Below are 72,089 nucleotides of genomic sequence, written 5' to 3' on the forward strand. Positions count from 1 at the left end.
CCTGTATGTTCATTTTATGCACTTTTTTTGTATGTTGCTATATGTGACATTTAAAAATCTTTAACACCTTTCTTAAAGGTTAAATTTATAGTCCCACCCTGAATTTTGATTGGTAAGGAGGTTAAACCCAGAAACATAGATAATATTTGACTAACTGGGCTAGTGGTTGGAGAAGGTGACAGCCTGGATAATCTTGGAGGAGCAGTGGGAGGTAAGAAGAGAAAGGGGAAAAGCATTTTAGGCAGAGGTAAGACTCGGCCTTTTTTATTTAATTTTAAATTTATTTATTTGTTTTTATTGAATTTACTGGGGTAACATTGGTTAATAAAATTATATAAGCTTCAGGGTTATAATTCTGTAATACATCATCTGTATATTATACTGTGTATTTGCCAACTAAGTCAAGTTTCCTTCCATCACCATTTATCTCCCTTATACCCTTTCCTACCTCTCCCCCAGCCCTCATTTTATTAATCTGTTAATCACCATACTATTGTCTGTCTATGAGGTTTTTTCCTTTTTCTTAATCCCTTTACCTTTATCATCTAGCCCCTCCCTTCTGACTGCTGTCAGTCTGTTCTCTGTATTTATGAGTCTGTTTCTATTTTGTTTGTTAGTTTATTTTATTAGATTCCATATATAAGTGAAATCATATGGTATTTATCTTTCTCCCACTGGCTTATTTCACTTAGCATAATGCTCTCCAGATCCATCCATTCTATCACAAAGGGTAAGATTTTCTTTTTTATGCTGACTAGTTTTACATTATGCAAATGTTCACAGTTTTTTAATCCACTCACCTACTGATGGGCACTTAGGCTACTTCCAAATCTTGGCTATTATAAATAACTAGAGGCCAGATGCATGAAATTCATGCACTGGGATGGGAGTCCTTCAGCTTGGCCTGCACCCTCTCACAGTCCAGGACCTCTCTGGGGATGTCTGCCTGATGGCTTAGGGGATTGGGCCTAAGCCAGCAGTCAGACATCCCTCTTGCAATCCGGGATCCCTCCTTCTTACCACCAGCCTGCTTGCTCCTTACCGCTTGGCTCACTGCTCCTTAGCGTTGATGCAGAGGTGGGAGAGGCTCCCGCCACCGCCACTGTGCTCACCAGCCATGAGTCTGGCTTCTGACTGAGGGATGCTTCCCCTGTGGGAGTGCACTGACCATGAGGGGCAGCTCCTGCATTGAGCATATGCCCCCTGGTGGTCAGCACACATCATAGCTACTGATCGTTCTGGTTGTTCTACCATAATAGTCGCTTAGGCTTTTATTATATATTGTAAATAATGCTGCAGTGAACATGGGGGTGCATATATTCTTTTGAATTAGTGTTTTGAGATTCTTCAGATATATGCTCAGAAATGGACTGGGTCAATGGGCAAAGGACCTACATAGACAATTCTCCAAAGAAGACATAGAGATGGCCAAAAGACAATCTTGACACTGAGCCTCCAGGCTTGTGTGTGAGGGTATAAGAAATGGGGCTGGCAGGCAGGTCAGAGGTCAGAAGATGTCTTGTTTGTGTCTAAGGAATTTACTAGTGGCTTTTTTGAAGGAAGGACATTTTTGTTATGAAGCAAAACCAGGAAGATCTAAAGAAAAGAAGAGGAAACTAAGGAGAACCTAGAACGGACAACTGAGGCATAGACATAACGAGGAGAGGGTAGGGAATGAGTCAGGAGGAGGTAAGATAGTAAAGTCATAAAACTAAAAATGCTGGGAAGAGCTACTGTGAGAAAAGGAAAGAAGCAAAGAAGACCTTAGAGAACCCTGATGTACTGCTGGTGGGAATGCAGACTGGAGCAGCCACTTGAAAAGCAAGTTGTCCTCAAAAAATTAAAAATGGAACTGTGTTGTGACCCAGTGATTCCACTTCTGGGTATATAGCTGAAGAAACCTGAAGCTCTAATTTGAAAAGATATACACACCCTTACGTTCATCTCAGTGTTATCTACAATGGCCAAGATAGGGAAGCCACCCAAGTGCCCATCAATAGATGAGTAGATAAAAATTGTGGTATATTTACACAATGGAATACTACTTGGCTGTACAAAAGAAGGAAATCTTACCATTTGTGACAACATGGATGGACCTAGAGGGCATTATGCTAAGTGAAATTAGCCAAAGACAAATACTGTTTGATTTCACTTGTATATCTTATGAATCTTTAGATTAACTCATGAATCTAAAGAACAACAACAACAAAACAGAATAAACAATACAGAAACAGATGGGCAGATGCAGAGAACAAACTGATGGTTGCCAGAGAGAAGAGGAATTGGGGGACTGTGTGAAAAAGGTGAAGAGGTTAAGAAGTACAAATAGGTAGTTACAAAATAGTCAGATGGATGTAGAATACAGCATATGTCTATATATATATAAAAGCCCAGGGACCAAACAGTGGAATGACCACAAGGACTGGTTGACCAGTTGCTATGATGTGCACTGACCACCAGGGGGCAGATGCTCAACACAGGAGCTGCCCTCTGGTGGTCAGTGGGCTCCCACAGTGGGAGTGCCACTCGGCTGACTAGGATGAGTGGCTGCTCCTGCAGCGGGCCAATCTGTGCAGGCCACACTCCTCACCAGTACATGAATCCATGCACCGGGACTCTAGTAGTCAATAATATTGTAATTACTATGTATGATGCCAGGTGGGTACTTGAATTATCAAGTAAATTATATGTTTGTCTGACCACTGTGCCAATACAAAATAATATTGAATGTCAACTGTAATTGAGAAATAAAATAAAGGATGTTAGAAGCTGGATTGATAAGACCATTTCCCTTCAGGTGAGGGAAGGAGGAAGATAAAAGCGAAGGAAAAAACAGAGTTTCAGCAGAAAAAAAAGAGAAATTGATTTTAAAAAAAATGTCTAACAAGAGTGTGAAAATTAAAAGTTCATGGGCAAGAATAAAATGAGGCTTATTTTTAAAAGAACAAACATTTATAGGAAATCAAAAGGGCTCCAATTTCAAATATCAACAAAACCAGGTAATGGAAAAACCTTTAGAAAAGAAACAAGCATGGTGCGAGAGAAGTCCTAATAATTAAATCATTTAAAATGCTAAGGGAAATAATCAGCCAAAAGAAGCCAAAAACATTGAATAGTTATGATGTCGGTGAAAAAAAAGAAGGAAAAAAAGGATATAAAGGAATCATTGAAATGGGGGAAAACCAACTGTTCCAGGAAAGAATGGAGAAGTTGGTCAAAGTCGGAGGAGGGCAGGAAAATAACGTAGAGGAATGTTAAAACCATGAGCTCACTATTCCTCTGGGGTACGACGCTCCCTCAACTGGAAAGGCGAGTTCCACCCCAGGTAGAGGAGCAGCTCGGAAGTGACCTCACGACAATCTTGCTCTGCTCTGGGGTAATTTGTGCCTGTCATGATTTCACTCAGTCTGCCACATCTTGACCTAGTTGAAAACTGGGTCAGACCTTTTTTTTTTTTTAAACGGAAGCCTAAAAACCACTCTCCTTTAAACATATTCATATTTTGCACTATTTTCTAGGTTCAGTTTCTTTTCTACATTTTTGGAGATGCTTAAAAAAACTGCCTGAGCCTCTTAAAGACCCTGGACTCTGAGTCCATTCAGAATTGGAAAGAACCCAGGGTTTGACTTAAATGACATTCAGCTCATTTCAGTTGTGACATGTTTTCTTCTCTGAGCAATTATGGAGGCCCGGGTGAACTCCATTTTGGCTCCAAAATTTATATAAGAGGCTGAAGGAAGACAGCGTGGCCAGAGCTGGGGAAGTGAAGAGGGGTAAATAATAAATGAGGTTTCAGAAATAGGTCAAGGGCAGCGACTTCTAGGTAGCATTAAGGAGTTTGGGAGGATTATAAAGAGGTTGGTAATATGCCGAGATTAGCATCTTGAAGCAGAGTAGCAGGGACTAGACTGGCTGCTGGAGCAATGGGGAGGAAATTGGCCTGCATGTACAGCTAATGTGGGAAGCTGTTCATTGATGAGCAAACTTCATCCTGGCCTGGACCATGAATGCCACTTAGAGCATGATTGTCCATGCTCTTTTCCCCACTTGCCTGGCTGGAATGAGTATGATCCCTGAGGAAGTTTGTCAGATAACACAGGGACTACCCAGTTAATTTTGAATTCCAGAAAAACAACATAATTTTGTAGCATTATTATGTCTCATGTGATATTTAGCACATACTTATATTAAGGCTAGAGGCCCGGTGCACGAATTTGTGCATAGGTGGGGTCCCTCGGCGTGGCCTGCGGGGATTGGGTCAAAACTGGCAGTCCAATGCTACCTGCTGCTCCTGCCTGCTGCTCCCGCTTATCCCAGCCCCTCTGTGCCTGCCCTGGGCTGGTGCCCAGTCAGTCCTGATTGGGAGAAGCGCTAGCCAGCCATGAGCCCTGCATCTGCCACCCGTCCCGAGGAGGGTAGGGAGTGGGCCAGGATGTGATCGGCCCTCTGGGTGGGTGGTGGGATGCCCTTGCTGGCCTGGGACCTGAATCCGTCCCACTGAAGTTCGCACTGGTTGTCGGGAGACATCTGGCGGCTGGTTTTATATCGTTTCTTCCTTGCAAAGCGTCTAGGAAGGGGAAACGGCTGCGGTGCCTGAGGCCGACTTCCAGGAGGCCAGCAGCGCTGTTGAGATTGTGCTGGTGGTGCTGGTTCGTTGGTGCCTGGCCCGTTCTCCAGAGATTGGACCTACAGGACTAGTGAGGGAGTGAGTGGCTGCTGCTAGGCTGGTGGGCTGCCCTGGATGGGTCGGTCAGCTAAGCGGCACTCCCACTGTGGGAGTGCACTGACCACCAGGGGGCAGCTCCTGCGTTGAGCGTCTGCCCCCTGGTGGTCAGTGCGCATCATAGCGTTTGGTTGTTCAGTTGTTCAATGGCTTAGTCTTTTTTATATATAGATAACTAGAGGCCCGGTGCACGAAATTCGTGCACGGGGTGTGGGGTGTATGTGTGTGGGGGGTGTTGTCCCTCAGCCCAGCCTGCAGTCTCTTCAATCTGGGACCCCTCAAGAAACCTTCGTTTTTTCCTCCAGGAGTGTGGTGGAAAAACCCTAGATCACCTTCTTGGATTCTTATAATCCAAATTACCAAGAACACTGCAAGTGGCGGCCTACAGGGAGCTTAGCCAATGAGTTGTCAGAAAAGGTATTTACTCTCAAACTGGTTTGGCTCAGTGGATAGACCGTGGGCCTGCACACTGAAGGGTCCCAGGTTTGATTCCTGTTAAGGGCATGTACCTTGGTTGGAGGCACATCCCCAGTGGGGAGTGTGCAGGAGGCAGCTAATCGATGTTTCTCTCTCACTGGTATTTCCGACTGTCTATCCCTCCCCCTCTTCTCTGTAAAAAAAAAAAAAAAAAAAAAATCAATAAAATATTTTTTTAAAAAGGTGTGTCCTCTGCAGCTCATGCAGCCCCTGGGTTGTGACCACTGGGCTAGAGGTATGTCCCTGCCACCCGGTGGTGGCTGCCGGGGTCTCTGCACACCCCAGAGGCCAGCAGCTATCCCCCTGTGGAGGGCGCTGGACTGGGGGTGTGGACACGAACCGCCACTTGGTGCTGGAGCTTGGAAAGCCTCTGGGGCAGGGCGGGAACATCCCCGTCTCCAAACGCCCTGAGGCCATCAGCCAGCCCCACCATGGGCCCCAGGCTGGGGGCATGCAGGGACCCTGGGCAGCATGCAGTGGTAGCCACCAGGGTCTCGGCACACCCCAGAGGCCAGCAGCCAGCCCCACCATGGGCCCCAGGCTTGGGGCATGCAGGGACCCTGGGCAGCACGCAGTGGTGGCCACCAGGGTCTTGGCACACTCCAGAGGCCAGCAGCCAGCCCCCGGTCCTGGGCGCCTGGCTGGGGGCGTGGCCCCAAACTGCCTCTTGGTGCAAGAGCCTTTGCAAGCTGCTGGGGATGTTCCCGCCTGCCAGGCAGCTTGGGGCCTGCACCCATAGGCTTCGAGTGACCAGGGGGCGTTCTGGGACCCCTGCCACTCAGGACCTAAGTGCGGGCCTACAGGCTAGGAGAGGTCTGGGTCCGGAGGATGTTTCCTGGACCCAGGCCGCTCAGCACCTGCATATGCAAATTAACCGCCATCTTGTTCGCTCTGATTGGCTGTGGGCATAGCGAAGGTATGGTCAATTTGTATGTTTCTCTTTTATTAGGTAGGATTAGTGCTATTTACCTGATATGCAAAGTTTCCTGGAGCCTCTTGTATTTTTATTTTCTAAATATGTCAAACCTGTCCTCCAGGCAATATCCTTGGGCACCAAGAGTAGAAGGAGGTAGAACCAAACGTGGAAAGGAGCCCTGTCTCTGTCTCAAAACCTGCGAGAGGACTACACAGGCCGCTGCCCTGATTCCAGGACTCTGACCTCTAGATCTGTCAGAGAGTAAATGTGCTTTCAGCCACTAAGGTTGTGGTCATTGGTTACAGTAACCACAAGAACCTAATACATAGTCTAATGTTTTGAAACATCTTTTCCTGTCTTTTTCTTCCTTTCCCCCTTCTTTGTCTACCCCATTCACACAGAGAATGCCACATCAGGAAAAGACACCTGAGCTAATCAGAACCAATTCTCTTCTTTTCAGATGAGGAAACTGAATCACCTCTTAATTCATTTGTACAGTGACTCTCAGCATTCTGTCCTTGAAGCTATCTACACACTCTCTTATACTTTCTCTTCCTCATTCTTCTCTTCATCTAATTATCTCCCTATTCCCAATTCTGTCCAGTCTCTCTGTTTCCATCCCCAATTCTTTTCTCCGTTATTTATCCTACTTCATCCTTTTTCACCTCCATTTGTCCATTGTCCATTTATCCATCCATCCTCTTGCCTGCTTTGTCCATATTTCCAAAAGAGCACTTTTTAAATTTGCTGGTTCCCACTTTCCAAAAATACTTAATTATTTTCTTCCTCCTTTCATTATGATGCATCACTAATTATAGATCCATTGGAATAAATACATTGCCCTTTACACAATGCAATACTTCTAGTTTAGTTATAATATTTCCATATACAAGAAGCATCTGGGGCATTTTGGAGATACTCATTTAGTAGGTGTGGGGTAGAGCTCCACTCTACACCTACTATTTATATACTGTTTAAGTACTTTGTATACTTTCTATATTAGTATATTGTTTAATTACATGCATATGTTCTATATTTATATATTACTAGAGGCCCGGTGCATGAAATTCATGCACTGGGGGAAGGGAGGGTGTCCCTCAGCCCGGCCTGTGCCCTCTCGCAGTCCAGGAGCCCTGCGATCAATCACCCTACAGAGGGAGGCCCTGCCCACCTGTCGCAGCCTGCCAGTCAGTGGCCTGGGCCTCCCTCTGAAGGATGATCATGGGGCAATGGCGGGGCCCCCAACCAATCACATCGCACCCTCCTTGGCTGGCCTGGCACCAGTGGGTGTCATAGCATGGTCATCCGGACAGTTGTTCCGCTGTTCAGCCATTCGGTCGATTTGCATATTACTCTTTTATTATTATAGATGTACTTTGTATACTTTGTATGTTTGTATATTGTTTAAGTACTTTGTATGTTTGTATGTTACGTACTTCATATATTTGTATATTGTTTAATCCTTTGTATATTTGTATATTGTTGTTTAAGTACTTGGTATACTTTCTCTGTTTGTATATTATTTAAGAACTTTGAAAAGCACTTTGCAGAAACCACCTGTTTCCCAGGCTCTGTGATTTCACAGATTGGTTTTTAAAAAGGGGTGGGGGACTTACAGTGAAGGGGTTGAGTAATATAGAGTTACTAATTCTTTATTTTTCAAAACAAAGTCATTAAAAACAAATGAACAAACACGCCATCATTTCATTAAAGAAAAGACATTTTCACACCATGAATATGAAAAGAGCAATTTCAGATAAGGGAAACTCATCGTAAGGAAGCACAGGAAGTAAAGTTATGCTGATCATCTAAATGTGTTTTTTTTAAAAAGAGAATATGTTAAACACTGTAGATAGATAAAAATAAATACAACGCAACGTTTTTATTTGAGTTTCTTTGAGTGTATTTTTCCCATTATGCAAGCTTGTCAATTTGCACGTCTATATTTGGTGTGGTGTGAAATGAAGTGACAATATCCTACTTCTTCCTAGATTTAGTTTGGATTCGTTATTGTTGAAAATCTGTTCTCACATGCATGTGTTGACAGAAATAGACACAACTTTTACTTAATTTAAAATATTCTGGATAAAGAGAAAGAAGGAACCTTTTGAATCCAGGCATTCCACCTGCTTTTTCTCATTCTCGGTGACAAAGCTGCTCTGAGTGGCGATTTGTGGATTAGGAAGGAAAGAACCAGAGGCTATAGGGCTCCCTCCCTTCCCTGAAGCCACTTGTACCCAGGGCTGGCCCCAGAGCTGAGCGCCAGTGACTGGGTCTAGAAAAGAGAAGTCTGGACCAGGGCAAATGTCATCCCCAATAGATGCCTCATCTCAGACTACTGTTTGGGAGCCAATCTGTCTTGGTCACCTTTGGAAAGGTGACAAAAATTTGGAGACTAGTGGTTCTCCAAAGCACATCAGAGTTACCCGAATAGCTTAGAAATGTATAGGTATGTGGTCCCGCCTTAGTCCTATGGAAGGAATCAGAGTTTCTGGGATGGGTGCCTTGGCATGTATATTTTTTTAACCACATAAGTGATCTGACACCCACCCTCATTAAGAACCTGCTGTGCATCAGTGAATCTCACCCATGGCTGCCCATTGTGTTTATTTGGGGAGCAATGCCTAGGCCTCACCCAGACTACTTCTATTAGGATATCTGGGGAGGAGGGAGCCAGGGCATCAGTAGTATTTAAAGGCTCCCTAGATGATTCTCATGTGTAGCCAAGGTTGAGAATTACAGGGGAAAAATGCTGTATCCCACATAATTTTGTCTACCATTTTAGGAGCACAATTAAGGAATCCCACACAGGACACTGAAGTCAATAGTCAGCCACCTCTTGGTGAGATGTGATAAAAAAAACCACATGTGGGCTGTCTTAGGACGCAGAGCCAGAGTAAACGTTGAAATAGCAGCTAGTGTTTCCAAGCACTTCCTGAGTGTCTTGTCCTGCTCTCGGGGTTGCATGTATTGCTGTATCTCACAAGGACACCAGGTGCCTGGCACTGTTACTGTATCTGTATTTTACAAGAATAGAGGTTAATTCAGTTGCCTAGACCCATGTAGTTGGGTCATGATGCTGCCTGACTCTGCACTCGCCCTTTTTACCAGAATGCTGTGCAGTAGGGAGCAGTTGGGGTGAGAAAGGGTTCGAAGAGGATCAGTAAGGAGGGCAGCTAGCTAATGTAGAGGCTTGCAACACTTTGGCAATTAGAATGAGCCCAAGGAAACCCTTGCTCATGGCAGGGTCTGAAGGAAAAGAGCCCTTGGAAACATCCCTTGGGGGAAGGAAAATTGGTGCATGAAGGAAGCTGAGACTTGGCCAAAGACAAACTTTCTTATCCTGTTCCAACAAGTTCCCAGATCTTTGTACCCAGAGAAGGGGAAGAAAACTTGTTGAATGTGAGGCATGTAAATCATAGTGTTCTTCAGTGATGATCTCTCCTATTACCAAAGAAAAGGCATTTGAATTGAAGGCACAGTATTAGACTTGTGATCACTAGAAAAAGGGCAGTAACAGCCCCGTTCCTTTGTGTTGTTCAGACCATTCTACGGGAATGGAGAAGAAAAAAAGAAGAAACAAGAGGGAAATGTTTTCAGAGGGCACAGTCATGATGAAGAGGGGACTGGAAGGTGTGATGTGAGGAACAAGCAGGGTTTCAAGGTGACCTGAAGGACACCGGACTGTCTGGTAGAAGAGGTCCAGTCTCGAGGGGAGAGTGTTTATCTTATTAGAAGAAAGCTACCCCTATCTGCCTTGAGAAGTGCATTCTTTGACTGGAAAGGACCGAGGTAGGCTGAACAATGACCCTATGGAGGTGGGACCCTTGTCAGGTTCTGGCATCTGTGATGATTCCTCATGCTCTGAGCAAGGGCTACTGAACAGGGGTTTATTATCCATGGGCTAGGCATGAGGGGCACAGTGCTGAACACAGACTTGGCCAGAAAGAAATAAACAGCTTCTCTTCTACACTTACCATCACTTGCTCCCAGGACCTAGATGTCAGATTATTTAGCACTGTGCTTCCTATTACATTTTAGAGTTAACCTCTCAATCTCTTTTTGTTCATATGCCCTATATTTTTATCTGACTCTTTTAATGCCTCCTCTTTCCTCCTCTTTAACCATATATCTCAGCCATTTTTCCTCTCTTTTGTCTTCTACTCTTCTCCTTACCTCCATTAATAAATGGATGGAATTAACACCTTTATTAAATAATATCTATGTACTATCCTTACATAGGTATGTACTTAAATACCTGTTCATTGTTTTATTCCTGGTTATATTAGAAGAATCCAATGAATACAGTGTGCAGATATTTAAGTATCACACATAACTTTCATCAGGCTCATGAAATATTTTGCTAAAAGAAAATGGGTTTCATCTGGCTGGTGTAGCTCAGTGGTTGAGTGTTGACCTATGAACCAAGAGGTCCTGGTTCAATTGCCAGTCAAGGCATATGCCCGGGTTGCAGGCTCCATCCCCATAGGAGGCATGCAAGAGGCAGCCAATCAATGATTCTCTCTCATCATGAATGTTTCTATCTCTCTCCCTCTCCATTTCTCTCTGAAATCAATAAAAATATATTTTTAAAAAAGAAAATGGGTTTCTTCTCTAAGAAAAAAAGAAGAAAATTCTCAAAGGTGAACTTCCTCCCTCCACCTTGGACTGGGAAGTTCTGAGCAGTTTAGAGCAGAAATACATCACGCATTGTGTATTTTGTTACTGGATGATGAATAGCTTTCTTGTTCTGCTCCAGGTTGTCAAGCCCTGAGCACTTGTAGAACAATAAGCCCAGCAGGATAGATGGCCCCAAAAGCTAACTTCACTTTATTGTTTCCAAAGTGGTGGTTTCCACTGTGAAGAAACACAGTTTGAATTTTTATTCTTTTTACCTCTTAAGGTTAAGTCATGGGTGAATTTTAAGAACAAGCCTTTCAAATAGTTCTGCTTTAACATGAAAGCAGAGAGCATGTAATAACATATTTTAGGAATTTTAACTCGGGAAGTGCTTTAAAAAAACACACAAAACCAACCAAACCAAAAAAAGCAAAACATGCTAGGCAATTGCTGTTAAATAGCACTTCCTGCTTCAAGGGAAAAACAACCTAAGGTGGCAGGGGGATCGGGGGTCTGTGCACAACCTGGTTCTACCACCTGTAAACTATTTAACAACGTCATCCGGGGAGACAAAGTAGTCCAGGAGTTTTAGTGTGACGTTGGCCCTGAATTCTAATGAGGGCTTTGCCCAGATAACTTGCTGCCTCAAAAAAAAAAAAAAAAAAATCAGATCTCAGTTGGAGTGATATTTCTCCTGGCTTCATGCCCCCTTACATAATATCATAAGTTCTTTTATTATCATTTCTACAATGTTGAATATTTTTTTCACTCATTATATCTCCGGGAAAGATATGATCAATTACCAAAGTGCCAAACAGATGTGTCAATTGATAAGGGATGAGGAACTAACTTGGGTGCTGCGTGCCAGGTACTCTATTAGGTGGTTTACACTCACCGCCTCACTTATTTTCTCATAACAATTTTCCCATGGAGGGGTGATTGTTTCACACGGGATGCTGAGGCTCAGCTCTGAGAAGGTCAGGAAGTTGCCCATATTCCCATAAGATTTGGTGGCACAGTAGGAATTCAAACTCCCATCTTTCTGACTCTAACACCCCTGAAATTTCTATTGCAAGTGAAAACATAGCCCAAATTTGGCTTTAAACACCTCTTTCCCATTCTGTTTTAGAGAGGTCGAGGGAGGCAAGGTCACGTGGGAAACCTGAGCTGGCAGGATGTCTGGAAATGCAGTCTTTGGTTTCTCAGCCTCCAGCTTGCATGAAGGCCCAATCTGATGGGTTTTAGATGGACTTGGGGAAGCCAGTATCTGATGCTTGCCACAGAAACACCTTTGGCTATGTAACAACTATGAACATCCTTCTTTAAGGACTTAACTTTCAAACCTCAACAACAGCCGCAAAAAATGCTGTCATTATTGTAATTGAAATCATCCCTCATGCAAATGAGAATGCATTCAACTTTGCCCCTAAAGAGGGAGACCCAAAATGTCATCTTTCGCAGCATTCACCCCTGGTGTTGGTCTTTCTTCCTTTAGTTTAATTACAATCTTGTATTGTTACAGTATAACCTATGGACCAAATGATAATAAAGAGCTAATATGCTAATTAGACCGAACAGCCAACCGACCTTCCAGATGTTCTTCTGGACGACCTTCTGGACAAAGACGGGGCTGTGAGGGCCGAGCCCCTTGCAAGAATTTCATGCATCGGGCCTCTAGTGTAAACTAATAGGGAAAAGGAAGAGAGAAGACAAAAATATGATATAGCATGTCACTGGAGGGCTAGAAGAAGAGATTTTGCGTGAAAATTCCAGGTAGGTGTAGAAAAACAACACTATGGTGCTGAACCGAGAGGTGAACCAAGTTGGTGCCCAGCTTAGCCACCACCAGGGAGCAGGCAAACAGAACCTCTGCACAGAGCTGATGGCTGCGGGCCTCACGATTGCAGGCATTCTGGATGGCACACACTCTTCTCTCCAACATCCATGATGCTAGAAATCAGATGTGGGGAACTCTGTTGAATCTGCTGCAGGAAAACTACTCTGCTTCCATGACTGAGTGACTGAACTTGGCAGCCGCAGCACTGACTGTGCCCCCCGCCCCTGACATTAACTCTGCTTTCAAGTGGCGTGGGAGCCACCTGCTTCATGGGAGTTGGGGGACATATGGAACTGAGCTATGAGGACATCTGCAGTCTCCAGCAAGTGCTAGGACACCTAACAAGGAGATGAAATGGAGCTGCATGAGCCCACTTGCCAGATCTGCCAAAGTGGTAAAAGTTTTGGAAATAAAAGGTCTTATCAGCTGATTAAATAGGAGGAAAGGGGGAAAGAAAAGTCTAGGAATTCTGAAGAAGAGCTGGCTCGGGGAAAGGATGCTGTTACTTAGGTCAAGTTGGAGACGGCAATGAGACTAAATCAGGAGAAAGAGTGGAATAGATTAGAAAGACACTAGAAAGTCAAAGAAGCTTCTAGAAGGAAGGGAGCACCAATGGGGTCAGAGAAAGAGAAGGGAGAAGGAAGAGATTCAGAATCCCACCATGGGAGAGCATCTGAGATATACTCACTACATCTTCCTGGAATTGCCCACAAATATTGCCACTGTGAGACGCTGGGCAACCAGGGGACTCAAGTCCTGGAGGAAAAGAACAACAGCAATGACAACAATAATAATAACACCATAGGTCTTGAAGTATTTATTTTTAAAGTATTTTTCAATATATTTAATATATTCCCATGGAAAACAAAACAAAGTAAGGGCAGTTTGACTTTCTCATTTTAAAATATTACTTTTTGGCAACCATGTGTTCAGTTCAATAGACAAATGTGTCAACAAAATCCTGGCTATCATTGTCTTTGCTAGACTTTAGAGTGAGACCTGCAGGGATTGCGTCCTGGTGAGCCCACACAATCTCATCTCAGTGAAAGTGTTACAAGCAATTCTTCATATGCATGCAAGTGCTACATTCTTAAAAGGAAAGGTAGGAGAAAATAGAATTTCAGGTTTTCTTTTTTTAAATAAAACATTTAGACTAAAAGGCAAGCAAAAAAGTTAGTTAAGTAAAAGAACTATTTAAAAAGGCCATAAACATACACCTGAAGCATATAATATTGTATGTTGACTGTGATTTAAAAAGGAAAAAAACAAAACAAGACAAAAAATAAACATCCGGTTGTAAAAAAATAATAAAAGAATTAAAGACCATAGAAAGGGAGAGGGAAGCTCAAGTTATTTCATCCTCTTGGTGACTCAGTTTTTCATCTATTAAATGGGAACAATAGTCTTTATTTCATAGAGGTTTTGTGAAGATTAAATCAGCTAATAATTTGTATAATACACTTTACCCACAGCCTGGCACAAACTGAGCACCTGGTAAATATTAAATATCATTGTTCCCATTACTAGCAATCTGTGTGTTATTAGCAGGGCTATTTAAACCACACATTTTGATTTTTTATAGCTATGCCACCTATAATTGTCATTTTTTATTATGTATGAAAAAGTAATGGTTTTTAAAAATCTCTTTCAAATATATTTATGGTGAAGAACACAGCAGTAACATACAAAAAAAGTTAAATGCAGTAGAAAACAATAAGTAAACCTAGCTCACCAATTGTGAGTATTCTTTCAAAGCAAGGCAAAATTATAAAACCGCAACAAAAATTATAAAAAAATAAAACAAACAAAAATCTGTCTTTTGTACTATTTTGGTATATCGGGGGGATGACCTTCAAAAACAAGTTTCAGGAAGCCAGAAGGAAGGCATGCACTCTGTGCAGAGCCTAAGCTTCTTTGTCTGACCCTAGCTCTGGACCTGGAAAGGGAGCAAGAGTTATTGGGCATAAGTACAACATGTGTACACTGCTGCCCCCTAGCTCCAGTAGGTTACTTAGCAGTTAAGTAACCATAACTCGATTGCAAAAATCCCTTGAAGTGATATTTTATTTTGATATATTTTGCATCTATGTATTCCCAAGTTAGATAATTCAGTTGTAGAGGCAGATAACTGCAGCATATTTTAAAAAAATATATTGTTATTGATTTCAGAGAGGAAGGGGGAGGGAGAGAGAGAGCTAGAAACATCAATGATGAGAGAATCATTATCGGCTGCCTCCGGCATGCTGCCCACTGGGGATGGAACCTGCAACCCGGGCATGTGCCCTTGACCAGAATCAAACCCGAGACTCTTCAGTCCATAGGCCGACGCTGTACTCACTGAGCCAAACCAGCTAAGGCTAACTGCAGCATATTAGTTTAAAGAAAAAAAAAAAAAAAGGGTGCCTAGATATATCAAGGGGTATGCAGTGCACTCATATCTATCTATCTATCTATCTATCTATCTATCTATCTATCTATCTATCTAAAGCCAGTGTCCGTGATGACCAGGACGACCAAACGACCGGTCACCATGAGGTGCATTGAGCATCTCTTAGTCCCTCCCCCGCGGCTCACAGGCTCTGATCACAGCAAGGCAGGCGGCAGGTGAGCGGGGCAGTGAGTGCCCCGAGCATTGGGGGGGGGGGGGGGGGGGGTTGGGCAGTGCTGCGAGCAGCGGTGGGCTACTGCGTGTGATTTTGCACGCTGGGTCTCTAGTATTTACATAATCTTATTTGTATAAAAATCCCACGATGTAGATATTATTATTGTCCCAACTATAAGTAGAGGAAACTGAGGCTCTAAAAGTGACTCTACTAGTAAGTGGCAGAATAATATTCAAACTTCAAACTCCTCTGACTCATTTTTGTGTCCTCTCTGGGCCATACTCCTGCCCTAAAGAGGACACAGAGTGACCTACAGCATCAAGTTTGATTCTCTGCAAATCTAACCTAATTGCATTACTCCATCTTTCCCCCATTTCTTCTCCATTGAATAGCAGCTTGCAAACAAATGCAGAAATAGAGTATGAACCAAATGGGAAGTTTCTTTGTTATTATTATTGTTTTTCATGGCAAATAGGGACATTTAGAGGGGTAAAGGCTTTTGTGTGAACAAGATTATAAAGATCAGCAATCCTTTGGGCACTCGTGGAGGGCTGCAGTGGCCCACTGGATTCAGGGGGTAGTCTGGGCAGCTCACTAAGCCATTCCAGGGAGGGTGAGTAGGGAGAAATCTGGCCCATGCTCTGTGAGTGCCCCATTAACCCTGGCCCCAGAGGCCCTGGAGGGGTGAAGGGACACCTTTTGTAATCCTCCAACCAAGAAGTGATGTAACCGAAACCAAGGTTTGGCTGCCTGCCACCATGGAAGTCCAATTCATGAGACAGGTGCTAGTGAAAAAGGAAAGAGATTTACTCCAGTGTCGGCCACCTGTGAAGGTGAGGGACTCTTGTTGCAAATCCCATCTCAGTGCAGGCAGAGGTTTTACGAGGAGGGAGAGGGAAAACAGAACAAAAAGATCAAGGAGAGGGGATTGAAAAGTTCTGTAGGTGCAGACCAATACAGTCCATTTTTATAAGGACCTTGAAATTGGTCAAGTGATGGTCTGCTGTGCATCATCCTGGTTCTATGATTGAAGATCAGCAAATCTCTTGGAACTGGGATGACAGAAGGTGGGAGTCTGTATCTTTTGAAGTTAGTTCCTAGCATTCTTTTACAAACATGCTGTTTATCTACTAGGTACACATTAGTCAGATCAGCATTCACAGAAACAATGTCAAAAGAATGGTGGGGTGGGTTACAGTGATACTTTTGTAATTTCCCCAAAGACATAGGTTCCAGTGAATTTACCAGAAAGTGGCCAGAGGCAGTCTTTAGGATGGGGGCTTGAGGCAGAAATGGCTTAATAGGGATATTTTAGAGTCTGTGATGTGAAACCCACATCTACCACATATGCTTGTATGAAATGAATTGAGCATGAGGAGAAGGTGATTCTAGCCTGATAAGACTTCAGAACAGATGGCATGGGAGGTTTATCAGGTGGAAAGAATGACAAGAATAAAAGCCCAAAGCATGAACAAGCTAGTTGGGTGGTATGCTAGATATGAATGGAATGAAAGAAAATGATTTGCTGATGAGTAAACAAAGGTTAGAAAGATAAATGTCTTGCTTAAAGGTCATTGATGAGAAGGCCAAGATGGGAACTTCTGTCTTCCAACATGCAATCCACTGCTATTTGCCTTTCCACCTTTATTCTCTTGTGAAAATACACAGACAGTACAAAATCATGCAATCATGGCATCAAAAGAGAAATTAAACCTCTTTTCTAGTCTGTGTCTCATCCAACTTAACTTTGTATTCTACAATAATCTTGGCAGCTGGTCAAACTGCCTCTTCAACCAGAATGCTTCCTGTGCTGGAAATTCTCAGTACTTTTGGAGCCAGCCAGGCCCCTGACTGGATGAACACAGGTCCCAAAGTTCTTCATGTGGAGCTGAAATCTGTCTCTAGGTGTTTGGCTTTTTTAGTCCTGACCTCTAGTTGTCCATAATCAGTTATTTCCTCTTCCAAATGGATCCCCAAATTCTCAAGCATCAAGCATGAATGAAGCACCTAATAAGTACCAGGCACAAAAGGTGGTGTTGTATCCCCAGGAGGTCCCTTTGTCCATGTTCTTTTAACTTTGTTCAAGTCCTTTTAACCTTCCTTGTTCTTCTCTGGAGGGCCTCCGGACTTGTTAAGCTATAGAACCCTCTTCCCTCTTCTAAATTCTCACAGCCATTTCTTTAAGAAGATGATTTATTTGGATATACAGAGAAAATAGTTATGTATTAAGGAATGTAAGCTAGTTTTAATATTTAAACTAATTGTTCTAACACTAATCAACATAACTACTAAGGTACACCTAGATTATCAGTCTAGATTATCAATTTAAATGGGAACAATATGCATACACCCTTTTCCCAATCTCAAAAAAAATAATCTTAGGATAAAAAAAATGTATTGTTATCTCCACCATCCTTGATACTTATGGAGTGTTTATGAATGAGCCAGAGTCAACAATACCGAATTTATTAATTGGACACTGCAATCATTTCTTTTCAATGAGGAACTCCTACAGAAGGGAACTTGGCCCCAGGTCACATGGCTGGTAGATGGTAGAGCCAGGCTTCAAGTAAGGTGTTCTGCTCTAAGGGATTATAACAAATGGCAAAGCTATTGCTTATTGGCCCTACCAGTGTGACCTGCATGTCTCAATGGTACCCATCAGTGAATGTAAATGCGGTCACACCTAGAGATGGGCCCCTCTCCATAACTGCAATAGTTCTAAACCCAACTGAAGTCTGATTCTTTCTATGAATGATTTCCCTGAAAAAAAATTTTTTTTCAGAATTGGGTCCCTTATAAACCTGGAACATGCCTGGCACTATAGGTCCTCAATACATATTTATTGAATGATTCTATTAGTGGCATCTGGCCCCACCAGTAGATGGTCCCAGCTAAGATCAGATACTCTGTGGGTCCTTCAGTAGGGTGGAGGCAGGCATGGGAAGGAGTGTGCCATCAGTGTGCTCCTGAGCCTCTCTTCTTGGGAGTTTGCACAGCTGACCTCTACTGCCAGGCTCTGGACATCTAGATCTCCTCTCTCTGTCTTTCTCTCTGGGAGGGACCTGTACCTCTTTTTTTATCTACTACTTTCCATGAGGACCCCAAAGACAGCTGACACAGTTTGACATTGATTGATGCCATGGCTCTCTCCAGGAAGAGCCAGCTCACATGGAAACCACCAAGTCCTATTGTAACTGGAACACCTGCCTACCTGCCTCTGTGCCAAATCTGAATCCCCAGGCTCACTCCTGCTTCCTTCCTTTGCCCTTCTCCCCTCTTCATCTCTCCCTCTCACTTGTAGAGATCCCCCCACCGCCCCTCATCGCTTCCCTTCCCAATGTCCATTGTTCTCTCTTGGTGCATTGGAGAATCTAAAACTCAATTAGCTAGAGAATTCCACTTTCTTCCCACGCTGTTCTTATTCACATCCTGGGATGTGGCTGAGGAGCCAGCTTACTGCCCCTGGCAATCAGGGAAGACTGTTCAGAGTACACGAAAGGGGATTATAGGGGAAGGGCACTCAATTTCTCTCAGTGTTGGCCAAGCCAATGTATCCTATTAAAACTACAGCAATTTTTTTAAAAACTTCACCATTCATTAGAATTACCCGGAAAGCTTGTTCAAACAGATTGTTGGACCTCACCACCAGCATTTCTGATTCTGTAGGTGGTGGGGTGGGGCAAGGATTTGCATTGCTAACAAGATGGTAACTGATGCTGCTGGCCTAGGGACACACTGTGAGAACTGAAGCTCAGAGTGGCTTCAATGCTCTAGATTGGATTGGTTTGGGGAGAAAAGTTAATGCTACTAATTTTTCAGTTTCTGGATGTTTAAGGCAGGTCTCAGTAGGAAGAAACCCAGAGCCAAATACTCCAGTTATCTGTACAAATCAATATGTAAGGCAATTGTTGATCAAGTGTGTCAATGGTCTATTCAACAGAGAATGCCATGAATTGGTGAAAAGTAATATACAACTTTTAGGAAGGTCTTTACAGTAACCTTGTGAGGAAGTTATACTAAGTCAACCACACAATGGGATGAGTGCCCATCACCTGGGTAAAGTAGGGGTTTTGGTTTTGCAGATTTCTGTACATCATTCATAACTGCACTGGGACCAATTGAGAATAAAATAATCATTACTCAGTTGAGAGATTCACACAGAAGCTTCCCCAAATGAGTTGATGGTGAATCAACTAAGCACAGATTAATGTCAACTTAAGCCAAGGCCCAAAGAGAAATCTGCTGGCACTCATGAACTTTATTTGCTTCTCTTTGGATCACCATTTCATTTGCCTACAACCCCACTGCTTTCCTAGAAAAGGGGATGGAGGACTTACACTGGGTACTTGAGGCAAGGATTCTGGGCTGGTAAGCTAGAACACTAGGAGTCCTATTAGCAGAGAGAGCCTAGGTCCTTGGGAGAAACTGTGAGAAGAACTTTGGAAACAATGGACAGTCAGGGTACTTGGACATCCAGGTAAATAATTCTCAAGGAAAGACAAAGGTGAGAGTTACTTACCTCTCCTGTGCATAGGCTGTGGGAAGACTAGCCCTCACCTCCAAGGGTCTGTGCCCCAGAGTTAATAAAGAGGGCTCTGGATATGATGGGGGTGTAGTTAGGAAGTTCTCTAACCACTTTTATGGGACAACTTGCCTTAAGCTCCTTGAGCCAAGGGAGAGATGTCAATTTGCAGAGCTGGAATCTTTTTTTTTTTTTTTAGGAAGTAAAAGGACAGCCCCTGAGTTTGGTTCATAGAAGAATTGGAAATCCTAGAAATGGAGGGAGTGAGGAAGGGTAGGCAACAGTCATGGAGGCTCTTGGTTCCATAACGAGAGGATTTTGGAGGTGAAATTAGGGGTAAAATAGGAAATGAACTTGAACTTGGGATTCTCTTAACCAAACAGAAGTAGAGCCAAATAAATAGTTTGATTGTCTTCTAAGTCTGGCTTGGCCTATGGGAAACCAAGACCACTTTTTATTTTGGAATAATTTCAAATTTATGGAGTATTTGCAAGAGTAGTACAAGAAACTCCTCAAAAGAAACCATTTTTTTCTGGAGTCAACATTTTGCTCATTGGCTTTATCATTTTTTAAAATCAATCTACCTATCCAATTACACTTCATTTCCCAAACACACATCATAATATAATTTTTTTTTCAAAACTATTTGAGAGTTGATTGCAGATATCATACCCATCTATCCCTAAATAAATCTGAGGACTTTATTTTTAAACAACATTCTCTTACATAACCATAGGATATAAATAACCAAAATTAGGAGATTTAACATTTCTATAATATTATTCTAATATAAACTCTAATCCTTATTCATATTTCATCCAGTTGTCCTAATGATGTCCTTTATAGTTAATCTTTTTTCTGATTCAGGATCCAAGATCACTCAGTACATTTAATTTCTCTCTCTCTTTAGTGTCCTTAAACCTGGAGTAGTTTTTCAGCCTATCCTTTCTTTCTTGACCTTGACAGTTATTTTGAACAATCATTTCCTCCTTGGTTTTTGCTCTGATGTTTCTTTGTGATTCCAGGCAGGTAATGCCTTGTGGGCAGGAGTTCCAGGGAATTGGTTTGTCCTTTTCAAGGCATTGTAACAGGTGAGATGATGTCAGGTTGTCCCAATATTGGTGATGTTAAATCTGATTGTGTGGTTAAATGGTGTCTAACAGACTTCTCCACTGTAAAGTTACTACACTGAGTGGCCAGATTATTATGATCTCTGAACGCATAATAATCTGGCCACTCAGTATATGTGTGTGTGTGTGTGTGTGTGTGTGTGTGTGTGTGTGTGTATTTTAGAGGCCCGGTGCATGAATTCGTGCATGGGTGGGGTCTGGTCAGCCTGGCCAGGGGGAGGGGACATGGGCGGTTGGCTGGCCTGCCTGCTGGTCGAACTCCTGGTCGAGGGGACAATTTGCATATTAGCCTTTTATTACATAGGATATACACTGAGCGGCCAGATTATTATGCGTTCAGAGATCATAATAATCTGGCCACTCAGTGTATTTTTCCAATTTTAAATGACATTAATTTTAAATGACACAAACTTAAGCAATAACATGGGTGAACAAAATCTACTAAAGAGTCCCTTGTTTCTATAGATGAATTCTTTGCCTCTGTACTTGAACCTTTTCCAGAGTCTTAATGATTAGAGGGAAATTTTGAGGTAGAAGGTATGTTAGATTGCATCTGGTTCCCTGGTTTCCAAATGTGGATGCTTGCTTCAGGTGGCAAGAGATGATTTTTATGTGCTGTCCATCTGTATTACTTAGTGACAAAGGCTTTCCCATTTCCATTATCTCTCCAACCTTCCAAGTGAGTTACATGTCATTGAGTCAGCTCCCAAATCTGGCGACTCTATTAATAAGTGATGTCCAATGTCCTGTCCTTAACTGCCTTGCTCAGCTCCTGTAGACTCATGCTATGGCTTCTTTTAAGGAGTTAATGACTCTCATATTTGGTTTTCTTCCTTTCCTGCTGCCTTCTATTAATCTCAGCATTATTGTCTTTTCCAAAGAACCATGCCTTGTCATTATGGTCTCAGAGTAGGACAACATCAGTACTCTCTGACTCCATGAAGTAATAAGGCTCAGTTAGGTGCTAGCCTGTCTTGAAAATTTCAAATAGTTGCTCATTTTTTCCTCTCTATAGAGAAGAAGAAGGAGGAGGAGGAGGAGGAGGAAGAGGAGGAGGAGGAGGAGGAGGAGGAAGAGGAGGAGGAGGAAGAGGAGAAGGCCGGCCAATGTGGCTCGAACCAGGAGGTCACAGTTTGACTCTTGGTTCAGGGTACATGCCAGGGTTGTGGGCTCGATCTCCAGTAGGGAGCATGCAGGAGGCAGCCAATCAATGATTCTCTCTCATCATCGGTGTTTCTCTCCCTCTTCCTTCTACTCTGCAATCAAGAAAATATATTTTTAAAAAAGAAGAAGAAGAAGAAAGGGAAGGCCTTTGTTTCACAGTATTTGGCAGGCAATAATATAGAGTAATTCACTAGCATTTTAAAAAGTCACATGTATTTTTACAGTTGCCTTCTGCTCTTCATTGAAAATTTATATGAAATTTTCATTTACAGCATTGACAACAAGTTTCTTTTAAATTACATTTTAAAACATGGAGTAAAACAAGTGAGTAAGTCAACTTAGAGAAGTTGAAAGGACAGAGAAAACGGTAGATATGGAGATAAGAAGATAACACAGGAATTGCTTAAGTTTGGGAAATTCCGATTTTGGAACATGGAGGTCAAATTCCTTAAAGGAAATTGACACTCTGCCTATCCAACTCTTCCTGTACACAGCGTTCCTGATGGAAACTCCAGGTGGCAGGTAGGGGATGATGCTGGCCAAAAATAGAACAGGCCAAAAGGTGGCCTGGGAAGACTTAAACCTGGAGTTGAGAGTGCAGGTGTAGGCTTCCAGGTACAGGCTTCCACACACCACCTTCCCATCCTCCACCGCTCAGACCTAGACCTGGGGTAGTGCTTCACCTTCTCTAAGTCTCAGCTGTCTCATTCTTGTGATGGGGTGGTAATAAGCGGTGCATAACTCAGACCTATCTTTTTTTTTTTTAAATATATTTTATTGATTTTTTACAGAGAGGAAGGGAGAGGGACAGAGAGCTGGAAACATAGATGAGAGAGAAACAAAGACCAGCTGCCTCCTGCACACCCCCCACTGGGGATGTGCCCGCAACTAAGGTACATGCCCTTGACTGGAATCGAACCCGGGACCCTTCAGTCCACAGGCTGACGCTCTATCCACTGAGCCAAACCCGTTTCGGCCAGACCTATCTTAAGACTATGAACACAGGCGTATAACACAGTGCAGTGTACGGTACTGCGTCAGCAAAATTAGGCTATTACATTGAGTCATTTTTCTTTTGTGGGGCAGGGCACGTGGAGGAGCCAGGAATGGAAAACGACACAGGGATTTTTCTCCCATCCCTGCTTTTAGGAACCCAATGGGTGCAGCCCAGGCGGTGGTCGCGTACCTGCCATTATGAGGTCACCCTTCCTAAGGCCAGGAGGGGACCTCGCCCCAGGCAAACAGGGATGCAGATTCAGGTGGCGGGAAGGCGGGCGGGAGCGCTGTCCGGGCCCCGCACCCTGGAGCCCCCGTTCATCCTGGGAGCCCAGAGGCAGATGCTAGGGTCTTACAGGGCCTGGACTCAAGTAGCGCTCCGCGAACCCCGGCCCCAAGCTCCCCACCCCCGGAGCGCGCCAGGTGCCTGCGCATGCGTCCCGGCGTCCCGCTACTGTTTGGCCGTTTCCATGGCTACGAATCTGCTCCGTGAGGGGTCCGGGAGCAAGAAAATGAAGCTCAAGAGCCTCTTGCTCCGTTATTACCCGCCAGGTACGGGCGGGTGCCCTCCGCCCTCGCGTGAGACCTGGACTCCGGCGCTGGGCGCTGGGCGGGTGTGCGGTGACCCAGGGGGCGGCGCGGGGCCCGGAGTGGGTGATCCCTGGGGGGCTGGAAGCAGGGCGCTGCCCAACATCCTCACTCTTTCAGGTACTGGGCTCTGTTCCTCAAAACTTTTATAACGAGTCTCTTAGGAAGTCTTTGAACTTGTAAATTGCTGAGTTGTGCTTTCTGGTTAGTTAGGAGTGTGGCCGATGCAGCGGGGGAGGTGGCGATGGGTGATGTCCTGGGACATTGCTTTCTGCAAGGGCAGACACCGACAAGGGCCACATGGGGTTTTCTGGTCCAGGCATGGTGTGTTGAGTATGAAAAGAAAAATGTCTGCTCAATATACATTACCTAGTGACTGTTTCCATACCGCACGTGTCAATCCATGGGCATGTTTACTGAGGGCCTGCCGCCCAGGTGCTTTGCGCTCCCTGCCCTGGGGAGGCCTGGCTTCCAGTGAGTTTAGGAAATGATGAAATAAGCCCAGAATGCTATAGTTCCAGTAGGATAAACTTGCCTAGTTCTTTTTTTTTTTAAACAGGTGAGGACATGGTCGCCCAGCTTGTTAGGGACAGAAACAGGAGCAGAAGTCTTGGCTTTTAATTCAGAACTCACTTAAAGAAAAATATAAAGTAAAAAGTATGAAAAACTTGCCCCAAGGCTGTAGATGACCATATATACCTGCCCAATGTAGAGTGCAGGTCTCTGGCAAGAGGGGGCCTGGACAGCCACTTTCTCCAGTGGGAAGTCAACATTGGTAGGGAAGACATTCACTTTCTCCCTCTCAGAATTCCAATTAAAATACCATGGCAAGGCTCTAGATAGGAAAGGTAGTATATGGGAAATGTTAAGTTACGATGAATGGCTTGTTCTCTTTAAGCATTCCACAACCTCACGTTGGCCGTGCTTGCACAGAGTCTGGGGCTGGTTCCCACAAATGGAATGATAAATGAATGTCTTGCTTTCATTCCTTTGCTGTGGAGTGTAGGTCAAGATTGTGAGCTCTGGAATCAGAACTACTCTCCCCCTGTAAAAATTCAGCAACTTGACAATTTGTTTTGATCTGTTGAGCTGTCAGATGGTGATAATGGCACCCAGGTCTGCTGACCCTTCCATTTATCTCCCTTTCTGCAGAGTAAACCTCCTTGAAAGAATGTTGTTTTCAATTTCTCTTCTCCCTTCTGTCTTGAACATACTTCTATCCTGCGTTCGTCTTTATTGCTCCATTGACACTGCCCTTTTCAAGGTCCCCCATGACCTCTAATGTGGCCGAATCCCTGGCTGCATCTCAGTCCTTGCCTTTTTGGACCTGACAGTAGCTTTGGACCCATCTCCTCATTCTGCCCTCCTTTGGCTTCCAGGACACACTGTTTTATCTCCTGGCTCACTGTCACTCCTTGGTCCATCTCGGCTGTTCCTTTTTTTTTTCTAATCTTAATGATGGAGTGTCCCAGAGCTCCATCCTTGGCTTTCTCTATCTATACACATATGCTCATCTATTCTCAAGGCTTACAGACCACCCCGAGTAGTCCTGAATACCTAACTGCCCACCTGGTTCTTTATTTCAGATGTCCAATGTGCATTGTATATGGGCCTCTGTGGTCTTCCTCAACTAAGTCAATGGCAGCTCCATTTCTCCACTACGGCTCACGCCAAAACCTTGGACTCACCCTTGCACACTCCACATGTGGTCCAGTAACAGACCCTGGCAGCTCACCTTCAAAATACAGTCATTCACTGCTTCACAACGGGATACCTTCTGAGAAGTGTGTTCTTAGGTGATTTTGTTGCTGTGTGAACATCACAGAGTGCATCTACGCAAACCTGGATGGTCTAGCCTACTACACACCTGGGCTATATGGTATAGTCTATTGCTCCTAGGCCACAGTCTTCACAGCATATTACTGTACAAAACAACACAAGTTTAAATCAAGCACAAGAGAAAATGATGCAATCAAGAAACATGGTAAACACAGATGTATGAAACTACTGCTGGCACAACACAGTGTACTGTTTTACAGCAAACGCTTTTTTTATATAAGTAGAAAGAGTACATTCTAAAATAATAATGAAAGTGTAGTCAATACATAAGCCAAGCCAGTATCAGAGCCATTTATTATTATTATCAAGTATTATGTACTGTACTTACTACACTTTTGTACAACTGGCAGCCAGTAGGTTGTTTGCACCAGCATCACCACAAACGTGTGAGGAATGCATTGTGCTACAACATTACAATGGCTATGATGTTACTAGGCAATAGGAATTTTCCAGCTCCATTATAATCTTACTGGAGGCCCAGTGCATGAATTTGTGCATGGGTGGGGTCCCTCAGTCTGGCCAGCAATGGGGGCTGATGGAGGCCGTCTTGCCCAGTCCTGATTGGGGCTGATTGGGGCTGGCAGGTGGCGGGGGGGGGGAGGGACTGTGGGAGGTTGGCCTGCCAGGGGGAGGGACTGGGGGAGGTTGGCTGTGGGAGTGCACTGACCACCAGGGGGCAGCTCCTGCATTGAGTGTCTGTCCCCTGGTGGTCCGTGCATGTCATAGTGACTGGTTGACCGGTCATTAGGTCAGCTGTAACAGTCACTTAGGCTTTTATATAGATAGATAGATGGGTCCACCTTCATATGTGTGGTCTGAAACATTATTATGTGGTACATGACTGGACAGAATTTAGCAACTTCCCACAACCATGGCTGACATTCCCTTTATTGCTAGAGTTTCTTGACCCACTTTAGTTTATTTTCAACACAGCAGCAGGGTGACTCTATTAGAACATGAATTTGATTATGTCACTCTTGGCCCTCCAACAGCTTTTCATTTCACTTGAAGTAAAAGGACCATGATCTCTGAGGCTATAATCTCCAAGGCCCTGCAAGATCCTTCCCTGCCTTTGCCTCCCTGACTTCACCTTGCTTCCTGATCCAGACACACTACTTCCCTTGGTGTTCCTTGGATGCACCGGTTGTACCCCCACTAGATCTCTGTAGTTGCTGTTATTTATTTAGAGTGGAATCAGTTCCTTTGGACATCTGCATAGCCAGCACTCTCACCTTTTTTTTTTTTTTTTTTAAGTCTTTCCAACAAAAGTCTGCAGTTAATAAAGTGAAACCTGCCTTTCTAGAATTTCCAACTTTTCAAGATATTCCATAGCTCATTCCCTGATTTATCTTTTCTTAGCATTATCTCAATTCAGCATCATTTTACTTATTTATCTTAGTCTCGCCAACTAAAATAAAAGCTTTATGTCTATTTTGTCTACTGCCATATCTCTAGCACCTAGAATAGAGCATGGTGAATAAATAGGCACTTAGGTAGTTGTTGAATAAATGAATGAGTTTAATGAGATGATGTGTGTTAAGTAGCATGCCTAGAACTCTGCCTGAACTGTGAATGGATTGTGTAGTGATCTCCCAGGTCCGCTCCAGCTCTAAAATGATTTGACCAGGGTTCTAATAGTAATCTCAGATTCAAGTGAAGCTTTAGAGCCATGCTTTCAACTATTGCCTTAATGATAATCTTCTAATGAGGGCATAACACTTAGCATCTAGACACAATTTCTGAATTCCAATCTTTGGTGAGCCATGTATTATATGCAGATTTCCAAGCTACTCCTGAATAGCAGGTGGGTGGTGCAATAACGTTATCTACTAGGGAAAAATCGCTCCCCACTGAGTCATCCCCATGCCACCTTTATCTCTTTGGTCTATAGAGCAATTTTTCTTCACCTCCTAATTCTCTCATTTCAGTCCTCCCACATTCTTTTGAATAATCAGGAGCATTGTCTTTTTGGCATCCATTGAATGATCCCTCTCCCTACTTAAATTCCTGATGACTAAAGACACAGAACAGTAACATGACTAACCAAACATAAGGCATTTCCTTTTTATCTTGGTCACATTAATTAATTCATTAATTCACTCGAAGAGTAGGTGTTGAATACATGCTTTTCAACTGACTCAGTTATGACAGCTTTTGTCTTTTATTGATCAGGTACAAATCCTTAGTTTTATGGTCAGGAGAAGGAATTATAAATGTTAATTGAATTGATTAATGTTCTGACCACTTTAAAGGTTTCTGTTGACTGAATATGACCTGGGTAAGGACTACTGACATCTTATGGAAGCTTGGCCTTTTAGTACATTGCAGAATTTGGGGGGTAGTGGCTCCTTACCTGTTTTGGGAATTATATCAATTGGATAATGATTCGCAACCAGAGGGAGGTCAGGAATATTTATACTGTGGGAAACAATTACTGAAGAACTACATGTATTCAGGAGCATCTTTGCATATATATTTTTAATCATATTCTTTGCAGCCTCTCTCACTCACTTTGGAGCTCAGTGATCATGGGAGAGGGACTATACTGCCTGATGTTTGTCACAGTGGAAATGTCAATGTACATGTTTTATATTTTATTCTTCGTTTTTGAGATTCCTTTTTTCCCCTTTTTAGCTGTTGAGTTTCACGTCATGCTTGAAATATCAACTACAAACACTAAGATAAAAATATATTCTATTATTTAGACCATTTTATAATTTATTCTTAATTTTAAAAATTTCTAATCAGCCTAGAATACATTTTTGTACACCGTGTGGTAGAATTATAGTTTTATTACTTTTTCAAAATTCAGCTGATTATGAAGTAGTTATTTATTGAACAAACCATTCTTTTCCAATTAATTTGAAATATTACCTTCACTTTATTTTTAAAGTAAAGGGACTTCTCATATAAAGGTGATTCTATCACACATCTAATTTTGCATCAGAACCATAGTTTATTGTGACATACTTTGTTATAATATGGGATAAATTTTCAAATCCCAAATAGAAAATAATGATAATTACTTTAACTCCATAGATTAATTTGACATCTGTTATATTGAATTATGGTCTATAACTGTGACCTGCAAATTGTAGGGGCTCTTATCAAACAGACTGTCAAATTACAGGGGGAAGGTTAGGGAGAGATGGGGGAGATAAGAGATCAATCAAAGGACTCGTATGCATGCATATAAGCATAACCAATGGACGCAAAACTCTGGGGGGTGAGGGCATATATGGGAGTAGGGTGGGGGGGGGCAATGGTAAGCTATGTACACATATAATACCTTAATAAAAAAAAATTGGAAAGAAAAAGAAAAAAAAATTGTAGCGGCTCTTGAACCTCCTTAAAATGGGGCCTCCAGGTCAAATCATTTTCCATAATAATAATAAGATATCATTTGCTTTCCCCCCTGTATTGACATTTGCACTAATGGTGCAGAAACAGTGGAAGGTGAAACAGCTGGTACCTTAGAACAAATCAAGGCAGTGGCCGCAGACTCGGACAGTGGTCCTGTGCTCCTCACGGGTGCGCGCTTGCTTTAGTTCCAGTGGCAGGTCAGTTTTCTGAGGCCTTGCAATGTGTTCCTGGTCTGCTTAGTGTTCCTGGTGCTGCTAGAGCTTCTTCCTGCTCCGTTCCTGCTGGTGCCACCTGCAGGGGCAGAGCTATATCCCAATATGCCTGTTCTCACTGGGTTCTTCTGAGGATGGGGGACTAACCCCGGGCCTGGTTATGCCACAGCTCAACTACAGAGAGACATTGCGTTGGCACCTGGTGGTAGAGCGACATCTGGGATATCCTAGGACTTCATTGCTGCTCCTTTTGGAGGTGGATGAGACTGCTGACCAATGGCCTGGTTGTGAAGTAGGGTATGGAAGACGCTGGGACTGAGAAGGAAAACCCCTATTTTGTAAAACTACTGCTTGGAATTCTCTGCTGTTGTTTTAGACAGACTCTTATTCTAAAAAAAAATAACTTTGCTTTCTAGCCTGCTTGAATAATGAGAAAGATAAACTTAGCTGCCTGACCTTGTAGGCCAGACACTGGATATGCCCATAATCTCAATGCCATGCCAGGTGCCTTTTTTTAATTGGATAGAACTGTGTTGTTTTCAAGGCCAGCTGCGAGATAACCACTAAGTGCACATAGGGCTGGCTCCTTAATAAAAAGGGAAGTTCTGCTTGTAGCTTTGCTTAGAATTTGAATTCATTTTCTCTAAGCCCACCGCGGTGAATAAAGTGAATCTCTCCAAACTCTCCTCCTGCGTTGTTTGATTGTTCCGAATCTCTGTAACAGGACTTCCCTAGCATTGCTCTAGACAGACTGGATGGCTCCCTGGGCCCAGCAGAGGAGCACGCGTTGAGAAAACCTGGGACTTTTTCCTGTGTCTGCTGCAGGCAGACTAGACAGCTGCCGGCCCCGCTTTGCAGTGGAAACCGGATCAGCCCAGGCTTTCCCTAGTGGGTGGACTCCCGCCGGGCCCCCAGCTGTGGAGCAGAGTTTAGGGCTCCCTATTAGTTCTTTGTATGCCTTCCCTTCTTGTGGACTTTTGGCCATAGCAAGCAAGTTGCTGTGGTTGTGGTATGGGGTTTGTTGTTGTTTGGTGTTTGTTGTCTCTGCCTTTTGGTGGTTCCAGGAGACACATTCTGTTGGTCTCCAGTTTGGGGATATAAGGTGATAAAAAGAAAATTTAGGGAATTTACCATATTGCCATTCCTTGAGTCTTGAGGCATTTGGCCACTCTACCTTCTTCTATACAACTCTCATTATTTTATCCTTGCCTGTTGAATAATTTCAAGGGTATTTAATTGTATTTAGAGGAAAGACCAGGGAAAAGTGAATTTACATGATCTTATTTTAGTATTAGACATCAGTGCCTATGTTTGGAAAAATTCAAGCTATTGAGAAATAAAAATGATCAAGTTGTCAAAGTAGATTAACTTTTGACATCAGTTATCATCATAAATGTTTTAAACATGTTTGTTTAATTTTATAGGAATTATGTTGGAATATGAGAAAAGTGGAGAATTGAAGACCAAATCCATAGATTTACTTGATCTCAGTCCCAGGTAAATTAGCTATACAATGTGACATGTATTTCATATCCAGTTTTTTTTTTTATTGGAAAACCCTGACATAGGGTGACGTATGGAGGCACTGCATAACCTCAGACAATACATTGCTTTAAAAATGTTGTGTGGTGTGTGACTTCCTGTTTGTTTCAGTGAGTTCTACTTGAGTGTCTTATTGAATGAGGAGGTAGAAAATGGATCATTAGTCTGCCCTTCCCTCCTACTCCCTAAATAGACCCTTTTAAATAAAAATAAACCTTTTAGTTTAGAATAGTTTTAGAAAAGTTGTTAAGAGAAAGTTTCCACGTACCCCATACTCGGTATCCCCTATTATTATCATCTTAGACTAGTAGGGTACATTTGTCATAATTAATGAACCAGTTTTGATACATAATTATTAACTAAAGACTGTATTTTACTCAATTTTCCCTGGTTTTTGCCTAAACCTCTTTTTCTCTTCCAAGATCCCCTCCAGGAGACAACATGGCATTTAGTCATGACGTCTCCTTGGTCTCCTCATGGCTGTGAGAGTGCCTCAGACTTGCCTTCTTTTTGATGACCTTAACATTACTGAGGGGTACTGGTCATGACATTTTAAGAATATTACCAAGCCTGTTATTTTCTTAGTAGATAAACATCTAATAGGGCTGACTGTATACAATCTTCCTCAATAATTGCCATAGGGTGGAGTTGGGAGGAATTTTGTCTCTGAAACGTGTGTGCTCAGAGGAAACTTGTGTGCTTAGAGGAAATCCCCCTGCAAGATCATATTGCCAAGAATTCATTTCTGTTAGGACGTCTTATGCAAAACTGCACTTGGAGAGATAGAATCAGAATAGAGATTATTCCTGCGGGAACCCACATGCAGATAAGGAGAAGATATTCTGAATGGGAGAAGATAAAAAAAAGAACTAGTATAAAAATACTGCAATATGTGTTTTATCTAGTACCCCGGGGCAATGAGTGATTTCCCACTGCGACTGTCCTTTTGCTTTGTCCTGATTAGTGGGGAGGGGAACAGAGTCTGCCAGCAAAGGGACTTCTCACATGGGAGACGAGCTGCTCTCTAGTTTTAGAATAAACCAAACAGCTCCTGGCTGGTGAGAGCTGCCGCCAGGTCTGGAGTCTGTCTCAGGGTGGGAACAGGTGTGGCTCAGATGATAACAGTTACGATTCCAGGTGCCTGGCACAGAGGACGCAGAAGGTATTTATTTTTTAAATAAAGAAGTAAACGGTGGCTAAGACAATGTCATTTAATTTCATCTACCCCAATCTCTGTTTAATCTATTTTCAGGGAAGACAAGACCTCAGATCGAATCAATCCTTTTTGCTAGTTTTGTAAAGGGAACACATTACTGCTGTGTGTGGTTATGGCAGCAGGCAGAAAGCTCCATTGTTAGACATTCATTTTCTCAATCAGTAAATGATGTATTTGCACCTTCTACATGTAAAGCTGTAGAGTAGAGTCTATGAGAGGCTATAAAGATGCGAGTCACAATGCCTACCTCTGTGGGCTTATTGTCTAGTTTGAGGAACAACTTGTATGAAACATGTGAACATCATATGAGTGATGCAGATAAACTTGTAGGTGAGAGAATAACTTCCAGGTAGAGATTCAGGAGAGTGCAGACTTATGTATAAAAAGTGCAGATCTTTAGGATGCTGTATTCACCCGATAGAGTCAATAAATGTCTCAAAGTTTGTTTTAAAAAAGTATGGGTCTTATTTCTAGTTCTGCCCAAGAATCTGGAAGTATTCTGCACATAAAAACACTTGCATTATATATGACATAGTGGAGTTACTATCTTAGAAGATAACAATTAGAATAGGACCGCAGTTGGGATATACTGGTTAGCCATCTGGTTTCTTGAGATCTCACAAGGAAATTTGTATTGATTCACCACATTTGTTGGAAACTCCCAACAGGCATTATGATGTTTTTAATGCTTATGAAAGTATAATTTTTTTGATAACGAACTGTCTCAGAATTTATCAAAGGCATAATTATAAACTGTCTCTGGTTTATTTCCGTTCTAAATACTCACTCTAATTCCAATAGGTTGTATTTCTTGAGAACTGGAACCATGTCTTTTACTCTTGCAGCGCGTAACCCACAGTAGGTACTCAGTAAAAGTTAATGGGGCCAGTAGTCCAGTAGCTCAGTGCCTTGCACAGAACTGGAGCTCAGAAAGTGTGCATTTAGGATGCTCATCAGAGTTCGAGTTTCTGGGAAGTGGATGCTGAGACAGAGGTCAATGGGTAAAAGGTTACTGGACAGTGACACCTATGACAGACCAGAGGGTGAAGGGGGTGGGGCAGGAGGAGGCACACATCATGATGCAGATTTGACAATGGCCTCTGACAGCCCAAAGGGGAGCTCCAGAGTAGAGCTTGCTGGTTAGGGGAGTTTCTCACGTGCCAAAACAGCCAGGCTCGTGCACTGCCCCTTTGCTCAGCCCTGGGCTGAGGGCCTTAATGAAGAACAGGCCTTGAGCTCAAATGCTGAGACGGATCCTGGAGCAGCTCAGCTGGAGGCTGTCCATTAACTCATCACCCCTCGCAGCCAGGCCACAGGGCCTTAAGGATGCATGCTGGGTAGTGTGCATCTTTGACTCATGTTTTGCAAAATTACCCCATTTGGATGCTTTGCAGTTCATAGTCATTAATATTTTCCTTGATTTAATATTATTCTGGACTAGCAAAATTGACCAGAATTGGTATAGATTACTGGAATACTGAGAAAAACCATGAATCTGCCCTTTTCAGACCAGTTCTCTTTCAGGGAAATCATGTTGTAGCCAATAAGAAATAGAAATAAAAATCACCATTATGCTTTGAATGTTTATTTTTGGTCAGGTACTTTCTCTTTCCCTGAAAATATTTAGAGCCGACACTTTGGGTCGGTGGGTGGGAAGAGATCAACCAAAGCACTTGTATGCATATATGCATAAGCCATGGACACAGACAATACGGTGATGAAGGTCTGGGGCAGGCTAGAAGGGGTAAATGAGGGAAAAAAGGGCACATATACATTTTTTTTTTAAAGAAACTTTCTGGAGCTCAGTTTTTTTTTGTTTTTCTTTTAGTGCAAATATAGTTATTATAAAAGTATTAAATTAGAAGGTTGTTACAGAATTAAATGAGAGAACATATGTAAAGTGGAAAGAATAGTACTACCAGGAACATTCAATATAACTTCATTTAAAAGAAAAAGAAGGAAAAAAAACATATAGAAGAAGCTCATGCTCAGACCCAGGATGCCCTTGGCCTTCTTTAGGTGAGCAAGTCAGGATCTTTGCACTCACTCCTCCCAGGGGAGAAGTCTCAGGAAGTGAAAATGGGTTCTGGAGAATCCCAGCTGCTGCCCTCCCTGCCACAATGCTCTTTATTGATTTGCATGATGTCTTCCCCCCACAATTCCCCCCCCCCCCCCAGAGGTCTCTTGATAAAGATGATGGTGTTCTTGACATTTTATAAATGCTGTACTTCGAAAAACAATGCAACTCTTCAGGTAATGAATGCAGGTGCGACTGTGGCATAGGAGAAGTAACTTTCTTTTTGTGGATCTTAGTACTGATGTCAGTGCCCTAGTAGAAGAGATACAGAGAGCAGAACCTCTAATCACAGCTTCACGATCACACCAGGTGAAACTTTTAATCCAGAGACTACAGGATAAACTCAGACAGCACAGCGACCACAAATTCGAACTTTTCAAGGTAATGTGTGTGTTCAAAATACAAGGTGTAACTTCAATGAATTCATTGACATCCTATTAATTTGAGGTGAAATGCAAATTTTGTTTTTTCTTCCCCTCAGTGCCTCACATGTATTTGTTAAGGCTGAGTCTCATTGACTGTTTGTTGAATGAATGAAATTCAAACATTTATTTTTTGAAGTTTAATAAAGATTTGCAGTAAATATAGCTGTTATTTATAATGATAAATTTAAAGGTTAACCATTAAGGAAGCTTTAAGTTATTAAATAATTAAAGTTATTTTTTCATTTAGAGTAATATTAAGAAGTTGTGTTTCATGGTAAATCAATATTTCAGTAAATTATTTATTGATATTATTGATGTAAAATTTTTAATTAAATGTAAATATGCTTATTTTCCATAGTTTTTGATTATTAAATTAAAAATATTACAAATTTAGTCATTTATTACTTCAGGAACAGCTTATTTTTTTTATTAACAAGATTTTATAGCTTCTTCTAGAATTGCTTCATATTAAAATGACTTAATTTTGTATGATTTAAGTATAATTATAATAAAATATAATTATTATTTACATACTCAGCATATTCTACCTGATACAAAATATTAAAGCAATCATTTGTACTCATCCTTTCAATTTACTAAAAAAGGATGAGGTTATTCATGTAATATTTCTTTGTCCAGCAGATGGCACTATTAAACTTCAAATAGGAGCTCTATAACTAGCCTGACCTTGTAATTTATCATGCAAAGGGAACAATTTTGATAGTGAAAGAAAACACTATTAATAGTAGTTACACTCTGGTAATAGACATAACTTAGACTGTCCCAGCCTAATCTATCACTCTGTCTGTTAACAGAATCTCCAATTTGCCTATATTTATCCAATACATATTCCTCATTCACTGTGTGCCAAACAATGTAGGGATTGAAAGATAAATAAAATAAGATACATCCTGACTCTAAAAGAACTTTATGATTAAAAAAGTAATAATACATTGTAAACATATTTAGTGTATTTCCTCTATAGACTGTTCATACATATTTACAAAACCATGTGTACTATGTTAAAGAAAATATTATAAATTAGTGCTATTTGATATCTTATTTAATAGCACTAATTTATCTTAAAGGCAAGTTGATGGAAAACACAGATTCTGGTTTTGTTTCTAACTACCAAATGTATTATTGATCATAATAATAGATGGTACAATATATTTTTTCTCATTTGTTCAGATATTAAATATTGTCCTTTTATTACATATAATTAAGATAAGCTTGCATATTTTTATTGGTTTGAAATTTAAAATTAATGAATTAAACTTAATTTTATTTGAGTTTAAAAATGGTATTTTCTTTCATTGAAGGTTCTCAGAGCACATATACTGCCATTGACTAACGTTGCACTGAATAAATCGGGCTCTTGGTAAGGTTCTCTATTTATTTAAAAAATAATAATTTTATTAGATTTCATTTTTTATAGCAGTTTCAGGTTCACAGCAAAACTGAGCAGAAGGTAAAGGGATTTCTCATATATCTCATGTTCACCTCTCCCCACCCCCGCTAGCCTCCCCCACTGTCAACAACCCTAGAGGCGTACATTTGTTACAATCGATGAACCTACAGTGACACATCATTATCACTCAAAGTTCACAGTTTTCATTAGGGTTCACTCTTGACTTTGTACATTCTATGGGTTGTCAAATGTATAATGACATATATGCACCACTATGGTACCACACAGAGCAGTTTCACTGCCCTAAAACTCCTCTTGTTTTTATTTTGTCTATATCTATATATTTCTATTTTTTATAATTTATAACATTCAAGGGGTAAACTTTTTTAAAGTAAAAATTGCATATATTTAAGGTGTACAATATGATGATTTGATATACACAGTGAAATAATTGCTAATCAAACTAAGATACCATCTTACAGTTACCTTCTTTGTGTGTGAAGAAAGCACCTGAAATTTATTCTTTTACATGTTTCCCATAATCAATACAGTATTATTAACTGTTGTCACATGCCTGTAGATTAGATATCCAGACTTATTCATCCTGCATAATTGCAACTTTGTAATCTTGGACCAACACTTTCTCATTTCTCCCACTCTCCAGCCCCTGGTAATTCCTGTTCTACTCTCTGCTTCTATGAGTTTAACTTCTTTTTAAGATTCCACATAGAATGAGATCATACAGAATTTGTCCTTCCCTATCTGGCTTATTTCACTTAGCATGATGTCGTCCATATTCACTTTTGTTGTCACAATTGGCAGATTTCTTCTCTCTCATGGTTGAATTATATTTCATTGCATACATCACATTTTCTTTATCCATTCATCCCTTGACCAACACTTACATTGTTCCCATTTCCAAGCTATGGTGAATAAGCTGCAATGGACATGGGAGTGCAGATATCTATCTCTACGACATCCTTACTGCAGTTCCTTTGGATACATACACCCACCCCCAGGTAGATTCACATTGCAGTTCTAATTTTAATCTTGGGGGGAAATCACCATACTGTCTTCCATAATGACTGCACCAAAACATTCTTGGAGAAGCTAGGAAGAAAATGCCTAGGGGAGAATTGCTGGGAGTCTTTCCCAGCATCTAAAAGGGTTCAGGAATCTGGAAAAGGCACTGTGTGTAAATTATTAAAGAGTCCAGAGATGAAACATAATTTTGGAAGGCATTTTGGGGGGCCAGAGAAAACATAGCTAAAGAAACCAAGTTCTCCTGTCTCTCTGGACCCCTTGCTTTTTATTAACACAAATTGTCCTAAAGTAAGGTAGATATACATATCAAAGGCCAGGGTTTAGTATACAGAATCCATTGTCAGATTTGGTGAAACTGCCTACGGCTGTTCAGGTGTTTGGCCAGCAGGAGGCAATAACATGTAGATTGAAATGTCCTCAGCTGTCTGGCAGCAAGCAATCATTTATGTATCCTTTTCAGGTTTGGGGAAATGCCCTCAGCCATTCCAGATGATTCAGCCCTGCTGATATGCTGGAATTAGCTTCCGGCAGAGAATCAAAGACACACTGCCTAGTCTACCTTCCTGTTTAGTTGAGTTTAGATATAAGAATCTGTCTTTACCTTGTATAATTACCACTTGACATTCAGACTCACCTTTCAATATTGTGCATTACTTTCTGTGTTAGAGAAATAGTGTCTCTAATAGAATATTTAAGAAATAACTAAGATACTATTATTTTACTTTAAAATATTGTAGGTTAACATATTACCTATTCATGTAGTAGAATAGGCATGTTAAAAATTGTTAAATATGAAGCATATGTTTATTGAACACTTATTCATGTGCCAGTCATGTTCTGGGTCCTGGGATGATGGTGGTGAACCAGATGGGTAGAAGGACTAGCATGAATAAAATAAACAATGCAGTTCTTCAGAGAACGTGGCTGGTGAGGGTGATTAAAGTCCCAGAGAGAGCCAGGGCTGCTGGCCTCGTGGACACGAGCAGAAGTTGAATTTTCCTCTAGGTTGCCATTTGAAGAAGGTTAACAAAATAACACCAATTTTGTTGAGGAAAACCAATGTGTAAGGACCATTTGAGAAACAAGACCCATTCGAATATGGTTTTATTTGTTTAGGTAAGAGATGGAGACAATGGAGCTGGTGAGATTGGCCATGGCAGGGATGTATTTGAGGCATGGGGTAACAGAATTTACTAATATATTGTGGGATGTGAGAGAAACTGAGGAATCAAAGATGATACTAAGGTTTTAGGGGCTGACCAACTGGAAGAATGATGCTATTTATTAATTAAGATATATTAGAATTTCTAAAAATATTAGTGACTGTCATTATTTAATATACTTATTTTTATTATAAGGCTGGTTATTGGCAAGGATTACTATTTTATTTAATGACTTCTTTTTGGTTTGGGGATAAAATTGGAAAGTTTCTAAGGCAAAGAACTTATTAAGACAAAGGACTTATTGCTCCCATTTTAACTGTTTGTTCTGCATACACAATTTTCATGGAAAAAGTATGAGAAACCGAGCTATAATCTTGAAAGTAAGAAATGAGGTCTTATTAACACACAGCTTTTCTCCCCTTGTGATTAATTGACATTCCTGTCTTAGTTTTATCACAGGAAGCTATGACCGAACCTGCAAAGTCTGGGACACCGCATCTGGAGGGGAACTTCTCACCCTGGACGGCCACAGGAACGTGGTGTATGCCATCGCATTCAACAACCCTTATGGGTAAAACACATTCACTCATTCACTTCTTCCCTGTTAACCCATCGATTCACTTGCTCAGCCCTTCCTTCATCTATCTGAGGGAGGGAAGGAGGAAGACAGAGAGTGAAAATTTATTGAGTGCCTGATACATGCTTTTAAATACCACTTCCAGTGCTTAAAGGAGTTTGGGGACTGGTATTACTGTCCTCAATAAAAAACATAAAGTTCAAGTCCCCTTCCCAGGATCACACAGTAGTAAAGAGGAGAGCAAGAGTTCGAGCTCAAGGAGGGCTGGCTTACCCTTGCAGCTCTCTGACAGGCAGCTCCACTGGTGTTTGTAGCACCGGCTGATGCTTCTGGCGAATGTGCCATATACATTGATGAACTTGTTTACTTTGTTTAGAAGTTCATTTGCAGTCTTACTGGGGAGAAAAAATTGGGTATAGTAACATGCTAAGTAATTATACCAAATGCAATAGAAGAATTTTTAAACCAATCTATAGTTCATGGAGTCAATAGACTACCAAGGTTCTCTATCTATCTTTCTGCACGACATATGCTGATACCCATGACTTCATGCATGCTTATAGCAGCTGGGCTAACCACCGGCATGCTTAACTTCTCTGCCCACTGGTTAGATTCTAAGCTTACCAAGAGTTGGTCATATTTGTCTCTGAATCTGCTTATGTTGGTTGTGCTTTCAGTTGTAATTATGTTATTTAATTAAAATTTGTTTATAACTAATAAAATGTGAATGTGAAAATGAAGCTGTTGTTTTCCATGAAAGCATAGAAAAGGTAAATATTTGAAAAAACTTACTAAATGAAGTTGTAGATGAGATCAATGTAAAAATTAGAAAACACATTGTAAAAAATTGGAAAAATTCTGTAGTCAGATTGTTCTGCAAGTATTTTTAAGTTTAAGTTCTCATTCCATTTTAAAGAAAAAATGGGAAATTGTAGAGGTTGGATATGGTTTATCCAAGGCAGATAATGAGCTGCATAATTAGCTCACCCATAATCAAAGTAAAGGCCTTGGCCTCTTACCAAAAGATTGGCAAACAAATGTAAACTTGTACATATTTGAGTAAAAATTTAAACGTGTATCTTATTTTCACCATTGGTTGCTTTAACTGACTTTTTTCATTAATCAAGCCATGGTTTTTATTATAGTACTAGAAGCCCGTTGCACGAAGATTCGTGCAATAGACCTTCCTTTACCTGGATGCCGGCACCAGTTTTCCGCCTGCACCAGTTTTCCTCTGGCACCTGGGACCCAGGCCTTGGCTCTGGCCACCCGCCGATCGGAGCACCTCCCACCGGCCCGATCGGCCACCCCGAGTCCCGCTGCCCCCGCTCCTCCTGCCAGCGTGATCAGCCAACCGAGTCCCGCCAACTGCGCCTTCCGCCGGCCCCATCGGTCCCCCCTCAGTGGCGGCTGATGGGGCTGGCAGGAGGCGCGGGGGGCGGGGACTCATGAGTTCCCGCCCTCCGCTCCTCCCGCCGTCCCAATCGGACACCCTGAGTCCCGCCCCCTGCGCCTCCCGCCGGCCCAATCGTGGGCGTAGCGGAGTGATGGTTAATTTGCATATTACCCTTTTATGAGTAAAACTAGAAGCCCGATGCATGAAGATTCATGCTAGAATGGGCCTTCCTTTCCCTGGCTGCTGGCACCGCCTTTGTTCTGGCCGGAGCCGCCTTTCTGCTCTGGCCCGGAGCTGCTGCCTTTCTGCCTTCCTACGCTGCTCAGAGGCCTGGAGCGGCCAGGGGCGGTGCGGAAGGCCTGCGTTGTCGCCATGGCAATGACGCAAGCATCCCGCCCAGGCCATTTGGCGCCCACGTATGCAAATTAACTCACCATTTTTGTTGGGTTAATTTGCATACCCACTCCTGATTGGCTGGTGGGCGTCTCAAAGGCATAGTCAATTAGCATGTTACTCTTTTATTAGGTAGATTATGACGACTAGAACAAAACAGTCAATGGCTTAAAAGCTGAGAGATAATCACTGTGGTTCCTCCCAGGTAGAGTCTTTGAGGATGATGTGAGGTTGATGCAGATGCATGAAAGATGGAAGCTAGAAGGAGCAGTGAGGACACCCTGGCAAAGGGACTTTGGCCACTCAGCATTTTAGGCGGGACTTTGTCAGGCACCCTCAGTGATCTGTCTCTCTCGTTAACATTTTATGTTGAGAAACAAGTGGGTGAGGTCAGAGCTTGCTGTGCAGCTTGACCCTGTTCTGGAGGACCGAGCTGCTATGAAAGGTTTGTGAGCAAAGGAAGGGCACAATGAAAGAGCTACTTCAGAAGGATTTCTCTGGCAGAAAGAAAGGAGCAGAGGGTTTGGGGTGGGAATAACTGGGGAAGAAACCAGAAGGCGGGGAGATTAGTTAGGAAGCAGATAAAAGAACACATTCATGAGATAATGGAAACTTAGTCTAGGATAGTGGCAGAAGCAATAAAAGGTATTTTACAAAAATTTGCTGCACTAGAGTAGTACTTGTACACCATGAATATTAAAAACTTGATATCTACTTGGCTAATGACATAATACAATTTCTAGACATGGTAATTGTGGTGGCACAATTAAACTTCATTGGTACGTTAATATGATTACATATTCCAACTAAACTACAGAAAATTTAACTTTGATGTATCTATTTTTAAATTGTAGAGAATGATAATTTTTCTAATACCTTATTACAACAGCTTGTGGGAGGGAAGGGTTTTTATGAAATTATAAATGATACTGTTCTACTTCTAGTATGATTCCTACTTTTAATTACAATGGTATTTAAAGGCTTTTGAAAGTATATTTTCTGTAATACCATATCCTTTAATAGTATATTTAACAGAAGTGATACTTTGGGATGTCTATCTGGGAACAAAGCGTTTGAGGATGAAGAAGTGAGAAACACTCCTCACTTTTGGCCCGTCTACTGGATTCTACCAAGAGTCCCTGGTGGAAAGCCATTTTTCCAACTCCTAGTTATCCTAGTCTGGCCAGGATAACTGTGTGGGCTGGAGCAGAACTTTTCACTACACTTTGGTGCATTGGAGTTTCAGCAATAATAGCTCAAGACAGTTGCCAAAGAATAGAGGGGAGTGTGTGTGTGTGTGTAAAGGGGTGGGGGGGGGGAGAGAGAGAGAGAGAGAGAGAGAGAGAGAGAGAGAGAGAGAGAGAGGTGAACTAGCTTAATGTTCACCTGTTTTATATATTAGGTCAGGAGTAAGCTTTGATTCAATAAAATAATTCTAAAAAACATTGGCATTAGTAATATCTTTTATAACCTGGCATCATATGGTAGAGAATAGTATGTGATAGAACAGAAGTTGATCAAACTTGAGATTATGTTTGAAGTGCAGGGAGCACAGAAAATGGATGGGGGGGAACTAATAAAGAACTCAAAGGGCGTTCAGGGTATCTTGAGCAGAATTTGAAAGACAACTGCTGTTGGAAAAAATCTTAGACTGGATGTCACAGGAGAGAGCCAGTGCAGAGACTGGGGTGCAGAAACAGTCTCTGTGTTAGGACTTTTGTGGGGAAGGTGGTGTGTATTCTCCAGGATAAGCTGTCCCTGCAGCATCACAGAGAGGGCCTTGCTTTCCATTAGCATCAGAGACCACAGAGCTACTATGTGGGTGACCTGAGAACAAACAAACTGATCAAGTCTAGTGTGCATCACGTGGTCTTTGTCATCCTGGTTCTGCACCATCCTGGTCTTACAGTTGAAGGTCAGCAATTATCCTGGATCTTGGATGACTGAAGGTCAGATCTGCATTTTCTGAAGTTAGTTCCCAGGATTCTTATATAAACAGTAGTGTCCCAGTGCACAAATTCGTGCACCAGTGGGGTCCTTCAGTATGGCCTGTGGGCTCAGGGTGAAACCGCTCTCTGACATCCCTTGAGGGATCCTGGATTGTGAGAGGGCACAGGCCAGGCCGAGGACCCCACCGGTGCACGATCAGGGTGGGGGAGGGACATGAGAGGTTGGCCAGCTGGGGAGGGACTGCGGGAGGGCTCCAGGGCATGTCTGGCCCATCTTGCTCAGTCCTGATTGACCAGACCCCAGCAGCAAGCTAACCTACCAGTCGGAGTGTCTGCCCCTGGTGGTCTGTGCACATCATAGCGAGTGGTTGAGCAGCCTTAGCATATCATTAGCATATTACATTTTGATTGGTTGAATGGCCAACTGGTTGACCAGACACTTAGCATATTAGGCTTTTATTATATAGGATGCTGTTTATCTACAAGCTACATAGTAGTCAGACTCAGCATTTACAGAAACAATGTCAAAAGAATGATGGGGTGAGTTACAATTCCCCACTATTACAGTTGTACTAATTTGAAAAGTATTTTTAATCCTAAACATATATCTTTCATATAAAATATTTAAAATGAAACAACCTGATGCCATTAAAAATTAGACCTTTATTCTGTTACCAATGAAGTAGATATAGGATTGCTTCTTGTTTTAAAAGTTAAGCAAATTTCTGAGCAGGTAGAGAGTCGTGTATTAATATCTTATCTTAATTCAGTGGGTCACTGAACTGGATTGAATTGGATTTCAAAATCCACATTTTTTTTTTTTTATCTTAGTGACAAAATTGCCACTGGGTCCTTTGATAAGACTTGTAAACTGTGGAGTGTAGAAACGGGAAAATGTTACCATACCTTTAGGGGTCATACAGCAGAAATAGTGAGTACATATATTTTATTATTTTTTATGTTGTTGTTCTTTGTTTTATTTTATGTTTCCTTTCTTTCTTTTGATATATTTCATATTTTTTTAGGGCAGTTTAGGTTTATAGCAAAATTGAGGGGAAAGTAGAGAGATTTCACATATACTCCCAGTCCTCTTACCTTCCCCCACCCCCATACAAATAGCTTATCCCATTATTAATATCTTTCACAAGAGTGGTACCTTGCTTACAAATAATAAAACTGCACTGACACATATTACTATTTCTTTTTAATATTCCATTATAAAAATGGTGGTTCTATCTTTATAATTAATTAAAAAATTCTAACCAGTATTTTTATTCGCTATAAATTTTATGTAGTGGCATTGATATAATTTACAAACTACTCTAATTTTAATATCTTGTAGATTCCTGAATTGACTAAGTAGACACATAAGAAGTACATGAGTACAGTAGCCAAACTGATTTTCTCTTTTTCATCTTTCTTCCTTTCTTTCTCTATCTTTCTCTCTCTTTCCCTCCCTCCCTCCCTCCCTCCCTCCCTTCCTTCCTTCCTTCCTTCCTTCCTTCCTTCCTTCCTTCCTTCCTTCCTTCCTTCCTTCCTTCCGTTCTTTCTTTCATTCTTTCTTTCTTCATTTATATTTCTTTAAAGAACTGACTTGATTAAGGTTGATGAAATTCTTATGATAGTTTTTAAGATAATTTCTATATCATGTAAAATAGACTGTTTTCTAGATGTCATTAGAACTCAAATTTGTATAAATAGTCTGATACTCTAAACAACTTTTACTTTAGTGTGCCCTTGCCCTTGGCCAATTCTTTGATACATCTCATAGCAATTAGTGAGGTAATTGGTACCCTATGGAACAAGTTGTAGTTTAAAAAAATAAATAAGGTACTTATTTTAGGTGTAAAATGTATTTATATTTATCAAAATTCATCTTGAAACTTTTCTTTATAAAATTAACAATTTAAAATACTATATCTCTAAAATGCTTTTCATTTCATGTAATCCAGGTGTGTTTATCATTCAATCCTCAAAGCACATTGGTGGCTACGGGAAGTATGGACACAATGGCCAAACTGTGGGACATTCAGAATGGAGAGGAAGTATTCACTTTAACCGTATGTTAACAGTGTTAATAATACCTTTTAGAGTTTTCCATTTTCATCAGCCATTCCTTAGGATAAGTCCATCGCTTGTGTTTGTTTTATTTGTATTTGTATTACAAAATTAGCTCTAAGTAGACAATGGTTTTTAGACTGGAGTGAGAGAGTGTTTTCATTGGTGTATCAGTAGCGAATCTTCTAGAGAAGGTGATAGCTGTTCTCTGAGACTGGGCTGGAGGTACTGGGGAAGCCAGATGAAGCCAGATTTATTTTGAGTCACTTCAGCCTTGAAGCCACACCTATTATAGCTTAAAACTATTGCCATCTATTTGGCTAAAAGTAAAGTAGGTGGAGGCTGGCACTTTTAGGAAAAGGCAGAACTGGGGAAACTTTCCAGCAAGTTTCTCAAAGGAATGACTGTTAGCATGCTTCTCCGCGACCCTCCAGCCTTCTGTATCACAAAGTCCAAAATGACAAGAGGCAAGTGGCAGGAGGGGAGCAGGCCAAAGGGCACTTCCCCTGAGTGAGTGCTGGTGGTGTGTCTGCACAGGGGCCCCTGTTTGTCATCACCACAGACTAGCACCTTCGCGTCACTTGCTACCCCCCACTCCTTTCCATGGACCTGAAACTACCCAACAAAAATAAGGCGGCTATCTATGGTAATTAGTAGGACCAACTGGATAAAAGCAAATCCAGTTTTCTTATGCTTTCAAATTATGCATGTGTTAACAATATAGGGTCCCTTTCTTAGGAAAGCTTTTTCTTAAAAAAGTAAAAAAAAAAAAAAAAAAAAGGACTTAAACAAGAGAGAAAAAACAACAACACTGTTTTCAACTAACACCAGGAGTTTTTCTTTCACAATTCAGAGTGCCTGGCCTTATTAATATAAGTATTATTTTTCTGATCTTCGTCCTCATCATTTCTGCGGGTCTCTGCCTCTCCCTCCCAAACATTTGAAGGGCTGAGCCCTGCTCTGCATACCCATCTCCTGCCAGAGAAGATCACACTTGTTTTGTGTGTTCAGAATTTTAATGTTCAGCTACATTTGATTTTTGTCATGTGGAATGAACCAGAAATTTAATTTGTAAATGAACTTTTGTATTATTTTAAAAAGTAATTATGTGAATGTACCAAAATAATTAGGAAAACGAGGGATCTTCTCCCAGCAGAATCTACTGCTGAGGGGCTTTACTCATGGTCTCAGTTTGAGTCATTGGACCTAGACGGTCACCAAGTGAAAGTCAGGCCAAAGGCCACATCATTATTGATCAATTCACATTAAATTATCATAAACATTTCTTTTTTAAAAGTTATTAACTTCACAAACTTTTTTCTTTTACTCATCACCTATTATTAGCCCATAAAGCATATAGCCCTCTGCTTTCCCAAAACATGCCCTCTTCCTTTCAAAACCAAGCAAGCAAGCAAGCAATCAAGCAAGCAAACAACTTTATTGAGTGAAAGTGGAGTTGCTTTAAGTGTCTGTCCATTCTTAGTGAACCTAAAAAAGTGTGTAGCCATCACCAAAATCTAGTTTTAGAACATTCCCATTACCCCCAAAAGATACCTCATGCCCATTTGTACTCACTTCACACTCCTACCCCAGTGGACCACTAATCTTTCCCCCTCTATATGTATATAGCTTTGTCTTTTCTGGCATTTTCTTTTAGGCGTTGATATTGTGCATTTCTAGTACTTGCTTTATCTAAAAGTATGCATGCCGGTATCTGCTCTCTTTTAGGGACATTCAGCTGAAATCATCTCCTTGTCCTTTAACACTTCAGGAGACAGGATCATCACGGGGTCTTTTGATCACACAGCTGTAGTGTGGGACACTGCGACTGGAAGGTATTCTATTTATATAGATATTTTTTTAAAAAATTATTGCTTGATTTTTTCTTAGAGAGAGAGAGAGAGGGAGGGAGGGGGAGAGAGAGAGAGAGAGAGAGAGAGAAAGAGAGAGAGAGAGAGAGAAACAATGATTTGTTGTTTCAGTTACTTATGCATTCATTTGTTGATTCTTGTATGTGCCCTCACCGGGGAGCAAACCTACAACCTTGGCGTATCCGGACAATGCTCTAAGAGAGCTACCCAGCCAGAACCAGTATTCTTAAGAATACTGAATTCTTCCATCTGGATCAGAGGGTTAAGAAAACAAATCTTTGTTGTTTATTAGTTTAATCCTAAATGTATTAACTGTGTTCCAGACTTTATAAGAATAAGACACACTTATGTATTTCATTCTTTAACCATATTTTTGATCCACAAAAATAATGTGATTTCTCAGAAATTTGAACAAAGAATGTCAATTAGCAACATAACAGGGGAATGTTAGCAATAGCCTGGCTATATAGCGATGATTTATCCTTTGTACGAGTAATCAAATTTCAATGACTTATCATGGTAGGCATGGATATCATGAGTAAATAAAATCACATCTAATTTCCTAAATTTAATTTGGTACCAGAACTTCAATTTCCTTCCTAATTATTTTTGGCTCTAGTTGCTAAGAAGTTAACTAAGTTAGCCTATTTGTGTTATAAAACTCCACTCTCGAGACTTGTCTGTGTTTTGATAGAAGGGTTAATCATCAGGGGTACCGATCAGGGTGGAGTCTACAAGAGAGAGCAGGAGGGGCCCCGCAGACACTGACAGGTGGTTTCAGGGCTTCACTCATCTGCTGTAAGAACACTTCCAGAATTTCAGGCTACCTTTAGTTTTTACCTGTGCCTTTCTGGTCTTATCTTAAGTAATATTGCTATCTTTGATTGTTGAAATGAAATTAGTAGTTGACTCGTTTTGAGCTTCAGTAAAGCCATCTTTGTTTTGTCATCAAAGACTTTATTTTGTAAAAATTAGAATTTATATCTTACACCAATAGGTTTGTCATCATTAATTGTGCACATATGCTGACATCAGGCATCTTTGAATCATTTCAATTTTGCAGGAAGGTGTGCAACCTAATTGGGCATTGTGCCGAGATTAGCAGTGCTTTATTCAACTGGGATTGCTCTATGATATTGACTGGCTCTATGGACAAAACCTGCATGGTGAGCTCAAGAAATACCTTGGTTTTATAATTCTCATGTCTGCTTTCTTGTTGTGTCAGATAGTCATTGCAACATTAACAAATTTCAAAGGTGTTATAAAATTAAGATATTAATTTATAAATAATAATTGATAAGTTTTTAATTTCAAGTTTTTGATCCTTCAAGTTTAGAGGAATTATGATGTAGTAAGACAATTTTAATGGATTCAAATGTATTAAGAGGTATTATTTTTAAAAGGCACATTCTTTTTGCTTAATGTCCCTCTATTCATTGATTAAACATTGATTAGAGTGAAGCTCAAGAAGTCTCAACCAGTGTCTCCCTGACTTTAAATTTCTGTTACTAAGAGCTTATACTTTGGAATTATTATTTGATTATGTATCAAATGTATTATAATATTAATGAACTTCACATTTCCTGGCATTGTAGTTTTAGATCAAACTTCTTGACATTGACACCTTTTTTCCTAATGTGGTATTAGATTTGCACTACCTGATCTAAGTGTCTGCATTTGGTCTCCTCTGTGTCCAAAGTGTGCCTTTTAGCTGTTGGCTGTGGTTGCTTGTCAGAATCAAGGTAAAATGAACAGAACTTGTAAAAATTATACACATGATTTTGGCACAGTTATTTCACCACCGTAAGAATGATATAAAGACTACTTCTGGCCATCTTTGCATTTTGGACCAGAAGTCACAGTCGTTACCTTCTTCCTCTTCCTCCTCCTCCTCCTCCTCCTCCTCCCCCTCCTCCTCCTCCTCCTCCTCCTCCTCTTCTTCTTGTTGTTCTTCTTGTTCTCCTCCTCCTCCTCCTCCCCCTCCTCCTCCTCCCCCTTCTCCTCCTCCTCCTCCTCCTCCTCCTCTCCTTCTCCTTCCCCTTCCTCCCCCTCCCTCCCCTCCCCCTCTCCCTCCTCCCCCTCCTCCTCTTCTTCTTCTTCTTCTTCTTCTTCTTCTTCTTCTTCTTCTTCTTCTTCTTCTTCTTCTTCTTCTTCAAATAATTGCAGTTGTGGGATGCTACAAGTGGAAAATGTATGGCGACATTAACAGGCCATGATGATGAAATACTAGACTGCTGTTTTGATTACACTGGAAAGCTTATTGCAACTGCTTCAGCTGATGGTATGTCATCTGTTCATATATTTAACTTATGGAGGGACTTATGCTTTATTTGATAAATATGGGTGATTCTATACTGTAGGTCATCCCCCGATGGCCAGCTATGATAGAAACTGTATCTGCTTCATCCCTATGATGTCACTGTATGTTTACTACACTATGTCTGTATCATATCGTTGATAACCACATGTAATGCTATGCAATGTCTGCATCACTTCCTTGACAACCACTTACAATTTTATACTAGGTCTTTATCATCTCCTTAATAACAATATATAATGGCACATTCTGAGTCATCTCCCTGATGTCCATGCACTATGAAACACAATGTCAACCTCAGCAACTTGACCACTGTCAATGGTTCTACAATAAATCTGCATTATCTCCTTTATGACCACATGTGCTGTTCCACTATGTCTAGCAAATCTTCATGATAAACATACATAATGCTCTGTTATACATCATGCCCATGAGTACCACTATGATTCTATACTATGTCTGTGTTTCTTATTGATAATCATAGGCTGGTGCTACACGATGTGCCTCAACTTCATGAAGACCACATATGATGCTACAAAACATCTATGTCATTTCCCTGTTGATCACATATGCCATTATATTATTTTGCTGGTGATTCATTTTAACTACCCAGTTTTTATTTCATCATTGTCTCCCTTTTAAAATTACATTTGCATACTTATTCTCTTACTGGGGCTTTTCAAAGGTAATTCTTTGACCATACATACAAGTTGTTTTTATATCCTGGAATATAAACCCTCTGATTCTGGACCATTTTATTTTTTAAAGTAATTACTTTTTCATTTTCTCAAAGATCTTGGCTTTTAAAAATCATCTCTCAACTGTAACTAATTTGCCCTTTTCATTTTAAATATCATTCTCATTTATACAAAAAATCCTTCAAAATATATATATATATATCCTACTTTGTGCCAGGAATACCTACGTTTTAGGAAAAAAGGGTATCATCAGTGAACAAAAGAGAGAAATTCCTGCCCTCGTGGAGGAGGAGACAATGACCAATGCCATACATATGCTTTATGTGGAATGTTAGATTAAACAGAATGTTAGATTGTACAGGATGTTAGGAGTTGGTCAGTGCTATGGGGGGCAGGAAACAAGTAGGGCTAGGGGATCAGGATGGATGAGAATAAAATACAAGTTTGATTCTTCTAGTTTTGTTTTTTCTATGATCTGCTCTTTTCCCTAGCAGTGATTCTATTCTTGTTTGATAAGACATTACTTATTTATTTTTCTTTTGGTGTGTTTTGTAAACCTCTTTTCATTCTGTGCTCCTTGAAAAGTATTAATGTTTAGACCAATTTCTTTATTTATCTCTGGTCTTTGCTCCTCATTTCCTTCTTAAAATTGAATCTGTCAACACAATGAGTTACCTGGGCAGCTACATCTGTTCCTATATATTACCCTTTCCTTCCTCTTTGAAATTATGCTCAAGGCTTATTTTTTAAAATCTTACTCATATTTCTATCTTTTTTTAAAAAATTAAGGTTTCAGATTATCTTATTTCTGTGTTTTCTGAAGATTAAAAATGCCTTTTGTGCTAATTCAGAGTATTGCACTATGTAGGATATTCCTTTTTGTATTATTAATAAACTCTTAAAACAAGTTGGTCACTTTCCTTTAAGGCATTTGAAATGTCCTACTAAGGAGCAAGTTTTATGTTTTAACTAGGGGCACAGTGCACGGATTTGTGCACCAGAGGGGTCCCTTGGCCTGGCCTGCGGGGATCGGGCCGAAACCAGCTCTCTGACATCCCCTTAGGGGTCCAGAATTGTGAGAGGGCACAGGCCAGGCTGAGGGACTACATCGGTGCATGATCAGGGCCGATCGGGGCCAGCTGGCCGGGGAGGGACTGCAGGAGGTTGGCTGGCTGGGGAGGGGCTGAGGGAGGGCTCCACGGCATGTCTGGCCCATCTTACCCAGCCTAATCGGCCAGACCCTAGCAGCAAGCTAACCTGGCAGTCGGAGCATCTGTCCCCTGGTGGTCAGTGAGCATCATAGCAACTGGTTGAAGAGTCGACCGGTTGACCAGACACTTACCATATTAGGCTTTTATTATATAGGACTAGAGGCCCGGTGCATGAAATTTGTGCACAGGGGCGCGGGGTGGGGGGGGGGGCGGATTCCTCAGCCAGGCCAGCACCCTCTTGCAATCTGGGACCCCTTGAGGGATTTCCAACTGCCAGTTTAGGCCTGATCCGGCCTAAACCTGCAGTTGGACACCCCTCTCAAAATCTGGGACTGCTGGCTCCTAACCACACTGCCTGCCTGCCTGGTCACCCCTAACTGCTTGCCTGCCTGCCTGCCTGATTGCCCCTAAACACTCTGTCTGCCTGCCTGATCGCCCCTAACTGCCTCTGCCTCATCCCCGCCACCGTGGCTTCATCTGGAAGGACATCCAGAAGGTTGTTCAGCTGTCTAGTCTGATTACGCTTTTATTATTATAGATTATATTAATTCTAAAATAGCAATTTTTCATCATTTTGTCTACTGCCTCCTGAATTGACATTGTCAGAAAGGTAAGCAAAAAAATTAAGATATTTTGCTTTTCTCTGAATAAAAATTGTGTCCAAAACACCCTATTCTTGCTAATTTTACTCTATGTAATGCTGTAATTTGCAATAAGAAAGTATTCTTCTCCTGGCTTGACAAATGTTAACTTTTTTTCTGACAACAATTGCATTACTGCTGTTTTTCTCTTCTATGCTTATTTAACTCTGCCACTTTTTAATTCTAAAAAAAAAAGTACTTTTTCTTCTATTTATCTATCCATCCATCCATCCATCCATCCATCCATCCATCCACACTGCATCTATTTATTGAATGGCACTTCTAGGCACTGGGGACACAACAGGGAGCAAACCATTCTGTTAGCTCTTTCTGTTGAAAAGGATTTCTAGTACCTGTTCTTTGTTCATTGAGTGGCAGCCACTGTTCCTTCTTAGAGTGGCTGCTCATGCCTTCTGTGACCTTAGACTCATATTAGGTGCATGATAGTAGGCTTTCTGCTTATTTCATCCCCAGCCTCTCAAGTCTTGTTTTCATTCCCTCTTTCTCCCTTTAAATATTTTTCATTCTGAATTGCTGCCTCTTTGCCTTTTCTACCTTGAAACCCATTATCTCTTGTGATAAGTTCAGGCCTAGAGAGGCACTCCTCACACTCTCTTACCCACAGTGGGACCAGCTTGAATTTGAGTGGCTGGCTCTCATCACAGAAGACAAACCTAGCAGACAGCTGTGTGTCAGAGTGATAAATGTTTAGATAATTCAAGGCATATGGTTCAAAGTTCTGTATTTCAGATGAATTTATATATGTATCCCCACTCCCCTCAAAAAGGAACAGCAAGAGTTTTCAGTGCAGCCACCAGAAAATGCATTACTAAATTGGAAGGTCATGAAGGTGAGATTTCAAAGGTGAGTTGCTTTCTCATTTGGGGCAATTTACTTACTTAAAAAAATAGCATGTTTAATAAGTATTGGCACTGAGCTACTAAGGTTTGTCCAATTATCTCATTCTTTTTAGAAATTAGGTACCTAAGTATATTATTTTTAAGTGTGTCCTCAAATTCAGTATAATAAATTATTTCTAAAACTTTTCATAAACTATAAAAGTGTTTTCCTCAGCCATCAGCAAAAGATTTAGCTAGATGAAAATACTTATTAAAGTTATTTATGAAGCTTATGAAGTGATTTTCCTGGTTCTGCTGGACACACAAGGTTATATTGTGCAAAGAAAGTATAAAGTCTTCTGTAAATTAGGTGCAGTTGAGGCAGTATTTCATGGAAATATTTAACATTCAATAAAGTTTAAAAAGACCTATGTTGAAACTCTAAGGCTGTAGTTTAGAATTTTGTATTAACTTCTCCCAAAATCTTATTCACAGAGCAGGGCCATCCAGTCTGTGATCTGAGATTTAGATGTGTCCTCGAATATTTCTAGAGAAGGCTGGGACTTGGTGACTCTCGCCTCCTAGCCCAAATCCTTGATCTTAGGTCAAATTTGCTCCTTCCTTGTAAAATATCAGCTTGATGGTTTCTAGTCTCTGAACGCTCCACCTGGACACCAGAGCCAACCCTGCCATGCTCTCTCCCCTCCTGCACCCCCACCTGCTGCTGGTGGTCATTGTGAGCCTAGCAGGCCTGGTCTCCAAGAAAGGGCAGAGAACATTCTCTTTATAGGCTGGGAAGCTTTAGGGGCTGGCAAGAAGAGGGAAAGGGCAGGTGTGGGCATGGGAGATAGGCTGAGGAGAGAGCTAGGTGATATTTCTGAATGTCTGGCTTGATAGCTATTGACATGTTTGGCATGTCCCACTCAACAATTGCACATCTATTTTTGCGTGAATCTGACTATAAAGAGTTCTATTCTACATTATTGCATTTTTATACTTAAGTGATATATTGCTTCTTGAATTGCCACCCAGTAAGGGCATGTCTATGAAGTGCCAAACTAAGGTTCATATTCACTCATTCATTCAGCAAATGCTTTTTGAGAGCTTCTGCTGTGCTAGGCATTGCTCTCTGCATTGGTGATGCAGTGATGAAAACAAGACATGGCTTTGCCTTTATCACACCTTCAGTCATGGAGGAGGTGGCACCAATCATTGCCTTCTGATGATTTAGAGAAGTTTATGAGCATGGTACCAAAAGGAATGGAAGAACAACAGTTCTCTTTGACTCCTGCTCAGATACCATCAGACAATGCCTGACACATGGGAGACACTTAGAACGTGTTTATGGAAAGTGCTGCTGCACTTTGAGTAGCAATAGTCAGAACGCCCTCTCTTATAGGCCCTGATGTTCGCTTATTCTGAGACAGAGACTGTGCTTTTGACCCCACAAAGTTGAGTTGCAGAGGCAGCTTAGGGGTTTGGGTATAAAGGAGCCTGACTGGGGTTCTCATCCACAGCAGGGCCCTGCGTCTTTGTTTGCATGGAGAAGGCATCACCAGTCTTTGGAAAGAAGTGGGTGGGGAATATTCAAACTATAAGGGTGCTCTGGTCTTTGTCCTTAGAATTGTGTGTGTGTAGGAGGGGGGGGGGAAGGGGGGGTAGGCAATTAACATTTCTGTCTAGATTTTAATTTGCATGTATTTGTCCCTGCAATATTTTTCCCATCATGAAGGAACTGTTCTGTGTAAGAATAAATACCAGGCTGGGAAGGTGATAGGTGCTTAGTGATGTTCCCCTTTTGCTGATTAAATTTGTTGGGAATCTTTACACAAACCTGTCATGGTTTTTTCTTTCTTTTTTGTAGATTTCTTTCAACCCCCAAGGGAACCGTCTTCTAACAGGAAGCTCTGACAAAACAGCGAGAATCTGGGATGCTCAGACTGGCCAATGCCTCCAGGTGCTCCGGGGGCACACGGATGAAATCTTCTCATGTGCTTTCAACTATAAAGGCAACATAATCATCACAGGTGGGGAGAAACAAACACCACAGACTTGTGTTTCATTTAAATTGGGCTGGTAGAGATCCCAAGTTGAAACTCCAAAAAGAGTTCACCTTCATCCCCTACCTCTCTTCTGGGGTCCCTGGCTCAGCTTGGGGGAAAGGGGTGTTCTATATCCATTATTTAATTTTAGTTGCATCATGGAACCACAGGAATGAGCTCTGCCACTGACTGTAAGGCTCTGTGATTTTGAATTTTAGTTGCTCTAGGCAGAGTAAGAATTCTGAGCCTGCCTTGCTGGTTTCTGCATTCCCCAGGCATGGTCACCGAATGGTTATTATCCAGTCGGTATCAGTTAGGTGTTAGTAACTAAAATAAGTTAGGACCAGGTTCTCCACAGTCAGGTTTTGGCTCATTAGAAATTTATTCTTTGAGCTTAGTTGTTTTTTCCTTGATGTTCCCTGCTAACATACATATATTTGGGGGAAGAAAATGGTTGAGCACTGTTCAACCATTATCAAATTTATTGTGAATTAATTTGGCAACATTTTGTAAGAATTGGTTTGAGAATAAATTAATTAAAATTGCGGGAAGGAGAGGAAAATGACAAGAATTTGGTCCGATGTCAGTGTGGTGCCTCGGGAGGAGGGTTGGCAGAGGTGGGTGCTACAACAGTGTGGGGCAGGGATGCCGTAAGCAGGCACTCAGACCCAATAGGCCTGACTCCCAGTGATTCCCACCGTGTTGAGTCAATTTAAGAATTGCTTAACTGTCCAATAAGTTCAATGTCACATATGCAAGGTTGGCTTTGTATATTGGCTGCTTCGTAGTCATATAACTTCAGGTATGCTGCAAATAATCTCCCCTTCTGGCCTAAAAACCTCCCCCTTCTTCCTAATTATGGATAAGTCCTAAAATTACTGATTACTTTCTGTGGGTTTATGGTTTTCAAGTGTAACTGACAGGCAGCTACTCCTAAGACAGGGCCATGAGAAGCCATGTATTTTATTGTGAACAGCGAGTCAGGTCCTTCCCAGGACAAGATCAGCGGTGGGGGCTGTGATGACAGGCACAGGGTGCTCTGCAGGGAACTCCTGGCAGAAAGGGAGGAAGGAGACTCAGCTGGGTTGGCAGAGGACCCGCCTTTCCTAATCCGTGTGCTTCATGTGAGGCCAGCTCCGCATACCTCATTCCTCACCCAGTCTTCCCAAAGACCCAGGAGAGCGTGGGGAGGAATATTCATTGTCGGTGCCTTGTTTTAGCCTGGCATTTAGATTCCTGAGCTCCTTTAAATATATTCTTGATTTATTTAGTGCACCCCAAAGCCCCATGGCCAACTGGACGGCAGAGCTTATTAGAACGGGGGTGACACGCTTGTCTTGCCCACAGAACAGCCGCCACTTGGTTTGAATTGATCCCCCTATTTTCATGGCTGACCCCAGTGTCCACCATGCATTTTTAATGGAATGCCTGAGGGTAGGTTTAGAGGCACAACCTGGAAGAGAATTGGCCAGCGTGGCCATTGCATTTTGAGAGCATAGGGTGCTTGTGGTGGAATGTGCAGTTTCCGCAGGCTTTCCCAATCCATGCAGCCCCACGCTTCCTGTGTTGATGTGACATGCCTGGCCTCAGAAGAAAACCACGCAAAGACCGTCCTTCCCATAGAGGGATGTGAAAGGCGACCCTCGGGGAGGGGGACTTCAAGGCTGCTTCGGAAGAGTGTTGTCATAGAGGGGAGTGTAGGCAGGATGCAAAGTTCACATGTTGACTGATGGTGAGAAACACCTGTTGACATTTTGATCTGCACTCCAGTGGAATGTACTGTCTTATATGCTAACACCCAAACTGGGTGGTGTTCAAGTTCACCGTAGTTCTACCTGGTGGCGATGCTTGAGGGAGAGCAGCGGGAAGAGCAGAGGGGATGGCTGGCATCTCAGGTCCCCTCCAAGTTTAACATACCATGAATTTGCTGCTGTGAGTAGGACGTGAACTTGCACGATTTAGGACTGACAGAATCATGCAAAATTAAAAAAAGAAAAAGAAAAAAATTTCCAGTCCAGAAATACCCGAGCTGAGCATCTCAGGGGCTTGGCAGCTGGGCCCTGAGGAACTTGTACATGTAGCTCATTGATAATTGATAGTGACCCAGAAAATGTCAACTTGTAAAAAAAGAGAGTGAAGGGAGTGAAATAAAGAAAAAATAACTTTGTGAAATGTGTCTTCATAGGCAGCAAGGATAATACCTGTAGGATTTGGCACTGACTGAAGAAGCCGCCGATGAGCACACTCGCTAGCGATGGGAGCAGGAGCCAGGCGTCGCAGATGGCAGGCATGCTGCTTTGATATTTCATGTTTTCTCTTTTCCCACAAGTCAACTATTGATACACTGTCCTTCGCTTCACAGATATGACTATTAGAACTGATGAAGAGATATCATTTTTTGATATTTTTTAATGGAGATGACAGGAAACAGCCTACTGTTTGGAAAGTGTTGCTGGTTATTTCAATTTTGTTTTATTTTTTAATAGCATCATGAGACTGATAAATGAAACCAGAGCAATTTAACAGCATGTCTCCTAGATTCTACTGTGGAGGTTGTTACTGTAATTTCTATTGAATAAAATATTCAGATAATTTTTTTGTGAATTGTATCAAGATATTTAGGATGTGTTTTTACGGGGACATATATGTTAAGAATGTGATTAGAAGTTTTATTATTTAGTTCGATATTTTATTTATTTATTTATTTATTTATTTATTTATTTATTTATTTTTTGCTAAGAATGAGAAAGGTAGTCTTGGAATAGAAGGTTGCTCTTCTTTCACATTCAAGAATATATTCCCTTCTATCCCCCAAAATGTTGAGGACCTACACGAAATAATATTAAGGCAACATACAGGGTAACTAAAATGGACCTCATTTAATAGCAGGTGTATTCTGGATTCATAGTAGGATGAAAAAATGTAGGCAGGTTTGCTTTTAAGGAAAAGTTAAATGAATAGATGTTCAGACTATTGAATATGAAGTATGGGTGGAAAACAATCACGGTACCAGGGAAAATAATCACACACCAACATAATTGCAGCTGAAACACTAAGAATGTTTTATAAAGGGTGCTTTATGTAAAAGTATCTCAATACCTATTTTAAATTAATGGTAAAAGAAAAAACACTGGATAAAACCAGAGCAAGAGAATCTAAAGAATGATTTTCTACATAATAAAAATAGCGGGCATTGTGGCTTATTGTGTGCCAGATATTGCCCAACCATGTATGTGGATCATCTCATTTCATCCTCTTAGCAGATAAAAGTCCTGACTTTAGCATGAGGAAGGTGAGTCAAGGATATCCAGATATCAGGCAGTGAATAACACTGTGTTCTTAGGTGAACAAGGCTTAATTATGGGAGAAAAGTGTCAAGTCTATGAATAGGAAGGTTTGGGGTGAGAATCACCTTTCAGAACATCTATGGATGTTTAACCCTCAAGAAGAAAAAATAAAAGCAACATAAAGTAAATAAAATTTCCATGCGGTTGCTAGAAGAAGGAGATTCAGAGATGGTGAAGACAAGGAGAGCTTGAGTTAAAGGAAAGTAGATGAAAATTTTGCTACTTTTAAAACTCTAAAGAAGCGGCAGACACTGAATCCTCCCCCCTGTCTTTGATGACTTAGGGAACGTGGTGGTACCATTTTGTTTCATCACCCCAAAGAGTCCACCAACGTGTGGTTACAGAAAGCATCCTATGTCTCATGGACCAATTTAGGCATAGGAAGCCCTTGGCCAGAATAATGGCTTGTTCCTCTAATTTTTATATAAAGAAGAATTTTTTTCCTTATACAATATTTATGAAGGTTTTCAGATATCCTAACCTACTTAAAAATAAGTGTTTAAACATTTAAGATTATAAGCAAAAACATAATATGTAGCTTCCTGTTGATTCTCAGCCTATGGGTAGTGATGCTATTGGCTAGGACGCACTCACCCGGGCATGTACTACTAGTGGCAACCTCAAAGGCATTTCCTCACCTGGAGCCAAAGTGGCTGGTCTGGCCCTTGGGGTTCTTTTTATGATTGCAAGATGCACCTCAGCAACAGCCATCAGGAGAGGGAGGGAGGGTGTGCAGACTTCGGCTTCTCCCTTTGTTAGGGGCAAGGGTGGGGTGCCTGGGGTTTTGTGGGTTCACTATTGGTGAATTTAAAGCATAAGCATGGAATTAGTGCATGGAAAGGAAAAATGGGGTTACTCAACCAGTTATCCAGGTTGCCCCAAAAGGGAAATCTCATGGGTACGAGAGGCCTGGCTCCTCTCCTAGCTGTTTAGCTAGTAGCTGGGTCGCACAGCTGGTGGTGTTTATTCCAGATGGAGGTCTTGGAAATGGATGCCTGGGCAATGCAAAGCTTAATGTCACGCACTTACAATAAGAAAGTTTATTGTCAGGCACTTACACTACAATAAGAAAGCTATTGTCAGACACTTACACTGCCTATACCCACTTTATTTTCCTCTGAAGTATCACAGCAGAAGTTGGAACTGCCACAGGGAGCTTAACCACTGCTCTACCCATACTTTGAAACCCTGTCTCAGGACCTACAAGAAAACCTAACACCAGAATCCTTGAGACCCCGGGTAGACACCCCTAACGACGTCCCCTCTCAGCAGGAAGTAGCTATGGAAGACGGACCTTCACCCCCTGACCCTTCCCGGACTCTCAATTTTTTTTTAATATTAACAAAAGCCTGGAATGATAGATCCTCCCTTCCCCCAACTGATGGACGGAGTATGACGTAAACTCCACCTGCAGCCGACATTCCTGAACACCTTATATGGACTGTACATTGAACCACCAATCAGCACCTGCCATATACCCTAAGCCCCCGATTCCTAAGTCCCTAGGTGCCTAATCATGTGCCTTACATGAAACCACCCATCAGCGTGTGCTGAGTGCCCTAAGCCCCGTCCCCTCTTTTCCTCCCCTTAAAAGGCACTCTCACCCTGGCAAGCTCTCTCTCTCTCTCTCTCTCTCTCTCTCTCTCTCTCTCTCTCTCTCTTTCCCCTCTGGAAGGCGGCCGGGAGGGTGATCTCCAATAAAGCCTGTGTCCTGGTATCCCATGGTCTCCGGCCCTCTGTTTCATCTTTCAGTAGGGTTTCATGAAGTATGTATGGGGCCTGGAGTCAGATTGCCTGGATGTATATTCTGTTTTTCAAACTCTTAATTGTTGGCAAGTTACCTCACCACCCTGTCTCAGTTTTCCTATCTGGAAAGTGGTAATAATACTAGTTCTTGTTTGTAGGAATACCCAGCACCTAATAAGCATGGTGGTAAATGTTTGCCATTATTCGTATGCTCAATAGTTAGCAGTCATCTTTTTAAAAATTGTGTTTCATATATAGACAAAATTTTCAGGAAGGAGCACAGTGTTATTTACTCATAAATTATGGTTGAAATATAACTCAATTCATGTATTATAGGTATCTTAGGGAGAATTGTAAATTGAGTTTTTATCAATGAAATTAAAATTTAAGCGCCCTGGGGAAATTTTTTTAAAAGGTCCTTTGCCGAACAGAGGAACTGGGATGTGAGATGATCACTATAGATGAATATGGTCTAATCCATCTCCATATATTTAGACTTCATATAGGATTTTATGAAAGTAGATCATCATAAAAATGAAATATATTCTCTAACAACTCATATATAAAACTCAGTAGCTTGTGATTAAGCATAATGCCTGATTAAAAGATAAAATACATGCTTTTTGAACTGAACAATGCTTTTTTTACATATAAATCTTACATTGTCATGTAAAAACACACCCATCATCTTTTAATTAAAATTATAAGTGAATTTATTATCTTGTGTGTTTCCCACTGCTGCTGTTACTCTTAAAATAATTTATCTTTTTAGATCTCCAAAGGGATGATATTTGAAGTAAAAAAAAAGCAATTAAGATATTTAAAGACATACTCTTCAAACACAAGGAATTATAAACTGATACAAAATATCTATAATCATTTTTAGTTATTTTACAATATTACTTTTTGATTTTGTTTAATTCAGCTTCACTGTTATCTGGGTTAGGATGGTATGGGCTACAAGTAACAAAATGCATAATTAGAACAAGGTTAGTCCCAAAGTTTTCTATTCAGTGGCCAGATGACTCAAGCACCTGGGATTTGGGGGCTTTCCCTCTGCCCTCCTTGTTGGTATCTGTCCTGGGCAGTTGCCAGATGGTTGACACTGTTTTCTTAGTTTTAGTATCTTGCAATCTCTTTTTATCTCATCAAGTCCAGGAGAGAGATCGCTGCCCCTCCTATTTCCATTTGCCCCATCATTTTAGCGGTTCTAGCCCTGCTACCAATGGAATCATCTATCACTTTCCCCCTTTATTTTTCTCTATCTGACCACCAAATCATAAACATTTTCCTTAGTTAAAAAACACATTTCAGCTAGCCAGTCTTATTGCCATTTTAACCTATCATCTATAATTTAATTATTCCCCTTCCACACAAAAAACCAATCTTCTAGTTATTTACCTTGGCTTTCTTTACCCTATCAGATAATTTCTTTCTAAAATACAAAAAAAAATATATCCAAACATTTCAAGATTTGCATAAATTAGTTCATTTGATAAGTGAAATAAAGTAGGAATTACTATAGCCCTAATTTAGAGATGATAAAACATGCTTGGGAAAGGGAAGGTGGTTTTCCCAAGATTATTTGGCCAATAGATAGATGGCCGGACATGAACTCAAATCTAGAAAGGCTGTGTCCTACAAATAGCCCTATGAAGCTATTAAATGGTGATGTGTTGCCTATGAGTTTTTCCACAAGGTTATGGACTGTCATGTTTGGTTTTTCTTTTGGTCTGTATTCCTTTTGAATCCTTTGAATAAATACATTTAAAAAATAAACATTATGAGGCATGGGGCTTTATTCCAATTAATAAGAGTTTGAATTTTGTATCTTTGTTGTGCATATAATTATTTTGTAATCTAGTCCCAGTTCCAAATGTCCTGATAATTCCAAATTCACTCTTATCCCAGCAATTATATTGTAACAGATTAGAAATATTTCTTGTAAACATCACAGACACTAAATAAAAAGGTAAAAAAGAATAGCTTTTGGTGATATAAAGAAACAAATGCTCAGATTCTTATTGTTCATATAACAATGTACATAGTGAAAAGGTAGATACAATAATGATCTAGGAGCTGCATTCAGTGCTAGAAAGGCCTGTGTGAGTTTATAAAAGCAAGCTGTTCATTTGAAATTGAAAGTTTTTCTTCCCTGTAACAATAGCCACAGTAAGAGGGGCCCCACTCATTATTACCACAGAATTTATTTCACAAATGCAGGTGTTAGGAATGGCTCTTTCCAAGACAAACACTCCTCCTAAGACAATGGAAACAAAGACAAAGACCTAAGTTTATAAACAGGGCTCCTATATATTAAAATATGTACTAGTAATTGCTTAATAAAATGGCCTAACCTTAATATAAAGACATATAAAATGAAGAATCTGAAACAAAAGCATTAGAAAATGTACAGGAAAAGAGACCACAAAGCCAATAAAATGAGTTAATTTTGTGTATGAAATTGATGTTTTATTAGATGAATTTTCTTAAACAATAACACTATAGCAATTTTTTCCTCTCTGATTTATATAGCTGTATACCTGACTCTGAATATTTCTTGAATGGTCATTATTTATTACAAAGGATTGCATTTTTAAATGCAGTTTGTTAAATCCAAGGCAAGTGATCAATTTTCCTGGTTTTCACAGTATTGTACAGGTTGTTGTTGTTTTTCTTCATTTCCAAGAGACCAATTGCATTAGTTATCATACTAATACTCATATGTAAATACTCATATGTTTTTTCATTGGGAAAAAGACAGAGGCCATAAAGTTATTGGTGTTAGCTCATTGGGTATATTTGAGGTTGGATTATATCTTTCAACAATCATTTATTGTTTCTGAGACTCTAAGCTAGGAGCTATGTTTACAAGCAATGTAATTAGTTTTTTAGTGGACAAACAGGCTATGGAAGTTTTTTTTTTTTAATATGCTTTTTATTGATTTTTTAGAGAGAGAGGAAGGAAGAGGGAGAGAATGAAACATCCAGGAGAGAGAGATACATTGATCTGCTGCCTCCTGCATACTCCCTACTGGGAAACAAGGCCTAAACTTAGGTATGTGCCCTGACCAGGAATTGAAACAGTGACCTCTTGGTACATGGGATGACACACAACCAACTGAGCCACATGCTCCAGGACAGGGGTTTCTTTTCTTTTGTCAGTATTAAGTATATTTTTGAGACCACTAGTTAGGTTTTGATGTTTGATATGATAACCCAGTGGTCGGCAAACTCATTAGTCAACAGAGCCAAATATCAACAGTACAACGATTGAAATTTCTTTTGAGAGCCAAATTTTTAAAACTTAAACTTCTTCTAATGCCACTTCTTCAAAATAGACTCGCCCAGGCCGTGGTATTTTGTGGAAGAGCCACACTCAAGGGGCCAAAGAGCCGCAGTTTGCCGACCGTTGTGATAACCAATGCAATTGACATCTTGGAAATGAAAAATAAAACCTGTACAATGAAAGAAGTGAACCCTGATAGGAAAACACTCTTATTTTGGCAAAAAATCTGGCCCAGAAAGGGAAGATCCAGTTGGTAATTGATGCTTTTCAAATTATAAGACCCAAAAGTTCTCAAAAAAGTTTTCTCTTAAGAATTCATGGTTTGATGCTTTCCAACGTTACATTCGTTGTACAAGAGTAGTCTATATTCAGGAAGGCCACTATGAGGGCTACCTTGCCATTTTAGGGTAAACACAATGGAGAGCTACAGGCCTCTGGAGATCAATTCCTTATAACATCTGGAAGACTTCACCTTTGTGTTGGCATGACTTGGAGTCTTTTACTAATACTTTGTACTACTCTCTTACATCTTTCCTCTGAAATATCCTGGTTTTCATAAGAAATCCCAGGATGGATATTGGCTTCGAACAGTGATTTTCAGCCTTTTTCATCTGGCACACAAAATAATTACTAAAATTCTGCACCATACCATATATATATATATATATATATATATATATATATATATATATATATTTGCTGATCTGACAAAAAATGGGCATAATTTGATTCATTCATACTGGGAGGCTATTGTTGTGTTGACTTGTCAATTTTTTTTTTATTTGACAATCTAAGGGAAAAGAGGTCAATGCCTCTGATTAAATAATCAGGTATTGCATGTTTTAAAACTTCCTGTGGCAAGTTGAAAATTGCTGGCTTAGAATATGGAGGAGAGTTGATAAAGGTGTGTGTATGTGTATGTGGGGTGGGGGATGCTTTTTGAATTCTGCACATCAAAGCCAAACCATCATTTTCTCTCTAAATTTTTCTCTTAAGTTTGGATTTTCAGGTTGTATTACCTCCAACTTAATGAGTTTATGATGATTTGTGGGCATGTAGGAGACGGGAACCCTAAAACAGTTATATGGAAACTAGAGACCCTGATGCACGAAATTTTTGCAAGAGTAGGCCTTCCTTCCCCCGGCTGCCAGCACCGGCCTCCCTCTGGCACCCGGCACCCAGGACCCGGGCTTCCCTCGTGGCCCTGGCTTTGTCCGGAAGGTCGTCTGAAAAAGACATTGGGAAGGACGTCTGGTCTAATTAGCATATTATGCTTTTATTATAGATTGTAAGTGCAGTGAAGACAAGGACAGATGCTTATTTTACTTTTTGGGAAATGTTGGATGCACCTCTTTGAACAAAGTTGCCTCTGCTGCTACTTTCTTGGGACTGTAGGGTCTTCATCAGGTAACTACAACAACACATCAGATATCTGTGTTTTCTTCTGAGCAATGAAGAACACACTGTTTACTGCTTTAGCAATGAAAACGAGAAAATGTTGCTGTGTTTTAAAAACAAATAAGCTCACGGACTTTATGCTTTTATTTATTCTCTTATCTCAGTAGGTAGCAGTATTTATCTTTTGGCAGAAACAGTCTTGCTTCTTAATAGCTACAAATGAAAGGTATAAAGAGGAAATTTATGTCCTTTTCAGATCAGGGTTATGTGAGGATATATAACAATGCTCAGTGGTACGGCTTAAAGCTTAGGACCATCTTGCCATATCTGGGGCAAATGACATATCTCATTATACCTGAAGCACTGTGGAGACATTTTTCCATCTATTTCTGAGGACACAGACCAGTAAGGAAGAAATCGTTCTATTTCTCTCTACAGATTTCTCTGCTGAAATCCATTTTACACTTAGTCATTTAATAATGACTCAATCTATCTGGAATCCAACGTTTAATGATGTCTTTTAATATTAATATTTGATCAGAGTGTGACATGGATTTGTTTTTATGTTTGAATAAAGTTTATTGTAATTCTAGTCCTAGACTCTGGATTCCAATAATTACAGGCTGCTGTTGTTCCTTGTGATTAAGCCCTAGTGGATTAAGAACCTAAGAATTGTGGGTACTTTAAATTTTATTATTTTAACATAACTGTAAATCAAAAGAGTCAAACTGATTTGTGTTTGGTTATTAAAGACAAAAAGTAAGTCTGAAACCAAATTACTAAAGACTACTTATTTATAAATGTGTCAAGGCAAACCATCGGCTGTCACTCATTGCAGCAGGTGTTCAAAGTGTTAAAGGTGAGTCAATTTCATAGAGTAAAAGGATGCAGTATTGAGAGTCTCTAATTGACAAGTGTTCTATTCAGGTGGAAATGGAGCGACTTTCTACTTGGTCTTTAGGTACATTTGGCAGCCCTTGCTTGGCAGCAAGGGGGCAGCAAGCAGTTTGAGACATTAAAAAACAAAACAAAACAAAAAACAGGATTGTTCACTGGTGTAGGGGGAAGGTTTTCTGTGGTAGTCATTTCCTGGAACAATTGGAGGCGGGGGTGTCAGTAGATATTTCATTGCGATTGATTAAGTTATCATAATGATCTTTATTTGAGGCGGGGAGTGTCTGTCCTGATAGCCACTCAGGGGTGACAGAAATCTGTCTTTAAAAATATAGACTCAGGAATTAGAATACCTGTTTTAATATCTCGATCACTTCTTGGTTGTGGTAACTTGATAATTCAAACACCCCTTGATTCAGTTTTCTCAACTATAAAATGGGACTAATAATAGTGTGGGATTTATATTTTTAAAAAATATATTTTTATTGATTTCAGAGAGAAAGGGAGAAGGAGAGAAAGATCAATGATGAGAGAGAATCATTGATCAGCTGCCTCCTGCAAGCTCCCTACCGGGGATTGAGCCAGCAACCCAAGCATGTGCCCTGACTGGGAATTGCACTGTGACCTCCTCGTTCACAGGTCAATGCTCAATCACTGAGCAACACCAGCAGGGCAGTATGGTAGCTTTAAATAATTTAAGAAATACATAAAGAGCCTGATATATCAGACACAATTAATGGGTAGCTAATATTATTTGTGGACACTGCTTACTGACTTGGAACTAAAGAATTTAAGAATTGAGAAAGAATTTGTACATTTTAATGCACATTTTCTCATTAATGTCGATGGCTTCGGATATCTCTGCAGTAGACATAAAAAAACCTTCCAACTCACCTTCTCCCAGGAAACTGAAAGGGAGTAAAATAAATGCAGCCGGTATTTTCAGCTTATCTCGCATAAATTCTTATGGATTCAGACATATGAATAAAAATGTGGTTCAGTTTAATAAACAAGTGGTCTTGGCTCTGAATCTTCCCAGATTTTCAGTAGTTTCTCTCCTTTGCAAATCTGTGAACTTCTGAGTAAAAACCTGTCCAGCCCGCACAGCCATCAAAATCACTGTTGATGAGAAGAAAGTTTCAAATATTACTAAGTGGAATTTCAAAATTCTTCCTAGAATCCCCTTTTCAGTATTTGAGAAGGTAATTAGAAAAATTACAGGGAATTTTTCAAATACTTAAAAAAATATCTGAACGTTAGACATATTCCCCAGGGTGTTCTGATGGTTCTATTAAAATCTCAGTGATTCACACATATTGCAAGAGTTGACAAATGTCCTCAAAGTTGAATTTTAATTATTCATAGTGTCAATCAAAGAAGCCAGTGGCCTTCTGTAGACACAGTCACAGGGACACTGTTCCCCTTGGCCACTCCAGTGCGTTGACCTGTATCGTTTTTGGTGTGGGTTTATGCCAAATGTATGATGATCCTCTTAAATCTTTTGAGATGTAACTCCTGGTTTAGTACTTTCCTTCATATAGATACTTTATTTGTAGGTCTATATCAGACACACTCTCTTGTCTTTAATTATGGAGATGGCAGTTCAAGGGGAAATGCCTGCATTTTTGCTCAATGGAGATGTGGTTTTCCCCTATTTTCCTGAAGGAATGCATCATCCTGTAGTGGAGGGTGATGCTGGGTATTTTCCCCAGGCAAGAGGAAACATGTCTTCTATGTATGCCTGAGGCTAAAGGACATGTACACTTTTTTTTCTAGGCCAGAACATCTCCAACAGAAACTAGAGTAGCATGTACAGTTATTAACTCTTGGGTTATTAACCTGAGCAAATAATTAGGCTGAATTATATGAAATGGTTATATTTCTTAATCTTAAGAAAACTAATTTTATGTGGTTCAACCTAAAATATTGCTGTAAATGTGCAAGGTAAGACATTTTCTGTCCGGGCTTGTCCTCAAACAAAGCCCTGGTGGTGGCCCATCCTCCCCCCGCTACTGCAGATTGGTGTCTTTCTTCTGCCGAGGGCAGATGACAGGGATTCACACAAAGGCTGATGATCTTGGAGTCAGTATATGATCCTGGGAGAGAAAACCCACTTCACATGGCATGTGACAAAGAGCTTAGACTTTGGATTAAGACTGTGCTTAACTTGTAGTCCTGTTGTTATGAATAAGCCATTTCATTTTTCTGAGTTTGTTTCCTTACCTATAAAATGGAAATACAATAACAGAATGAAATACACGAGAAGAAAAAGCAGCTCACAAGGCCTGTGGTATAGTTGGCAGCTAATAAGTGTTCTTGACCTTCTCTTTCTCCATTGAGAATGTGCCATTTCAAGGTTGGAATCAGGGCTGTCTTGCGTGATGGAAGAGATGATCTTGCATGAACTGCCCTTCTTGACGTGGGCAAGGGCAGCTCCTCTGTCTCTCTGCCCGCCGTGTGCCCGCACTGCAGCCCCGAGCCTTCCCTTCGCAGATGTGCTTTTCAGCCGCGAGCTCAGGTTTTACTGACTCCCTTGGGAAAAGCTTGTGGCCCGTGTTTAAAATAGCATCAGCTGTTTTTTGTTTTTGTGCTTTATGAATAATTGAGCTAATGCTCAATTCTAATTTAGTATTAATAAAGTTTTTTATGCATTGGCTGTATGTACACACCTTGTTTCAGGCTACCTTTTAAATACGTATGAGGTATTTTTAGATTTGGTTTGAAGGAGGAAAATAGAAATAGAAGAATATGAATATATATCTATGTCTATGTCTATCTCTATCTATATCTGCATCTGTAATGTTAATGTAAAAAAAGCATTAAAACCTGTAAAGAATTTTTGTGAGTTTATTTGAGCCAAACTGTCGACAATTGCCAGGAAGCAGAATCTCAACATATGGAGATAGTGCTCCAGAGAATGGCGGTTTTTTACCTTGTTTTATACATTACAATCAAAGGAGGAGATGTAAGTGGGTTACATGAAATCCATTGGTGATTGAATTGCTTGGAAATATGTTAAAGAAGGGCTTGGTAAACTCACAAGGATTTCCAGTTTGAGGTGCTTTGTTTCCTTTTCAATATTAACTTGACAAGTGTAAAATTTTAATTTTAAATACAATTTTGATATTAACTCTATTGAAAACACAATGACAAATGTATTACCACGTGGGAATGTATTTCTTGAAAAAAGCTGCTATAAATTACTTTAGCAATCTCCTTTGATAAATCTTTAGCCACTTGTGTATATTATTGAGAAATCGACCAGCAGGAAAGATAATTTTATCTGGGTTGATGTCTTTAGTTTTAAAATAAGGAATATGAAAAATAGTATGATTTTTAGATACAGCCTGGTGTGACCAATGGGCTGTGACAGAGCCCTGATGGAAAATTGTTCTCCTGTGCTTGGAGTTTCTGATGAAAGTCTCCAGTTTGAGCAACGGATTCACCATTGTTTATACTTCTGCCATAATTCTGCATGGACCATTTTGCACCAAAAGCTAACATTTCTTCATAGGAAATATCAAACTTATATGCACACATTAACACACACATGCAGACAAACAATTCATGTAGTTATAAAATTGAACAAGGTAAAAGAGAAGGAAAGATATCATTGACCATGATAAATGAGAAAAAAAGAAGATAAATAGAAAATATATTTGCAGACCAGAATGCTAAGGGCCTTAGAGGACTAAAGTGCCCCCATCCCTGCCAAAAGCCCCTTCATGTCAGCCTAAGAGGTCTATACAGTGTTTTCACTTCAAGATAAGCACCTTTTTCTGCTAAACTGTCCCTCCCTTATGGAAATTCTGGACCTGTCAATATGTAACTGGCCAATCAATGGGTCCATGCTGCCTGTCACTACTTGAGCCAATTAAGCAGAGACAGGGTTGAATTAGAGTTTATTCCAACACTGCCTGCAGTACGGGAGAGCAACAGGTCATCCACAAAAATCTACTCTGCCCCCCACCATAAGCCAGCTGCTTATATTGGGTAGAGGGACAAAGGTTACATGGGGAAGTAGGCAAAAGAGTATGCCAAATGGGCAGTTTACAGGAAATGGGGGTTGGAGTTTTGCAATGGCCTGCAGGGACACAAGGGCTAGGGATCTTCAAAGGGTTAGTGATATGCAAAGGGTTGGTGATTCTGGTTTCTGCAACAAGGTGGTTAATCTTTCCATGATAATGGGCAGCTCCCTGATGGGGAGGATGGGCTGCACTTGCAGGTGAGCTCCCAGGTCCTGTGTGCAACTGCCAGCCAGGTTAGAATGTGCCTTCTTTAATCAGAATAAAACAATCAGGGTTAACAGAGCATGATTAATATATCTTACAATTACAGCTGATCCCCAACTTTCTATTTCTGCCCCTAGCAAATATTTGCATACTCAACTGAGTATGTGTTATAAAATATATTTTTCTCAAGCCCACATTAACAATTTCATATATATATTCTTCCCTGAGTGCAGAGTTTCGTCAATTGAGGGCATTTTGAGAGGCTAATATGAAAGTGTATTTTTTAGTATTTAAAGTGAATTCTGATTTTGAAGTTACCATGTTGATGCGAAGTAATTATTTCCAGGGATGCTGGACGAGCACCAGCATGTGGTACAGCTGAGATAAATTAATGCAAATTGTTCTAGGGAGATCTGCTTTGTGAATTATGTTTTCACAAGTGATTATTAATAAATATGCCTGAACTGGTCAGTATGAGACTGTAAGGGAAAAATTATATTAATATTCTGGAGTTTACTTCTTCTCTATACAGTAAAAGTTTTTGATCAATTATACTTACCACATTGATATTAAAAAGAATCTAGATGATAGTATATATACATATATATATACATATATATATATATATATATATATATATATATATATATATACATATACTAGAGTCCCGGTGCACCAAATTTGTGCACGGGGTGGGGGGAATATGTCCCTCAGCCCAGCCTGCACCCTCTCCAATCTGGGACCCTCAAAGGATGTTTGACTGCCAGTTTAGGCCCGATCCTAGTAGGATCAGGCCTAAAGGGGCAGTCAGACATCCCTCTCACAATCCAGGACTGCTGGCTCCCAACCACTCACCTGCCTGCCTGCCTGACTGCCCCTAACCACTTCTGCCTGCCAGCCTGATTGATGCCTAACTGCTCCCCTGCCGGCCTGATTGCTCCTAACTGCCCTCCCCTGTCAGCCTGGTCACCCCTAACTGCCCTCCCCTGCCAACCTGGTTGCCCCTAACTGTCCTTCCCTGCAGGCCTGGTCACCCCCAACTGCCCTCCCCTGTTGGCCTGGTAGCCCCCAACTTCCCTCCTCTGCTGGCCCGGTCACCCCTAACTGCCCTTCCTTGCAGGCCTGGTCCCTCCCAACAGCCCTCCCCTGCTGACCATCTTGTGGTGGCCATCTTGTGTTACATGGGGGCAGCCATCTTTGACCACATGGGGGCGGCCATCTTGTGTGTTAGAGTGAGGGTCAGTTTGCATATTACTCTTTTATTAGATAGGATATCAAAAGAATATATGTAATATACTTTTTTGAGATGTGTATATTTATATTTATATGTATTAATAATTGCTCAAATTTTACTACATTTTTATCTTCATTTGTGTCCTGAAGCACCTTTATTTAAAGTATTTAAATTATTTTTGGGAAGTATTTCTTGTCAGCTCAAAATTTACTCATGTTATTCTGTGTCAGGACCACCCACTATGCAAATCATTCATTTAGTAAGTATTTTTGAATGCCTACTTGGTAGCAGTTACTGGGGATGAGTTAAAGGCTGGTTTTCCAGAACATCCAGAACTGCAAGGCCTGATGATGCTGAGTGACCTTCTACCTACACCCTTATGTCTCACTTTGCTTCCTATGAAAACAGTTTTTATCTGCAGACCCACCTTCCACAGGGCTTAGATACCCATTTGTGGAGGTAATATAGGGGGCAGGTATCATACTATTCTCTGTTGTCTTTCTCAGTTTAACTTATAAACCTCTCACTCTTTGTAAATCATCTCTACTGAGACCTCACCACTGCATCAGGTACTCTCAGACATGCCAGTATATCTAATATATTATAAAGAAAAAGTTCAAACATGTTTGATTTGGGGTGGTTTATTGTTTTAAAAATACACTTAGAATGTGTTCTATCATGAGTTTTAATTTTCCTAAATTCCACTCAATATTCCTATTCAGCTTTACACATGATATTTAAAGTTAGCATTGCCTTCATTTTGCAGCTTGTTAAAAGTGCAGAATTTTTGCTCCCACCCTAGACAGGCTGAATCAGAATCTGCATTCCTGTTAACAATTCCACCACTTAACAAGATGTCATTGATTCGTATGCATCTTAAAGTTTGAGAAGCTTTGGTCTTTATTAGTCTACCATCTCCTGAATTTATGCTTTAGGTAATGGTGAGCTAAGTCACTTGAACCAAACCTCCAATGACACAAATAAAAAGAACTGGATAAAACATAGAATGAGGCAGTCTAGACTGAAAAACTTCTCAGAGCTCAGATGTTGGTGTGTCAGAAGCAAGCAAAACTCCTCCTTAAAAGAAGTTTTTGTTGTCATAGTTTTAAAACAGTATGTCTAGCAGGTTTTCAAAGACACCAAATGCACAAGTGTGCACTCAAACATGAGTGAGAGGCAACAAAACAATAGACAATAGGAAGAGCCCTACTGTGACTTCAGATTTAGGAATTATCAGAGACTATAAAACAACTTGCTTGTTATGTGTAAATAAATATTAAAAAAAGAAAACTTGAAAATATCTCTAGGGAATAAGAAACTAAAAAGTAATATACAGATTACCAAATAAAAATCCAAATAGAAATTTAAGCACAATGGATGGGTTTCATAACTTAGCTAAAGAGGGAATTTATAAAATTGAAGATAGGGCAGAAGAAATTAACCAGCATAAGAGAGATACCCAAAGAGTGGGTAAGAAACAGGAGATACAGTGTAAAGGTCTATCCTATTTAATTGGGCTACTTAGACATATAGTAGCTGAAACATATAGAAGAAAAAATCTCAAAATCTATTTTTTAAAAAATATTTTTATTGATTTCACAGAGGTAGGAAGAGGAAGAGAACGATAGAAACATCAATGATAAGAAATAATCACTAATTGGCAGCCTCCTGCATGGCCCTTGCTAAGGATGGAGCCCACAATCTGGGCATGTGTCCTGATTTGGAATCATATCATGGCCTCCTGGTTCATGGATTCATGCTCAATCACTGAGCCACATGGGCTGGGCCGTAAATTTTATTTTTGAAGAGGAACAAAGGCAAATTTTTCTATTACTAGGCTATCTAACAAACAACTTAGTGGTACAAAGCAATTTTATTATGATAAAAAATTCTGTAGGGTAGGAATTTAGATAAGACACAGCTGGATGGTTTGTCTTTGCTCCATGATATGTGGTGCTTGGGCTGGATAACTTGAAGGCCAGGTTCACTGTGATTGCCAGCAGGAATGCTTATACTTGGTCTCTTCAGCATGATGATGTCAGTCTCATCTGAGTTTTTACAAAGCAGCTGGATTCCCTCATAATGA

At 40.8% G+C, this 72,089-nt stretch overlaps 1 protein-coding gene across 1 annotated transcript; it reads left to right on the plus strand.

The window, feature by feature from the left end:
- Positions 1–23,419: 23,419 nt before the first annotated feature.
- On the plus strand, positions 23,420–56,083 carry DAW1 (dynein assembly factor with WD repeats 1; the record flags this gene model as incomplete). The annotated part of the gene is made up of 13 exons (XM_079783123.1): positions 23,420–23,543; positions 30,418–30,490; positions 34,065–34,209; positions 35,576–35,634; positions 38,320–38,442; positions 43,018–43,117; positions 44,139–44,246; positions 45,973–46,079; positions 47,179–47,281; positions 48,282–48,396; positions 51,770–51,846; positions 53,686–53,848; positions 56,049–56,083. The coding sequence occupies exons 1-13, from the start codon at positions 23,462–23,464 to the stop codon at positions 56,081–56,083; spliced, it is 1,290 nt and encodes a 429-aa protein (XP_079639249.1). The 5' UTR covers positions 23,420–23,461.
- Positions 56,084–72,089: the final 16,006 nt, after the last annotated feature.

Source organism: Cnephaeus nilssonii (genome assembly GCF_951640355.1).
Source record: "Cnephaeus nilssonii genome assembly, chromosome: 10".
Classification (NCBI taxonomy): domain Eukaryota; kingdom Metazoa; phylum Chordata; class Mammalia; order Chiroptera; family Vespertilionidae; genus Cnephaeus; species Cnephaeus nilssonii.